At 45.5% G+C, this 72,089-nt stretch overlaps 1 protein-coding gene across 1 annotated transcript; it reads left to right on the top strand.

Moving 5' to 3' along the window:
• The first annotated feature begins 30,228 nt into the window (after window positions 1-30,228).
• On the top strand, window positions 30,229-59,160 carry MOB1A (MOB kinase activator 1A). Its single transcript, XM_073569058.1, has 6 exons — window positions 30,229-30,390; window positions 31,719-31,885; window positions 37,865-37,958; window positions 38,584-38,717; window positions 55,091-55,254; window positions 58,247-59,160. The coding sequence occupies exons 1-6, from the start codon at window positions 30,377-30,379 to the stop codon at window positions 58,322-58,324; spliced, it is 651 nt and encodes a 216-aa protein (XP_073425159.1). The 5' UTR covers window positions 30,229-30,376; the 3' UTR covers window positions 58,325-59,160.
• Window positions 59,161-72,089: the final 12,929 nt, after the last annotated feature.

Genomic DNA, 72,089 nt, shown 5'->3' with positions numbered 1-72,089 from the left:
TACACTGTGTACATCTGCCAGTGACGAGGACAAGAAAACAACTGATCCAAGGGTGCATTGGGTTACAGACCCCACACATCCAGGTCACCAATATACAAGTCCCCTTTAACTCCCCTCCTTTCTGGCTGTTCCTGTTAACCTGGTCATAAAGGTAAAGATTATCTACAAGATTATCCATTAGCTACAGGCATCGATCACAAGACATTTACTAGAGAAGTGAACTCGGCATTCACACAACCATTGTTGATGATCTTACCTTTCCAATCATTGCGAACACGTCCGTATAGTTCTGTCAGTCCTCAAAGTACTTCAGAACCTTTTTTAGCATTAGCTTCCCTCGCGCAGGTCAGATCCAGCCACCCTTTCAAAACCAATCCCTGCAAGACCAGAGCACAAAATTTCAGTTCCTCTTGTCAGATAATAAAACAAGGCGTCCGTGTAATGTGATGACTGCGCTCGGCTCCAGAGAATCATCTCTCTGTCTTTACTGCCCCCCTGTAAATACCTGGATGAGTGAGAGCTGGGAAATTCCTTAAAAGGAACCTGTCAGCAGGATTGTGCACAGTAACCTACAGACAGTGTCAGGTCGGCGCCGTTATTCTGATTCCACTGATACCTGGTGATGAAATCTGTCTTGTGGTTGTTGTGTAATCTTTATTCTCTGTTTTGAGTTAATGATATGCCCGTGCCCCATGGCGGCCTGTGTGGGGGGTCTTCATGTGGTGCTCTGCTTAGTTATTCATAATGCAGCCTGCTGACAGGTCACTGATCCCTCACTGACCGGCCCCCAAGCTTACATAATGAATATTATATATACCGTACATACTGTACTTAAAAAAAACCACAAACCTTATGCAGGCAGGCGCCAGCCGTGCCACCTGCGCTGCAGCATAATCAGATGCATTATGGTTGAGGTTATCCTGATATTTAAAAAAAAAAAAAAAAAACAATTTTAAAATGGCGTCCACCTCTCCTGCACAGTAGCAGCTATCGGTGTATAGATCACCTCTCAAATGTTTTTTTTTTCCCTAATATGTGTATACTGTATTTTTCGTACTATAAGATGCACTGGACCATAAGATGCACCTAGGTTTTAGAGGAAGAATTTAGGAGAAAAAAAAACCTGAAGCAAAAAATTTGGTCAATTCTGTACACTTAAAATCCCCTATCCTGGTAAATATCGACCCTCATCCCTATCCTGGTATGCATGGCCTCCTCATCCCTATCCGGATATGCACAGCTCCCTCATCCCTATCCTGATATGCATGGCCTTCTCATCCCTAGCCTGGTATGCATCACCCACTCATACCTATCCTGGCAGGAATGATAGCCCTCATCCCTATCCTGGAATGATTGGCCCATCCCAGTCTTGGTATGCATGGCCCCATTCTTATCCTGGTATGATTGGTCCCATCCTTATCCTGGTATGATTGGCCCAATCCTTATCCTGGTATGATTGGCACAATCCTGGTCCTGGTATGATTGGCCCCATCCCAGTCTTGGTATGCATGGCCCCATCCTTATCCTGGTATGTATGGCCCCATACTTATCCTGATATGATTGGCCTCATCCTTATCCTGGTATGATTGGCCCCATCCCAGTCCTGGTATGATTGGCCCCATCCCAGTCCTGGTATGATTGGCCCCATCCCAGTCCTGGTATGATTGGCCCCATCCTTATCCTGGTATGATTGGCCCCATCCCGGTCCTGGTATGCATGGCCCCATCCTTATCCTGGTATGATTGGCCCCATCCCAGTCCTGGTATGATTGGCCCCATCCCAGTCCTGGTATGATTGGCCCCATCCTGGTCCTGGTATGATTGGCCCCATCCCAGTCCTGGTATGCATGGCCCATCCTTATCCTGGTATGATTGGTCCCACCCCAGTCCTGGTATGATTGGCCCCATCCTTATCCTGGTATGATTGGCCCCATCCTGGTATGATTGGCCCCATCCCAGTCCTGGTATGCATGGCCCCATCCTTATCCTGATATGTATTGCCCCATCTCAGTCCTGGTATGCATGGCCCCATCCTTATCCTGGTATGATTGGCCCCATCCTTATCCTGGTATGACTGGCCCCATCCCAGTCCTGGTATGACTGGCCCCATCCCAGTCCTGGTATGATTGGCCCCATCCCAGTCCTGGTATGCTTGGTCCCATCACACTTACCTACCGGCGCTTTCTCACAGCGTCCTGCTCCGTTGCCAGCAGCTGCTTTATACTTGTAACCAGCGCATGGCAGGGACGTCATACGCTGCTCACAGGCAGAGCACAGCTGCCGGAATACTCACCGGGACTGTTCATCGAAGAGAGCAGTGAGCATTCATTGCTCTTCAGTAGTGCGCAGTGTCAGCCACCGGCTGACACTGCTGCTGTCGACGGCCACGTGTGCCGATACTTAAGAGAAATTAATATCAACAACCGCAAGACGGATTTTATCAACCAATGTATTATTTTAATCAGTATAACGGCATCGACCTGACACTGTCTGTAGTTTACTGTGCACAATCCTGATGACAGGCTTCCTTTAAGGCGTGAAGCACCATATGGGATTTATTATAGATGCAAAACATTTGGTTACAAATCTTGCACTTGTGCAGAGCTAATGGGGCAGGTTCATGAAAAAAGTTCTGTCTGATTGAAGCTCATAAGTTTCAGCCATGAATGACAGGAGTGGGAAGACACCGCTAACACTTTCCCATTTTATTTTTTGCTTTTAAGTTTTTCTTCCCCTTCTTCCAAGAGCCAACTTGTTTATTTTTCAGACCACTTGGCAACATGAAGGCATGATTTTTAGGGGGAGGAGCTGTAACTGTTTATGCCGACATTCATTTTACCATTCAATGTTCAAATAAATGGGAAAAACAAAATTTCAAGTGCAGTGAAATTGAGCAAGTAAAAAAAAATATGCAGGATCGGCTCCTGATCCTGCATAAAAGCATATGTCATACGTTAAAATTCTCCTGGTTCCCTGTTAGCAAGCAGGCTGCGTGCTCTCATATCTCCCCGATGCAGGCTGCTGATTCTGTAAGTAGCATGATATGCTGTGGAGGACTGTAGATTGTGAAAACCAGGCTAAAACTTGTAATCTGATGTATAAAAAAAGAAAAACATAAGGACTGATTCATCACAGCTTTTCCACCAGAAAAGTGGCGCAAAAGCTTTGAAAAGTCACAAAATTTTTGCGCAATGAGGTGTTGTGTAAAAATACTGATGCTTTAGACGTTTTCACGCTAGTGTGAATCGACTCTACCGGAATGGTCGAAGCTGGAAGGAGACAAGGTGTGACCACTCCCGTCCATCAAATGTGCCTGCATTTCTGTCGAGGCACTTGCCTCTCAGAAGAGGCGCCAGATTCATTAAGAGGCATGCGCCTCCTATTAAATTCAGTGCCTTCTAATCTAGTAAGACTAGCGTGCGCTACACCAGTCTTGATGAATCGGACCCACTGTGTTTCACGTTGCAGTGCGCCATAATGACGCACAACCCTGATCAATCAGCTATTAGGAGTATATATTAGTCCGAGCGGCAACAAGCATAACCCTGAATACAGGTTTGGATGCGGTTGGTTCTTTGCACAGTGGGTGGCAGGAAACACTTAGAATGGGACTCAGTGATAACGCGGCGGCCTCTTCAGTCTCTGGAAATCCCAGAGGTTGGATCTTCACTGATCAAAAAATGATACCAATTCCCACTTTATGACACTGGCATACTGCCCACTGAGTGTATGAGGGTATTATTGTATTATGGCGCTGTGTTACTTACATCTCGGTCTGCGTTTGATATCTTAATCATCCTGTCGACATACAGTACTTCCGCGCTTTGTCGTGACGCTCCACGTGCCACAGGAACAGCCCGGCGTAACATAAGGCTCTGGGCGCCGCAGTCTTTCGCTGCTCTTTCATCCTCGTTTCCAGTTCCTGAATAGCTTCTCTGTCGGCAAACAAGTAAAAGGAACTTTATTGTCTTTAGACGCAGAAATATAATTAACTGCTTCAAATAAGAAAAGAAAGTGAAGATCAATATAATGTCAAGGGTTTCAATATGCATGTTGTAGATTCCAAAAAATCCAGGTCCTAGTGAGGCTGTGTCCCAGAGAACCATGATGTTACACAAAGATGAATGTCCATCCTGATTATCTGTCATCTCATTGGGGTCGATATTGGACTGACTACATGACCCATAGGAAAATATTACAGGTGTATTCAGTCTCTGCTCACCCAGCCTGACTGATGGCTGCAGCTTGTACTGAGCAGTGGGAGATCTCAGTAGGGAGGAGGGACACTCAGGAGCTGTCAATCAGGCAGGGCAGCGATTGAGCTAAACTTTATAGAGGATTATACAGCCATTCTGACATGGATTTTTAAAGTAAATACATCAACCTTATCAGGTCATACAGCATTGCATACATTTCTGACATTAAAGAAATCAAATCGACAATGTGTAAGGCTGAAGTCAATGTAACAATATAAAGGGAAAAATAAAAAAAGGAAAATATTTAAATTATTAATGCTGCTAAATAAAAAATGTGAAAAATATGGCAAAAGTTTGTAAGGGATTAAAGTGTTTTTCTGGGAGGAAACGGAAGGGAAAGAAAGAAAATAATTTTATTTATTAAGCCATTGACCTTGGTATTTCAGCTTAGTTTAATTCAGTTGGGGATCAGCTGCAATACCGCACACATCCTGTGACCACGAGTGGTGCTGTTTCCTTTTTAAAGTCCAACTCCTACAGTAATTATTCAATTTCCACAGATGACCACTGATGAGACTATTAATTCTAGGTGAGGATTACCTAGGTGGGAGCTCTTCTTGAGCGCATTATCAGGGCCATTAAAGCACACAGAGACACGTCCGCCTTGTCTTTCAGCATTTCCAGTTCTCGGATGAACTCGGACACTTGATCTGCGGATAAAGAGAATAAATCAAACAAGGAGGGTTCACACGGAGAGCGTTAACCGGGAGTTTCAGCTAAAAAACATTACCTTCCATTAACATCCCAAAGGCCCGGAAAAAGAGGAACACCGGATCATTACCAAAATATATTACCAAATACTGAATGTGGCCTAACAAGGGATTCTGTGGAAACACATGCTAAGAGCAATGGTGTGAACACGGCTGTAGGCTGCATCCTGCACAAGATCGATGCCCATTACTAGTGATGAGCAAAAGTGCTCGCTAATTGAGTTTGTATCGGGTGTTCGGGTGCTCACCGAGCCTCGCGGCTCTATATTTCGCGACTGTTAGGCTGGAGTCACACTAACCTGCGCAAAATACGGTCCGTATTTTACTTGCGGAATACGGATGAATGACCACTAAATAGTGCTCCGTAGGTCATCCGTAAGCAAGGTGAGGTCGCGTATTTTGCACATGTGTGCATCCGTATGTAATCCGTGTGGCATCTGTATGCAATCCGTATGGCGAGATTTTCTCGCAGCCTTGCAAAATGGACATTTAACGGTTTTCAGGCCTGCAAAAAATTTAAATCATTAGCCTGCACCCTATTTAGTCACTCAGAAACAGGTGGATGCCTACATTCTGTACATTTGTCACCTTGCTTTCACGAGGTGTGTTGTTCTTTGTGCAGCATGTCAGAGGGTCTGCGATTCAATACAACTGAGCAGGTTCTCTTTACCTTGCTTTTGTCACGGCGCTTTGGGGAACCATACCCAGTGATAGTGGATCCGCGGAGGAGACGCATGTGGGTCCATCCACTTTTGAGGCAACGACTCACAAGAGGGCATTTTCATCGCCTGTATTCTTCTCTGCGGGAGCATCCGGAGAAATTTTACCAATACTGTCGCAAGAGCATTTCGACATTTGGTCGACTCTTGGAGACAGTGCGCCCTTTCAGGATACAAGGATGCGCAAAGCCATATCTGCAGAGGAGCGACTTCTACTCACAATGCGGTATGTACTACACAACCACATTCTCTCTCCTAATGTGTGTGCTAAATTATGTTTTTTGCCTTCTTGGACAAAGTTGAATGCCATCATCTTACTCCAAATATGAAGCACCTGACACACCAGAATGTAACATCTAATATGTACTGCATATCACTTAGTCATTGTGCCACCAAATATGTGTGTGTTCTTCTCTCTCATTTCCTACCAAGTTTGGTCGGCATGTAACTGATTTTTTTTTACTTTAGCCATTCTAAACTTTACTATTTCTGTTGTTCTACAGCTTCCTGTCCACTGACCTGTCTTATGCTGCCCTCCACCATGAGTTTCTCATAGGAAAATCAACCATTTCAGGCATAGTGAGGTCTACATGTGCACAAATCTGGACAAGACTCCATCAAGTGGTCATGCCCGAGCCCAGGATGGAAGACTGGTTAAGGATATCAAGGGACTTTGAGGAGGACTGCCAGTTTCCAAATTGTATTGGGGCCCTGGATGGCAAACATATCAGGGTGCGTAAGCCGCCGAACTCAGGCTCCCAATTCTTCAATTATAAACAATACTTTTCTGTTGTATTGTTGGCTCTGGTAGACCCTCAATACAAGTTTATAATTGTTGACATTGGGGCCTATGGAAGGACAGGAGACTCTAGAGTCTTCAATACTTCCATAATGGCTCGGCGGCTACGCACCAACCAGTTGGATCTACCCCCACCACGCCAGCTACCAGGCTCCCCCGAACAATCAGTCCCTTATGTCCTTGTGGTAGATGAGGCCTTTCAGTTATCGCGCAATGTCATGAGGCCATATCCCCGGCGCAACCTTGACCACAGGCGCAGGATTTTTAACTTGCGCCTATCACGTGCTAGGCGACTGGTGGAGTGTTCCTTTGGGATTCTTTCTGCCAAATGGCGAGTACTCCAGTCTAACATTCAGTTGAGTGAGCAAAATGTGAATGAAGTAGTGAAAGCATGTGTTGTTCTGCATAACTTCACCAGGATACATGATTGTTCCTCCTCTGATGGTGTTGTGCGTAGGCCGGACAATGTGCGCAGGGTGAGACCACCTCAACGTAGACCGCTCTCTGGCCTCAAAGTGCGTGATATTTTCACTAATTACTTTATCTCACCTGAGGGGGCAACTTCTTGGCAAGAGCATGCTGTGTCTATGTTATAATCTGTTGCTTTAAGTGTGTCAAAATATATATTACTCAAGACTTTATGATTCTATGAGTGTCTCAGTGTATTGGTTGGTGTCTGTTAGTATGTTATGAGGGATTGTGAGAAATCACACAGACGTGTTAAGTAGAGTAGACAAATATTTAGTTTTGTCCTTTTTTTTTTTTCGCTTAAAGGCAAACATAATATTGCCATAACACAAATTTGGCAATGGCCAAAATGACCCTTTGTGCCTTCTTTAACTTGTTGTAAAGTGAACATAACAGAACAAAACAGCCACAAACATTAGGCAAAAAAACATTGCTGCATCACTAGATTAACCAAGATTTGCCAACAAAAGGTGAGCTCCATTACCAAAATAAAGGCAACGACATAACACTCACAGTTCCACATAATGTTAGCCAAACATAGAAAGATTCCACCATGACAGGCAAGGCTACCTCACACCTTTCACACAGATATTACCTGTCTGTACACCAGACAATATTTAAGCATGCTATACCGGAAAGGATGAAAATACAAAACTCACTTGTTAATACATAGAGAAAGCGGGTTATTCTGAATGCTTGTCGCCTAGAAATTTTGTCCTAGACATTGCTACCAAAAAAGGTGACAACTTAACTAAGGCGAGCACGCCTTTCCTATGCGTTTGCAAGTGAGTAGTGTATTTTCATCCTTTCAGTTTACAGCATAGCGCATTTAAAGATTCTCTTTTCTACACACATGTAATATCTGTCTGAAAGGCGTGAGGTAGCGTTGCCTGTCATGATGGATTGTTTCATATGTTTGGAAAACATTATATAAAAATGTGAATGTTACATTATGTTCTAAATGTTGGTGAAGGAGAACACCTGTTTTTAAATTTAGATTAGGAGCACCAGTTACATCTGACTGGACATCTCCAACCATCAGAATCATAAATCCTCATATGTTGGGGAAGGGGAACGTGGATCAACAGCCTGTGGGTGCTGCTGGACATTGTGGCCAACATCACCGTGTGGGGCCATACTGGTGCCCATGATGCTGGAATTGTCCAGCCTCCTGGGAATGTTGGGGATACTGGCCAGAGTACTGATGATGGTGAGGGGCTTCTTGTTGGCTCTGGTAGGCCCGTGGCTCATACCCACCAAGATAGCCAGATCGTCCCCAACCAGGTTGGGACCAGCCTCCAACACTGGGTGGGTACAAGTGGCCATATTGGTGGGGTTGGCTTGAGGAAGACATTTGGTGCTGCGGTATAGACGGTTGGGTAGGGTGTTGTGAGTTCATTTTCCCCTTCACTACTGAGGCCCGAGGAACTCCCTCTTCTGGTGAAGAAAGGTAGTGAGCCTGATTGTCAAACACCTGGGGCTGATGATGATGACTGGCTGAGTGGAGTTAATGACTGGATATAAGGCTGCCGACGCCCATCTGGCCTGCGGGTGATTTCTCTGTGGACTTCTAGGAAACCTGTCTGATTCCTGCTCATCTAAAGCTAAGATTTCTGCTTTGCCTTTTTGCATTAGTGTTTTGTTTTCCTTGCTTTTCTGGATTCTGCCATTTCCTGCTGGGGTGAGCTGAATCTCCTTTTACCTGTTGCTCTGTCTTCAGAATATTCCTGAGTACTGACATAGCTTTTTTGAAGCCTAGCGTCTTCAGGGCCTTTTTACTGTCAGTTTGTTGGCTCTTTTTTTCATAGGGTTTTTCACGGATTGCAGACAGCAGCCTTCCTGTCCTTTCCTATCTAAGCTAGCGTGGGCCCCATCTTTGCTCAGTCTATCTTTCTGTGTTTTGTTCTTTCTTCTTGCTTCACCGTCATTATATGTGGGGGGCTGCCTTTTGCTTTGGGGTCTGCTCTGGGGCAGTTTAGATTTCCCTTTCTGTCTTTAGGCTATGTAGTCCTCCGGCTGTGATCGAGGGGCCTAGGGCATCGTAGGAGCCCCCCACGGCTACTGCTAGTTGTGTTGATAGGTTCAGGGGTCTACAATCCGATAGCTGCCAACTTCTCTGGTTTTCTGGACTTAGCTAGCATTTCTATTTTTGCCTCCTACGGTGACTCAATCATAACAGAATCACCCGCCATACCGCAGATTCTAGGGTACTTAATAGCAGGAAAGAATTGTATAAAAAAAAAAAAAAAAAAGTCTGTATATTTTTTCCTCTATATCTCTGAGGCCGTAGGGGGAATTTTTTTTTTCTCTCAATGGAGATAAAGCAATTGTCTGATCGTGTGGAGCAGCTCGCTGCGGAAGTGCGGGGAATTTCCGCCTACCTTGCTCATTCACATGCTGCTGAACCAAAGATTCCTACACCTGATGTATTTTTTGGGGATCGGTCTAAATTTTTGAATTTCAAAAATAATTGTAAATTATTTTTTGCCTTGAAGCCTAACTCGTCAGGGAGCTCCGCGCAGCAGGCTAAAATTGTAATCTCTTTGCTGCGTGGCGATCCCCAGGATTGGGCATTTTCTTTGAAACCAGATGATCCTATTCTGACTAATGTGAACGCATTTTTTCAGGCCTTGGGGTTGTTGTATGACGAACCTAATGCCATTGATCAGGCTGAAAAGACCCTGCTGGCATTGAACCAGGGTCGTGATTCTGCAGAATTGTACTGTCAAAAATTCCGAAAGTGGGCAGTACTTACTACCTGGAATGATAATGCCTTGGCTGCTCTCTTTCGGAAGGGGTTGTCAAAAGCCATAAAAGATACTATGGTGGGATTTCCTGTTCCCTCTGGTCTTGACGATTCTATGTCTTTAGCCATTCAGGTTGATCGGCGTTTACGCGAACGCAGAGCTGCACGAGAGGTGTTGCCACCTGTTGAACAGATGTCTGAACCTATGCAATGTGATAGTTTTTTCCAGAGAGCAGCGTCAGGAGTTCAGAAGGCGTAATAAGTTGTGTTTTTTTCTGTGGAGATGCCTCGCATATTATTTCTGTCTGTCCTAAACGCGAGAAACGCTTTGCACACACGTTTTCTGTTGGTGGTGTTCAACCTAAGTTTCTTCTGGCTATTACTCTTATCTGCTCCCTGTCCACATTTTCCGCCAAGGCTTTTGTGGATTCGGGAGCAGCTCTAAACCTAATGGACTTGGATTTTGCTAAACGTTGTGGATTTCCGATGACACCTCTGCAGACGCCTATCCCTTTGAGGGGGATTGATGCTACTCCTTTAGCTAAAAATAAACCTCAGTTTTGGACCCAGGTGGTAATGCGGGTCGCCCCAGACCATCAAGAAAATTGCAGGTTTTTGGTGTTACATAATCTGCATAATACTATTGTTCTGGGGTTTCCCTGGTTACAAATTCATAATCCAGTTTTTGATTGGAAATCTGTGTCTGTGGTGAGTTGGGGTTGTCCGTGTGCCTTTAGTGAGGCTCCAGTGTTTTCCACCTCTCCTCAGTCGCATGATGTTCCTGATTATTTGGCGGACTTTTATGATGAATTTAGCGAGAATGAGTCTGCGTCTCTGCCTCCTCATAGGAGTTATGACTGTGCTATTGAACTGAGCCCGGGGTGTAAATTTCGCAAGGGTCGGCTCTTCAATTTATCTGTACCCGAGCACGAGGCTATGCGATCCTATATTAAGGAGGCGTTGGAGAAGGGTCATATTAGACCATCCTCGTCACCCTTAGGTGCCGGGTTTTTTTTTGTAGCCAAAAAGGATGGATCATTAAGACCTTGTATTGATTATCGTGCTCTCAACAAAATTACTGTTAAATATCAGTATCCGTTACCCCTGATTTCTGATCTATTCTCCAGAGTTAAAGGTGCTTGCTGGTTTACCAAGCTTGACCTCAGGGGGGCGTATAATCTTATTCGCATTAAGAATGGGGATGAATGGAAGACGGCATTTAATACTACGGAGGGACATTTTGAGTACCTGGTGATGCCTTTTGGGCTCACTAATGCCCCTTCTGTCTTCCAGTGCTTCATGAACGATATTTTCCGAGATTTTGTCGATAAATTTTTGATTATCTATCTGGATGATATTTTGATCTTCTCCAAGGATTGGGATTCTCATGTGGAACATATTCAGACTGTGTTCCGGATCTTGAGGGAGAATTCCCTGTATGTCAAAGGATCTAAATGCCTTTTTGGAGTACAGAGGATTTCTTTTTTGGGATTTATTTTGTCCCCGTTAACTATTGAAATGGACCCGGCCAAGGTACAGGCCATTTACGATTGGGTTCAGCCCACTTCTTTGAAGGCCCTCCAGAAGTTTTTGGGTTTTGCTAATTTTTATCGGAAATTTATAGCAAAATTTTCTAGTATTGCCAAGCCATTGACTGATTTGACTAAGAAGGGGGCTGATGTGTTAAATTGGTCTCCGGAGGCTGTTTCTTCCTTTCAGGAGCTGAAGCGAAGATTCACCTCTGCCCCGGTTTTGCGGCAACCTGATGTCTCACTTCCGTTCCAGGTAGAGGTGGATGCTTCTGAGATTGGTGCAGGAGCTGTTTTGGCCCAAAAGGATCCTGTAACATCTAAAAGGAATCCCTGTGCTTTCTTTTCCCGAAAGTTCTCTCCATCTGAACGTAACTATGATGTGGGGAATCGGGAACTATTAGCCATGAAATGGGCATTTGAGGAGTGGAGACATTGGTTGGAGGGAGCTAAGCATCAAGTCGTGGTCCTCACTGACCACAAGAATTTGATTTACCTAGAGTCGGCGAAGCGCTTGAACCCTAGACAGGCTAGGTGGGCCTTGTTTTTTACACGTTTTGATTTTGTGGTTTCTTTTCTTCCTGGAACTAAGAATGTCAAGGCTGACGCCCTCTCTAGGAGCTTCTTTGCTGATTCTCCTGTGGTGACCAAGCCTGCTACCATCTTAGGCGAAGGGGTAGTTCTTTCTGCCATCTCGCCCGATTTGAGACGTGCTCTGGAAGAGTTCCAGGAGGACAAACCTGAGCGTTGTCCCAGTGGAAAGTTGTATGTTCCTGACCAGTGGAAGAAGAGAGTGATGTCTGAAGTTCATTGCTCTGCTTTGGCTGGTCATCCAGGTATTTTTGGTACTAGAGATCTGGTGAGTCGGTCTTTTTGGTGGCCCTCCTTGTCTCGTGATGTCAGGAATTTTGTGCAGTCCTGTGGGACGTGCTCCCGGTCTAAATCGTATTCTCGCTCTAGTGGGTTGTTGATGCCTTTGCCTGTCCCCAAGAGGCCATGGACCCATATTTCAATGGATTTCATCTCTGATATGCCTGTCTCTCAAAGGATGACTGTTATTTGGGTGATTTGTGATAGGTTCTCTAAGATGGTTCATCTTGTACCACTCCCTAAGTTGCCGTCTTCCTCTGAATTGGTGCCCCTGTTTTTACAACAAGTGGTTCGCTTGCACGGGATTCCTGAGAACATTGTATCTGACAGAGGAGTCCAGTTTGTGTCTAGATTTTGGAGAACTTTCTGTTCCAAGCTGGGAATTCAGTTGTCCTTCTCCTCTGCATTTCACCCTCAGACCAATGGGCAGACAGACAGAACAAACCAGACCTTGGAGTCATATTTGAGATGTTTTATTTCTGCTGATCAGGATGATTGGGTTTCATTTTTGCCCTTGGCCGAATTTGCTTTAAATAATAGAGCTAGTTCTGCCACTTTGATGTCTCCTTTTTTTGTAACTTTGGGTTTCATCCTCGATTTTCTTCAGGGCAGGTGGAGCCCTCTGCCTGCCCAGGGGTTGACACTGTGGTGGAGAGAATGCACCAGATCTGGGACCAAGTGGTGGATAAGTTATCTCTCTCCCAGGAAAAGGCCCAGCGGTTTTCCAACTGACATAGGACCATTGGTCCCCAATTTAAGGTTGGTGATATGGTGTGGTTATCATCAAAAAATATTGCTATGAAGGTGGCTTCTCCTAAGTTTAACCCTAGATTTATTGGACCTTACAAGATTTTGGAGATTATTAATCCGGTCTCCTTTCGTTTGGCTCTTCCTGTCACATTTAAAATCCATAATGTGTTCCATAAATCTTTGTTGAAGAGGTTTGTTGAACCTGTTGTTCCGGGGGTTGCACCTCCAGACCCTGTATTGGTTGAAGGTAACATGGAATATGAGGTAGAGAAAGTACTGGATTCCCGTCTGGCTAGACGGAGACTCCAGTATTTGGTTAAGTGGAAGGGTTATGGTCAGGAGGATAATTCCTGGGTCTCTGCCTCTGATATTCATGCCAAAAGATTGGTGCGTGCCTTTCATCGGGCTCACCCAGATCGCCCTGGTGACGTGGTTGAGGGTTCGGTGAACCCTCCTCAAGGGGGAGGTACTGTTGTGAGTTCATTTTCCCCTTCACTACTGAGGCCCGAGGAACTCCCTCTTCTGGTGAAGAAAGGTAGTGAGCCTGATTGTCAAACACCTGGGGCTGATGATGATGACTGGCTGAGTGGAGTTAATGACTGGATATAAGGCTGCCGACGCCCTTCTGGCCTGCGGGTGATTTCTCTGTGGACTTCTAGGAAACCTGTCTGATTCCTGCTCATCTAAAGCTAAGATTTCTGCTTTGCCTTTTTGCATTAGTGTTTTGTTTTCCTTGCTTTTCTGGATTCTGCCATTCCCTGCTGGGGTGAGCTGAATCTCCATTTGCCTGTTGCTCTGTCTTCAGAATATTCCTGAGTACTGACATAGCTTTTTTGAAGCCTAGCGTCTTCAGGGCCTTTTTACTGTCAGTTTGTTGGCTCTTATTTTCATAGGGTTTTTCACGGATTGCAGACAGCAGCCTTCCTGTCCTTTCCTATCTAAGCTAGCGTGGGCCCCATCTTTGCTCAGTCTATCTTTCTGTGTTTTGTTCTTTCTTCTTGCTTCACCGTCATTATATGTGGGGGGCTGCCTTTTGCTTTGGGGTCTGCTCTGGGGCAGTTTAGATTTCCCTTTCTGTCTTTAGGCTATGTAGTCCTCCGGCTGTGATCGAGGGGCCTAGGGCATCGTAGGAGCCCCCCACGGCTACTGCTAGTTGTGTTGATAGGTTCAGGGGTCTGCAATCCGATAGCTGCCAACTTCTCTGGTTTTCTGGACTTAGCTAGCATTTCTATTTTTGCCTCCTACGGTGACTCAATCATAACAGTAGGGGGAGGAAAGGGTTGAGGTGTTGGCCCACGTATAAGGGGCTGTTCAGACCCTGCTTGAGCAAGCATCTGTGTAGATGGTCTCATGCGCATTAAATTTCGTGGTGAGAGCTGCCACCTCTCCAGAAATTCAAAAACCTCATATGGGGTATTGGGGGGGGGTGCTTGCATCAAGCAGGATTTGAATACATCCCCTAATACGGAACCTGACCTCACGGGTAAGGGCACGGAGATAAAGGGTGAGGCTACGTGCAAAGGCCTCCTCACCATCATCTGTTGTTACTCTGGACAAATAATTTAGGACCCCTGTGTCCACATTGGTCCTACTCTCTTGAAGAGTGACCTGGCGCCTTCTTCTTGTTCGCCGTGATACTACAGCAGCCTGTGGGGAGGACCTGATCTGGGCAGTTGGGCTGCTGCTCAAGTTGCCCGGCTCTTCCAGGATGGGTGAGGTGGCAGCAGCAGACCGTCCTGGTGGTGTGGTGTGTAGGCCAGCCATTGTGTGGTCTTGTGATGCCTCATCTTCAGCCATCCTTCTTGTAGGGGGAGAAGATGGGCCAGCCACCTCATCCCCTACAGGATCTATAATGGGCTCTGCCTCTGAGGCCGTTCCTCGATCAATAAGGTTGGATTGAGTTCTGTTATGAAATAGAACAGAGGCACAAATACATCAATATTTTTGTCCCTGTAAAGTATTTGTGTAATGTATTTGTGTAATGTGGTGTGAGCTATGTACTTACGGTCTCAGATCCAGAATTGGGGCGAGGAAGTTCAGCCGGTCATAGTAGATATATTTTCTCTTGACATGCCCAGCATCCCCACTCCTGGACCGCTGCTGGCGTTCCCGGCGGAACTGGTCCCTGATGCTTTGCCAGCGTTTCATCACATCTTCCACTGCAATGTGACAGGAAAGATTGTCAAAATCACATATTTGAGAGGTCACATTTTCTAACAGCAGTCTAGGCATGGGGCCTTCTGGGGTGTGCTTTCTACCCATGGTGGCATATGTAATTGGGCCGATACACAGGGTCTCATTATCTACACTTAATAATTTTATTGGCTAGGAGGATGAGGAGCTTGTGGCCTAAACCCCTAATTATGGCTGTGTGAAGCCACGTGTCACATCAAAATGTAACAGCCTCATGAGGCTAATAAAATTACATGCACAGGAAGGGGGGGTGCTGATTGTAGAATCATTTTTAAGCGTGCGCTAAGGTTAATGATGTTTTTATGGTGGCACTTACGAATTTTATGCTGCTCATCACGTGGTCTGTCCCCAAAGTCATGGTACATCTGGCGACAGATGCGCCTCCATGACGCCTCCTTTCTGGTCCGGTTTGCATAATTAGCATCGCGTGGGTCCCATATTTTGGGACGCTCCTGCACCAGGACAATGAGCATCTCAACATTAATATATGTGGACGCCATGCTGCTGCTGTACTCCGTGGAGGAGTACTTCCTGGATGTCTGGAGCGGTTTTTGAGCTCATTTGCATGTCTAGGCTTCCTGATGATGGATTGGCCCATTTCCTGTCACCAGCCAAAAGACCTGCGTATTGCTCGCAGGTCACATGTGTGGTCCGTGTGTAATCCGTATTTTTTGCGCACCCATTGACTTGCATTGGCGTACTACGGGCGTAGTACGCTGACAATCGCAGCATGCTGCGAGTGGCACGGAGCGTAGGATACGGAAGAGAAAAAAACGCCTGGTGCGAGGGACCCCATAGAGAATCATTTGTCCGTGTGTAATGCGTGCTTTTTGAGCCTCTCACGCGCCCGTATTCCCCACCAGTGTGACTCCGGCCTTAGACAGCCAAAAACCATGCGGGATTTACCCTTGTATGTAAGGCAATCCCTGCATGTTTTGTGGCTAATAGCTGCAAAACAACTCAATCATGTCGCTCGAGCACCCGCGAGACTCGGGGTGTACCCGATGCAAAGTCAAGGAGCGAGCACTTTCGCTCATCACTACCCATTACTGCTCTTCTGGGGATCTACACTCTCTGTCTGCCAGATGATGGCGTCCTAGAGCTACACCTCTATAGGGGCCACCCTGGTACAGCAGAGGCAAACCATATGGATTCTTACACAGATTTAGAATAAGCTACATAACAAGAAAAACCCATGCACTGTGCCTGTCCAGATGGCGTTTATCGATTGACAGGAACCAGTCCATTGACCACACCAGTAATCTGTGGCTGCTGGACGGTAGCCTCTTTCATGACGGCATTGGCGGCTCTCCTTTTGATTACCCGGCCTGGCGCGATGTCATAGGGGCAATAACTGCAATGATGATTTCACGCCAGGTCGGCTAATCAAAAGAAGAGCCGCAGATGACTTCAGGTAAGAGTTGGTTCTCTGGGTTCGTGTCGTGGCCATTGCACTGCGTCCTGTGGGTCGACTTGCACCAGCTATAGTAGACAGGTCTCTTGAGACGTCAACGCAGCCGGCCAGGTGATAGAGATCGGCAGGGAACCAGGCGAGTTTTACCAGTGGAGTTGAGTACAGAATTTGTTTACTTACTGAAGAATGATTTTGCTTTTTAAGAAGTTGCGGATTTTGATGCGGATCTCTCGGCAGAGCTATATACTACGGAGCAGTGGAGAGCTGCGATTTTTTTTTATTATGCCGAATTGGTATAAAAAAAAAAAAAATCATAACATGCTGTGAGTGGCTGCTTGACTTGCGTCTATGATATATCGGACTGAACTTGAATGTCATCCGAGTGCAGAGTGATTAAAGCGGACAGAGACAATGGAGAAATTACTTTCTCCATCTTCTCTGCACCTGTGCTGCAATTCTGCCATGTGAGAGAATAGGACCTCAGTGCATGGACACTTGGCTAAAACTCTGACAGAGGCCGGGGTCAGACTTGCGCGTGTGATGCAAGAGACTCGCGCGCGTCTCTCGAATCAACACCCGGCACTCGGACCGGTGTGCGCAGCTATATAGAAATACATGCAGCCGAGTGCTCTGGTCCCAAGTGCCGGGTATTGAGGTGTGAGACTCGTACAAGTTTCTCACATTACACACGCAAGTGTATCCCCGGCCAGAGAGAGTTTACGGTGTGACCCCGGCCAGAGAGTTTACGGTGTGACCCCAGCCAGAGAGAGTGTTTACGGTGTGACCCCGGCCTTACTCTGCAGATTTTCTGCTTGCAAAACCCAAAGAAAAATCTACAGCGCATCCGCCCTGTATATGAATCAGACCGGAATTGAAAATAGAGGCAGAAAATTGATTACACACAATGGACTAGATACATCATTCGTATTTTTTTTAAGTCACTTTTTTTTTTCTTGTCTTGTGGTATTGCAGTCTTCAAAACATTGCCCATGTGTCATGAATTATGCATAAAATCAAATTTTTTTTGTTTATTTCTTTGACCAAGTTTGTGACTTTTGCACAAAACGCAGCACATCATGCAAAACTGAGCCAAATTTGCATAAAAGTATCTGACGCTCATAAAAACATCCTCCAAGGCGGAGCAAAGGACATTTGCACCAAGGTTTGTGATATTTTAATAACGTTTGTGCTGGTACTGGTACTGTATGTATAAAACATATTGTGGGCTCGGTAGTGCTACAAATATTTTTGGGGGAAAAACAGAAACAATTAAAAATACAGATCTGACTAGAGTTGAGCGATACCGTCCGATACTTCAAAGTATCGTATCGGATGGTATCGGCCGATCTTTAAAAAAAGTATCGGTATCGCCGATTCCGATACCGGAAGTCCCATTCAAGTCTATGGGACTTCCGGTATCGGAATAAGAAAAACCCTTTCCTGCCCTTGTACAGCCTCTCTGGGGTCTGTACGGGCCTTTCGGGGGGCTGTGCCGGCCTGCCAGGGGGTCTGTGCAGGCTCCGGTGGTCTGTGCCGGCCTGCCGGTGGTCTGTGCAGGCTCCGGGGGGCTGTGCCGGCCTGCCGGGGGGCTGTGCCGGCCTGCCGGGGGGCTGTGCCGGCCTGCCGGGGGGCTGTGCAGGCTCCGGGGGGCTGTGCCGGCCTGCCGGGGGGCTGTGCCGGCCTGCCGGTGGTCTGTGCAGGCTCCGGGGGTCTGTGCAGGCTCCGGGGGTCTGTGCAGGCATCGTCCGATGGGACTACAAGTCCCATCGGGCGATGCCTGCTACCATGACAGTGATTGACACATTAGCCAATGATGGGACAGTAGTAGTCCCATCATCCGGCTAATGTGTTAAATGTAAAAAAAAAAAAAAAAAAAAAAAAATTACATGCTACATACATACAACATGCATACTACATACATGCTACATTCATACTACATGCAACATACATGCTACATTCATACTACATACTACATACATGCTACATTCATACTACATATATACTACATACATACAATACATTCATACAATACATACATAGACATACAGTACATATAACATAGAGTAACATACTTACCAATACTTGTCACATTGTTCCCCGAAGCCATTGTCTTTCCGGAATAAATATTAACATAACAAACCACAAAAATACTCACCCACGATCCGAAGCAGTCCACGAGTGTGTCCCACGACGATCTTGGGTAGAGAACGGCAGCATCATCTGATGCTGCCGTTCTCTACGGGCTGCAGGAATCCAATGACGGAAGGTAGGTATCCTTCCGCACTGTATTCCTCCGCCACTTAAAAAAAAAAAAGTCCCTAGTCTCACTTTATGCCATTGCTGTGTGGGAAATTCCCACGCAGCAATGGCATAAAGTGAGACTAGGGACTTTTTTTTTTTTAAGTGGCGGAGGAATACAGTGCGGAAGGATACCTACCTTCCGTCATTGGATTCCTGCAGCCCGTAGAGAACGGCAGCATCATCTGATGCTGCAGTTCTCTACCCAAGATCGTCGTGGGACACACTCGTGGACTGCTTCGGATCGTGGGTGAGTATTTTTGTGGTTTGTTATGTTAATATTTATTCCGGAAAGACAATGGCTTCGGGGAACAATGTGACAAGTATTGGTAAGTATGTTACTCTATGTTATATGTACTGTATGTCTATGTATGTATTGTATGTATGTAGTATGTATGTAGTATGTATGTAGCATGCATGTAGTATATATGTAGTATGTATGTAGCATGCATGTAGTATATATGTAGCATGTATGTAGTATGTATGTGGTATGTATGTAGCATGTAGTATGTATGTAGCATGCATGTAGCATGTAGTATGTATGTAGCATGTATGTAGTATATATGTGGTATGTATGTAGCATGTAGTATGTATGTGGTATGTATGTAGCATGTAGTATGTATGTAGCATGCATGTAGTATGTATGTAGTATGTATGTAGTATGTATGTAGCATGCAGTATGTATGTAGCATGTATGTAGTATATATGTAGTATGTATGTAGCATGCATGTAGTATGTATGTAGCATGTAGTATGTATGTAGCATGCATGTAGTATATATGTAGTATGTATGTAGCATGCATGTAGTATATATGTAGCATGTATGTAGTATGTATGTGGTATGTATGTAGCATGTAGTATGTATGTAGCATGCATGTAGCATGTAGTATGTATGTAGCATGTATGTAGTATATATGTGGTATGTATGTAGCATGTAGTATGTATGTGGTATGTATGTAGCATGTAGTATGTATGTAGCATGCATGTAGTATGTATGTAGTATGTATGTAGTATGTATGTAGCATGCAGTATGTATGTAGCATGTATGTAGTATATATGTAGTATGTATGTAGCATGCATGTAGTATGTATGTAGCATGTAGTATGTATGTAGCATGCATGTAGTATGTATGTAGTATATATGTAGTATGTATGTAGCATGTATGTAGTATGTATGTAGTATATATGTAGTATGTATGTAGCATGTAGTATGTATGTAGCATGCATGTAGTATATATGTAGTATGTATGTAGCATGTAGTATGTATGTAGCATGCATGTAGTATGTATGTAGTATTTTTTTTTTTTTTTTTTTTTTTAACATTTAACACATTAGCCGGATGATGGGACTACTACTGTCCCATCATTGGCTAATGTGTCAATCACTGTCATGGTAGCAGGCATCGCCCGATGGGACTTGTAGTCCCATCGGACGATGCTTGCACAGACCCCCGGACATCAGCACAGCCCCCCGGCAGGCCGGTACAGACCCCCACAGGGTGCACAGACCACCGGCAGGCCGGCACAGCCCCCCGGCAGGCCGGCAGAGACCCCGGGCAGTCCACACAGCCCCCCGGCAGGCCGGCACAGCCCCCCGGCAGGCCGGCAGAGACCCCCGGAAGGCCCGAAATGACGGCGCATCATGATGCGCACACACCGCGCATCATGATGACGTCAGGCCGTCAATCAACTGAACTTCCGATTCCGATGCCGAATTCCGATATTGAAAAAATATCGGAAGTCGGTATCGGAATTCCGATACAGCAAGTATCGGCCGATACCCGATACTTGCGGTATCGGAATGCTCAACACTAGTGTATGCATGTATTCTATATTTTCTATTATAACTAGAGTTGAGCGATACCGTCCGATACTTCAAAGTATCGTATCGGATGGTATCGGCCGATCTTTAAAAAAAGTATCGGTATCGCCGATTCCGATACCGGAAGTCCCATTCAAGTCTATGGGACTTCCGGTATCGGAATAAGAAAAACCCTTTCCTGCCCTTGTACAGCCTCTCTGGGGTCTGTACGGGCCTTTCGGGGGGCTGTGCCGGCCTGCCAGGGGGTCTGTGCAGGCTCCGGTGGTCTGTGCCGGCCTGCCGGTGGTCTGTGCAGGCTCCGGGGGGCTGTGCCGGCCTGCCGGGGGGCTGTGCCGGCCTGCCGGGGGACTGTGCAGGCTCCGGGGGGCTGTGCCGGCCTGCCGGGGGGCTGTGCCGGCCTGCCGGGGGGCTGTGCCGGCCTGCCGGGGGGCTGTGCCGGCTCCGGGGGTCTGTGCAGGCATCGTCCGATGGGACTACAAGTCCCATCGGGCGATGCCTGCTACCATGACAGTGATTGACACATTAGCCAATGATGGGACAGTAGTAGTCCCATCATCCGGCTAATGTGTTAAATGTAAAAAAAAAAAAAAAAATTACATGCTACATACATACAACATGAGAAAACAGAAAGCAAAAAACACAAATATCCTGAACTAAAAGTAAAAAATATACTGCAAATAATGCATAAAGGTAATAATAATAATAAGGGTATTTAGTAAACATAATTTTGATCAAAATAATGTACAAGCCATCCCGCCACGTCACGGCAACCCTTGTGGGACAGTCCCTACTCTAGTGTTTAAAACCTTATCACTTGCCAAGTGGCGTGAATGTGAATAAGGGTCGAGCGGCTGAACCACTTGTAACAGCTTAGGCCAGACTGGATGGCTTTCCCAGCTCAGAAAGAGGGCGGTCACACCCCTATATGCACTGAATGCACAATGAAATGAATAGAAAACAAATCTGAACTGAGACAAGTAAGTTAATGTGTATGCACAATGTAAGTGCATTTTAACACATGACCATTAACCAGAGAAAACAGAAAGCAAAAAACACAAATATCCTGAACTAAAAGTAAAAAATATACTGCAAATAATGCATAAAGGTAATAATAATAATAAGGGTATTTAGTAAACATAATTTTGATCAAAATAATGTACAAGCCATCCCGCCACGTCACGGCAACCCTTGTGGGACAGTCCCTACTCTAGTGTTTAAAACCTTATCACTTGCCAAGTGGCGTGAATGTGAATAAGGGTCGAGCGGCTGAACCACTTGTAACAGCTTAGGCCAGACTGGATGGCTTTCCCAGCTCAGAAAGAGGGCGGTCACACCCCTATATGCACTGAATGCACAATGAAATGAATACAAAACAAATCTGAACTGAGACAAGTAAGTTAATGTGTATGCACAATGTAAGTGCATTTTAACACATGACCATTAACCAGAGAAAACAGAAAGCAAAAAACACAAATATCCTGAACTAAAAGTAAAAAATATACTGCAAATAATGCATAAAGGTAATAATAATAATAAGGGTATTTAGTAAACATAATTTTGATCAAAATAATGTACAAGCCATCCCGCCACGTCACGGCAACCCTTGTGGGACAGTCCCTACTCTAGTGTTTAAAACCTTATCACTTGCCAAGTGGCGTGAATGTGAATAAGGGTCGAGCGGCTGAACCACTTGTAACAGCTTAGGCCAGACTGGATGGCTTTCCCAGCTCAGAAAGAGGGCGGTCACACCCCTATATGCACTGAATGCACAATGAAATGAATAGAAAACAAATCTGAACTGAGACAAGTAAGTTAATGTGTATGCACAACTTGTCTCAGTTCAGATTTGTTTTCTATTCATTTCATTGTGCATTCAGTGCATATAGGGGTGTGACCGCCCTCTTTCTGAGCTGGGAAAGCCATCCAGTCTGGCCTAAGCTGTTACAAGTGGTTCAGCCGCTCGACCCTTATTCACATTCACGCCACTTGGCAAGTGATAAGGTTTTAAACACTAGAGTAGGGACTGTCCCACAAGGGTTGCCGTGACGTGGCGGGATGGCTTGTACATTATTTTGATCAAAATTATGTTTACTAAATACCCTTATTATTATTATTACCTTTATGCATTATTTGCAGTATATTTTTTACTTTTAGTTCAGGATATTTGTGTTTTTTGCTTTCTGTTTTCTCTGGTTAATGGTCATGTGTTAAAATGCACTTACATTGTGCATACACATTAACTTACTTGTCTCAGTTCAGATTTGTTTTCTATTCATTTCATTGTGCATTCAGTGCATATAGGGGTGTGACCGCCCTCTTTCTGAGCTGGGAAAGCCATCCAGTCTGGCCTAAGCTGTTACAAGTGGTTCAGCCGCTCGACCCTTATTCACATTCACGCCACTTGGCAAGTGATAAGGTTTTAAACACTAGAGTAGGGACTGTCCCACAAGGGTTGCCGTGACGTGGCGGGATGGCTTGTACATTATTTTGATCAAAATTATGTTTACTAAATACCCTTATTATTATTATTACCTTTATGCATTATTTGCAGTATATTTTTTACTTTTAGTTCAGGATATTTGTGTTTTTTGCTTTCTGTTTTCTCTGGTTAATGGTCATGTGTTAAAATGCACTTACATTGTGCATACACATTAACTTACTTGTCTCAGTTCAGATTTGTTTTCTATACATACAACATGCATACTACATACATGCTACATTCATACTACATACTACATACATGCTACATTCATACTACATGCAACATACATACTACATATATACTACATGCATGCTACATACATACTGCATACTACATGCTACATACATACTACATATATACTACATGCATGCTACATACATACTACATGCTACATACATACCACATACATACTACATATATACTACATGCATGCTACATACATACTACATGCTACATACATACCACATACATGCTACATATATACTACATGCATGCTACATACATACTACATGCTACATACATACCACATACATGCTACATATATACTACATGCATGCTACATACATACTACATGCTACATACATACCACATACATGCTACATATATACTACATGCATGCTACATACATACTACATATATACTACATGCATGCTACATACATACTGCATGCTACATACATACTACATGCTACATACATACCACATACATGCTACATATATACTACATGCATGCTACATACATACTACATGCTACATACATACCACATACATGCTACATATATACTACATGCATGCTACATACATACTGCATGCTACATGCATGCTACATACATACTACATACATACTACATGCTACATACATACCACATATATACTACATACATACAATACATTCATACAATACATACATAGACATACAGTACCATACTTACCAATACTTGTCACATTGTTCCCCGAAGCCATTGTCGTCTACGGAATAAATATTAACATAACAAACCACAAAAATACTCACCCACGATCCGAAGCAGTCCACGAGTGTGTCCCACGACGATCTTGGGTAGAGAACGGCAGCATCAGCTGTTGCTGCCGTTCTCTACGGGCTGCAGGAATCCAATGACGGAAGGTAGGTATCCTTCCGCACTGTATTCCTCCGCCACTTAAAAAAAAAAAAGTCCCTAGTCTCACTTTATGCCATTGCTGTGTGGGAAATTCCCACGCAGCAATGGCATAAAGTGAGACTAGGGACTTTTTTTTTTTTAAGTGGCGGAGGAATACAGTGCGGAAGGATACCTACCTTCCGTCATTGGATTCCTGCAGCCCGTAGAGAACGGCAGCATCATCTGATGCTGCCGTTCTCTACCCAAGATCGTCGTGGGACACACTCGTGGACTGCTTCGGATCGTGGGTGAGTATTTTTGTGGTTTGTTATGTTAATATTTATTCCGGAAAGACAATGGCTTCGGGGAACAATGTGACAAGTATTGGTAAGTATGTTACTCTATGTTATATGTACTGTATGTCTATGTATGTATTGTATGAATGTATTGTATGTATGTAGTATATATGTGGTATGTATGTAGCATGTAGTATGTATGTAGTATGTATGTAGTATGTATGTAGCATGCAGTATGTATGTAGTATGTATGTAGTATATATGTAGTATGTATGTAGTATGTATGTAGTATGTATGTAGCATGTAGTATGTATGTAGCATGCATGTAGTATGTATGTGGTATGTATGTAGCATGTAGTATATATGTAGCATGCATGTAGTATGTATGTAGTATGTATGTAGTATGTATGTAGCATGCAGTATGTATGTAGTATGTATGTAGTATGTATGTAGTATGTATGTAGCATGCAGTATGTATGTAGTATGTATGTAGTATATATGTAGTATGTATGTAGCATGCATGTAGTATGTATGTAGCATGTATGTAGTATGTATGTAGTATATATGTAGTATGTATGTAGCATGTAGTATGTATGTAGCATGCATGTAGTATGTATGTAGTATTTTTTTTTTTTTTTTTTTTTTTTTAACATTTAACACATTAGCCGGATGATGGGACTACTACTGTCCCATCATTGGCTAATGTGTCAATCACTGTCATGGTAGCAGGCATCGCCCGATGGGACTTGTAGTCCCATCGGACGATGCTTGCACAGACCCCCGGACATCAGCACAGCCCCCCGGCAGGCCGGCACAGCCCCCCGGCAGGCCGGTACAGACCCCCACAGGGTGCACAGACCACCGGCAGGCCGGCACAGCCCCCCGGCAGGCCGGTACAGACCCCCACAGGGTGCACAGACCACCGGCAGGCCGGCACAGCCCCCCGGCAGGCCGGTACAGACCCCGGGCAGTCCACACAGCCCCCCGGCAGGCCGGCACAGCCCCCCGGCAGGCCGGCACAGCCCCCCGGCAGGCCGGCAGAGACCCCCGGAAGGCCCGAAATGACGGCGCATCATGATGCGCACACACCGCGCATCATGATGACGTCAGGCCGTCAATCAACTGAACTTCCGATTCCGATGCCGAATTCCGATATTGAAAAAATATCGGAAGTCGGTATCGGAATTCCGATACAGCAAGTATCGGCCGATACCCGATACTTGCGGTATCGGAATGCTCAACACTAGATCTGACACATATGGCATCTGAGCGCCGACCATTATTTCACTGAACCCTAGACTTGTACTGGAAAGTTTGATATGTGACTGTAAGAGAATGGTCAGCCATAATATACTGAGCGGCCATGATGAATCAGGCAGCCATCTTGTCAAAGTTAGAAAAAGATTCAACTTTTACAAAAGAACTAATAAGATGTACTTTAAAATGGAAGATGTGAAATGAGATCATGTCTGCTAGCAGATCTGGCAGGAAAGTTGGATCAATAGGGGAATAGGGTTAACAAATATATGGTCAATGTGTGTACACGTGATAGTGTTGGTAGAAGAACAAAACTCATTAAAATGTCAAAAGCATGAATTTATGGATCAAGGCTGGAAGCAGGGATAAGACTAAAGAGAGTAGCTATAGATCCAATGACTTTTATGGGTTTAGTGTTGTTTGGGGAAACATTAATGACCTTGTATTATGTCATTATATTCTTTGTTCTAAACCATGTTTCTCTAGAATTATCATGTAAACGCCCTCTGCGGCAAGATGCAGCTTTCTTTGTTCTCATTATGTACAAAAAGCCACCTGTTACTGTTGCTCGGTGCCATTCCACCGCCATCATGCCACTGTGCCACACCATGGCCAGGGCATGGAGCCTTTTCATCGCCAGACTTCACAGCGAATCTCTGCTCGTCTGAATTTCTGCTTTTGTGCCCGCATGCTTTAGCTTCCCTGATTTTCTGTGCCTGTTCTGCCGTGTATCTCTAAATAAACTTCGACCTCAACTTGATAAGAGGATCGTCTCCATATTTTTCCGGCTCTTCCAGCTCTCAGTAAGAATTTTCTCTTACAGTGACGAGGATCGAAAATGGACAAGTCTTTTTTTTTATCATTTTACAGGTACAAAAATCTACAGTTAGGTCCATATATACAGTGCCTACAAGTAGTATTCAACCCCCTGCAGATTTAGCAGGTTTGATAAGATGCAAATAAGTTAGAGCCTTCAAACTTCACACAAGAGCAGGATTTATTAACAGATGCATAAATCTTACAAACCAAAAAGTTATGTTGCTCAGTTAAATGTTAAAAAATTTTAAACATAAAAGTGTGGGTCAATTATTATTCAACCCCTAGGTTTAATATTTTGTGGAATAACCCTTGTTTGCAATTACAGCTAATAATCGTCTTTTATAAGACCTGATCAGGCCGGCACAGGTTTCTGGAGTTATCTTGGCCCACTCCTCCATGCAGATCTTCTCCAAGTTATCTAGGTTCTTTGGGTGTCTCATGTGGACTTTAATCTTGAGCTCCTTCCACAAGTTTTCAATTGGGTTAAGGTCAGGAGACGGACTAGGCCACTCCAACACCTTGATTTTTTGCCTCTTGAACCAGGCCTTGGTTTTCTTGGCTGTGTGCTTTGGGTCGTTGTCTTGTTGGAAGATGAAATGACGACCCATCTTAAGATCCTTGATGGAGGAGCGGAGGTTCTTGGCCAAAATCTCCAGGTAGGCCGTGCTATCCATCTTCCATGGATGCGGACCAGAAGGCAAGGCCCTTTGGCTGAGAAACAGCCCCACAGCATGATGCTGCCACCACCATGCTTGACTGTAGGGATGGTATTCTTGGGGTCGTATGCAGTGCCATCCAGTCTCCAAACGTCACGTGTGTGGTTGGCACCAAAGATCTCGATCTTGGTCTCATCAGACCAGAGAACCTTGAACCAGTCTGTCTCAGAGTCCTCCAAGTGATCATGAGCAAACTGTAGACGAGCCTTGACATGACGCTTTGAAAGTAAAGGTACCTTACGGACTCGTCTGGAACGGAGACCATTGCGGTGGAGTACGTTACTTATGGTATTGACTGAAACCAATGTCCCCACTGCCATGAGATCTTCCCGGAGCTCCTTCCTTGTTGTCCTTGGGTTAGCCTTGACTCTTCGGACAAGCCTGGCCTCGGCACGGGAGGAAACTTTCAAAGGCTGTCCAGGCCGTGGAAGGCTGACAGTAGTTCCATAAGCCTTCCACTTCCGGATGATGCTCCCAACAGTGGAGACAGGTAGGCCCAACTCCTTGGAAAGGGTTTTGTACCCCTTGCCAGCCTTGTGACCCTCCACGATCTTGTCTCTGATGGCCTTGGAATGCTCCTTTGTCTTTCCCATGTTGACCATGTATGAGTGCTGTTCACAAGTTTGGGGAGGGTCTTAAATAGTCAGAAAAGGCTGGAAAAAGAGATAATTAATCCAAACATGTGAAGCTCATTGTTCTTTGTGCCTGAAATACTTCTTAATACTTTAGGGGAACCAAACAGAATTCTGGTGGTTTGAGGGGTTGAATAATAAATGACCCTCTGAATAAACTTTTCACAATTTAAAAAAAAATTAAACAAAGAAATAACATTCTTTTTTGCTGCAGTGCATTTCACACTTCCAGGCTGATCTACAGTCCAAATGTCACAATGCCAAGTTAATTCCGAATGTGTAAACCTGCTAAATCTGCAGGGGGTTGAATACTACTTGTAGGCACTGTATTTGGCAGAGACAACATTTGTCTAATTTTGGTTCTAGACATTACCACAATGAATTTTAAACAAAACAATTCAGATGCAGTTGAAGTTCAGACTTTCAGCTTTTATTTGAGGGTATCCACATTAAAATTGGATGAAGGGTTTAGGAGTTTCAGCTCCTTAACATGTGCCACCCTGTCTTTAATTAGCCTTTTTTTTTTGGCAATAAAAAAAAATTTTTTAGACATTGTTCTACAAGATTTGGGAATAATTTCATTAAACCTTACATTTGTGAGTGGTACATAGGTATCAAAATTAAGGCACATGATGTCATTATCAGTGTGTATGTTTTGCAGACATTTATCCTGTGCACTACACTAGTGTTATTTTTCCCTGAATTGTCTATTGTGACGCCTCTTGTTGGTGGTTATATTGTGCACCGTGTATCTCTATTTTTGTGACTTATACAATGAGTATGTATTTTATATGTGACCAAATAAATGTTGGTTTTAACCAAACTTGAATGTCTGTTATAAAATTGTGGAATATACTTCCTCTGTTTTTGCCTGAAGTGTGATGAACAGGAAGCTATTATAGGCCTTAGTGTATGGCATAGGTATATATGGGGCTGCTGTGCTCAGGTGAGACCTGTGGTCGGACCTGGGTGTATGGACCGAGAATTAGCACCAGCTGACCGGCCCCTAGACTGGGTCCACATTGCTGTCACCCACCGGGTGTGTAGGATCGGGGTCCGCGAAACTGGACGTAACCGAGTCCTGCACACTCCACACAGGAGACGCTGCAGCCTTCATCAGATCAGTGTGAGTAAGAGGAGCCGCATCTGTGACGACCCCAAAACTTCACCGGATGGGAGAAAAAGATGTCACAATAACAAAGAGGTGCTGAATACAAATCCTCCTCTCTTACAGTCAGGAGACACACACCTGATCCTTAGGCTGTGTTCACACACAGCATTTTTTAGTGTTTTTTTTTAGCGGTTTTGACTATAAAACCACTAAAAATAAGCTTCCCATTAATTTCTATGCATTTTTTGTGCATATTGATGCACTTTTTACCGCAAAAAAACGCATCGCGGTAAAAAAATGCAGCATGCTCATTAATTTTGTGGATTTTTCCGCGTTTCTGGCTAGTTCAAAACTGCGACAAAAACGCGAAGACAAAAAAGGCGCAGTTTCTGGGGAGTCAGGTTTTTGAGCAGAAATTTTCTGCTAGGTGTGCACTTTGCCTTAGGCTGTGTGCACACGCTGCGGATTTTGCTGCGGTGTACAGTACCATGATTCCCTATGGGAATAAAAAACCGCAGTGCAGACGGTGCAGAATTTTCCGCGCGGATTATCTGCGGTTTTCAATCCGCAGAAAGAATTGACATGTCAATTCTTTCTGCGGATTCTGCTGCGGTTTGCCATCTCCTCTATTGAGGAGATGAAAAACTGCAGGTATTTTGACCTGCGGATTTTACAGAATCCGCAGCGTGTGCACACAGCCTAAGCGGTTTCCCTGCATTCCGCATGGCTTTGCAGACACATACATTGCAGCCCCCCGACATTCCCCCTCAGTCAATAATGAATTCTAATAAGTCTATACGATGAACTCTGAGGCTTTTCCGCCCTTCCGGACATTTCTGACGCCTTTCGCTCTGGGAATGAGGTTTTTTTTCTGCCATAAGTTTTCCTAAACGTCAATAAATAAACCAATAATCTCCTGGTGACAAATCCTCAGTGTGAAGGAGGCGCCGGCCCCTCTGACTCCTATGTGACAGCGATGAGGGCTGATAATAAACGCACACTCGTCATCTACACTACAGCGCAGTGAGTAGCCGCAGCCGCTCCCACCTGAGCACTGGAGGCGGCAGCCATGTTCCCGGAGGGCCCGGATGCTGCCGCTCTCCGCAGCGCAGCACTCTAGCGTACATGCTCCTTCTCTCCCACTGTCAGAAGTGCAGTGATGCTCCGCCCAGCCAATCGCTGCTCCCTAACAAAGCATAGGGGCGGGCACTACTAGTGACGTGGGCGTGTCCTAATGGGCGTTCTTGCTAGCGCACTTCCCGCGAGATTTGGCTTGAGGGCGGGCTCAGCCGACAGACGCTTCCTCCTAGTCCTCGGTGTTCGTGTGTTCCCCGTCTGGCAGTGAGACGCGGCCGTAGTGGAGCGGGGCGGAGATCTCTGTCTCCTTCCCCGGCATCATGAGCTTCCTCTTGTAAGTGATGGGAGCCGGGGAGGGATGGAGGCCGCGGGGACGGCGGGCTGCGCTCAGTGTACAGACAGAAAGGGGAAGTGAGGGGAGGCCCCGCTGTCAGGCCTGCAGTGTCCCCCTCCCGGGGCGCAGCTGTGCTCTGTGCAGGTGGGGGGCGCTGTGCCTCACATCCCCGCTACATACAAGTGATGGCTGCCACTCTCTAAGTACCTATGTTATATCCGTGTGAGCGCTTCTGCATGGCGGGGGGCGCGAGAGGAGGGCTCCGCACGGGCTGCCGGGGGGGTGAGAGGAGGGCTCCGCACGGGCTGGTGGGGGTGAGAGGAGGGCTCCGCACGGGCTGGCGGGGGTGAGAGGAGGGCTCCGCACGGGGGGGGGCACGACAGGAAGGCTCCGCACAGGCTGGCAGGGGGCGAGAGGAGGGCTCCCCACGGGCGGGGGGGGGGGGGGCGAGAGGAGGGCTTCGCACGGGCTGGTGGGGGGGGGCGAGAGGAGGGGCTCTGCACGGGCTGGCGGGGGGTGCGAGAGGAGGGCTCTGCACGGGCTGGCGGGGGGTGCGAGAGGAGGGCTCTGCACGGGCTGGCGGGGGGTGCGAGAGGAGGGCTCTGCACGGGCTGGCGGGGGGTGCGAGAGGAGGGCTCCGCACGGGCTGGCGGGGGGTGCGAGAGGAGGGCTCTGCACGGGCTGGCGGGGGGTGCGAGAGGAGGGCTCCGCACGGGCTGGCGGGGGGTGCGAGAGGAGGGCTCCGCACGGGCTGGCGGGGGTGAGAGGAGGGCTCCGCACGGGGGGGGGGGGGGCACGACAGGAAGGCTCCGCACGGGCTGGCGGGGGTGAGAGGAGGGCTCCGCACGGGGGGGGGGGCACGACAGGAAGGCTCCGCACAGGCTGGCGGGGGGGGGGCGAGAGGAGGGCTTCGCACGGGCTGGTGGGGGGGGCGAGAGGAGGGGCTCTGCACGGGCTGGTGGGGGGGGCGAGAGGAGGGGCTCTGCACGGGCTGGTGGGGGGGGCGAGAGGAGGGGCTCTGCACGGGCTGGTGGGGGGGGCGAGAGGAGGGGCTCCGCACGGGCTGGTGGGGGGGGCGAGAGGAGGGGCTCCGCACGGGCTGGTGGGGGGGGCGAGAGGAGGGGCTCCGCACGGGCTGGTGGGGGGGGCGAGAGGAGGGCTCCGCACGGGCTGGTGGGGGGGGCGAGAGGAGGGCTCCGCATCGGCTGGCGGGGGCGAGAGGAGGGCTCCTGCGCGGGGGTGCAGACCAGTGCCATCTATCTTTGTGATTAGATCATCTCCTCACACATTATTGGCCTCGTATAACGTCACTTCATTCCGTTCCTCAGTGGTAATCGATCTTCGAAAACCTTCAAGCCCAAGAAGAACATCCCAGAAGGATCTCATCAATACGAGCTCCTGAAACATGCGGAGGCCACCCTGGGCAGCGGGAACCTGCGGCAGGCGGTCATGTTACCAGAAGGAGAGGACCTGAATGAATGGATCGCTGTGAACAGTGAGTATGTGGCACAACTGGGCAGGAGGCAGCTGCTGGTGCTTTACCTCTACAGGAGGCCACTACTCTTTGGCTTCCAGTTTCTTCATTTGGGTTAACCCCTTGTAAACAAAAATGTTATCCTGCTCCGCTCACCGGGCGGGTGTCTGGTGTTCTAACATTGGCATTGTCATAGCAGTGTTGCTTTTTTGCCTCCACCATTAACCTCTTAATCTGAAAACCTTTGTGGTTTCAGCTACCGGGGGTAGCTGAGACTCTGGGGAACACGATCAGGGCCGTTTCTTTCCGATCCTCTATCACTTAATTGCCGTTATTCAATGAATAGCAAACATCACATAGTGTGCCAGCTATTAAAATAATTTCTCTCTTCTGACATGATATACATGTGCGATACTTGGTGTCTACCGGAGCCCCCGATGCAGACTCTAGTAGCGAGCGCTTACACCTAATAATGCCAACCTAATAACATTAGGTCGTCATACTGACTATGTCATTATCAAATTCTGTGTAGTACCTTTAGGATAAAATCCTCACTATACCCCGGGATAAAATCCTTGACTGATCTAGTTTCCAAAATGGTGTCACTTGCTGGGGGGTTCCTACTGTTTAGGCACATCAGGGGGCCCTCCAAACGTGACATGGCGACTATCTTTTCCTGCCATTTTGTGTTCAAAAAGTCAGTGCTCCCTCCCTTCTGAACCCTGCCGTGTACCCAAACAGTAGTTTTCCCCCACGTATGGGTTATCTGCGTACTCAGGAGTACATGCATAACAAGTTTTGGGGTCCATTTTCTCCTGTTATCCTTCTGAAAGTAAAAAAAAATTGGGTCTAAAGCACATTTTTATGAAAAAAAATGTAAAATATTCATTTTTTTCCTTCCACTAATTCCCGTTAAGCACCTGAAGGGCTAATAAACTTCTTGAAAGTACCATAGATTGTGAGCCCCATCGGAGACAGTGATGTGTGCAAACTAAAGCGCTGCGGAATATGTTAGCGCTATATAAAAATAAAAAAAACTTCCAGAATCACTGGGATCCGTTGAAGATAACCAAAAAAAATTTGGCTTGGTCATTAAGGTCAAAATTGGCTCCGTCACTAAGGGGTTAAAACCTTAACACCTTTCCGACATGTCCCGTGATAAAGGATTACCCCCACACATCAGATTTCCTGTTGGTGCAGACTCCGGCGAGTAGCCCGCACCTTTCTGGGCACATGACAGCTGACATGTGCCCGCAACAGCTGCGAGTGGAATCCACCCGCAGCTGTTAACTAGTTAAATGCTGCTGTCAATCTGACAGCGGCATTTAAATCGTGCTTGCAGGAAGCACGTAACGGGCTCTGCCCATTGGTGGCCCCATCACATGATCATGGGTTGGTTGGCATGACAACCAGAGGTCTGCAGCAGACCTTTGTGGTTGTCACTGCCAGATTGCTATGAGCCATGGGCGGTGTTCGTAGCACGTGAGCATTTCTGCTACACATCTGTGTGCAACAGAGGCGTTCAAAGTACTGCAGCTTCTGGTCTCCCATGGAGAGACTATTGAAGCATGCCAAAAGTAAAAAAAAAAAAAAAAGTTTTTAAAAAAGTTAAAATCACCCCCCCCCCCTTTTTGCCCCATTCAAATTAAAACAATAAAAAAAATCAATCATACTTGGTATCACCGCATTCAGAATCGCCCGATCGATCAATAAAGAGTTAACCCAATTTCTAAATGGTGTAACAAGAAAAATATTCAAAACGCCAGAATTACATTTTCTGTTCATCACTACAATGCAATAAAGGGCGATCAAAATATCGTATCTCCACCAAAATGGAATCAATAAAAACCTCAGCTCGACGCGCAAAAAATAAGCCCTCACCCAGTCCGAGATCGCAAAAATTGGAGACATTGCAGGTCTCGTAAAATAGCGCCATTTTTGTTTCGAATTTTGGATGGTTTTTTTTACCGCTTAAATAAAAAAGAACCTATATATATTTGGTGTCTGTGAACTCGTAATGACTCCCGGTCAAACCAATGCTGCCATTCAAAAGTACAACTTGCCCTGTGAAAATTCAAGCCTTCTCATGGTCATATTAATTAAAAAAAAAAAAGTTGAGTCTGAGAAGGGAAGCAAAAAACAGGAGCATTTTTACTTTTTTTCTCGTTATGCCATTTACTGATCAGATTAATTATTTTTATATATTGATTGGGTGATTCTGAACACGGAAATACCAAATATGTGTGTGGGGGGTTCTTTATTGTTTTATTTGCAATGGGGCTAATGGGAGGTGATTTCAACTTTTTTTTTTTTTTTTTTTTTTTTTTTTTCCTTTTTAAATTGTGGGAGCCTAGAAGCTGTACTATACACAGCAGGGCTTCAACTCTGCTCTATGTAGCGAAAATGGTCACTTGCTATGAGCGCCGACCGCCAGTCCAGCAATGACAACCACAGGGGTCTACTGCAGACCTCAGGTTGTCATGCCAACACATCAGCAACCCGCAGTCATGAGACACGGGTGCCAATGGATGGGATTAGTGATGCTCTTCCAGCATGAGCATGTTAATTGTCATTGTCAGAGGTTGACAGCAGCATTTAACATGGTAACAGCAGCAGGTGGATCACGTCTTCACCCACAGCTGTTACTGGCACATGTCAGCTGTTCATATCAGCTGACATGTGCCGAAAAAGTTGCGGGCTCACTGCTGGAGCCAGGAGCAAACAGTGGGAGCCTTCCTTAGATGTAACTTTACGTCTAGGGTGGGAAAGGGGTCAACGAAGACACTACTACTAAGACAACTCCTTCTCATTCCCCATGTTTGGCCCAATAAAATAAAAGCATGTATACTAGCCTGTTGTGCTGGCGCCATTCCAGCACTTGCATTCCACTGGATCCTGTGCTGTTGTTGTGACACATGACGCCTGGCTCCCAATCAGCGCTGGCGTCACTGGCCCTGCCTTAGGACAAATGAAACGTCATGAGGAAGTCCTGGCTGCTCTCTCGCTTTCTTTTAATCGATTTGTCAGAAGGCAGGGCCAGTGACACCAGCGCTGATTGGGAGCCGGGCACCACGAGTCACAACAGTGGCACAGGAGACCCGGGAGCACTATTGTTAACATTGGTGGAACGACGCCAGTATGGGAGGTGTGTATAGACCTTTTTTTTTATCGCCACAAAACCTTTAGATTCAGGAGGGGTTGTAGTAGTGGACAACCCCTTTAACCATATAAATGGAAATGAATAAATACATTCGCAGGACCCTGATCCAGCAGCCGGGTCAGTATTGTGTGGCCAGGGACTGAGAACCACCTCTTACCTTACCGTCTCCACGGCTCCTCTTTTCTTAGCTGGCCTGTTGTGTGGCGCACAAAACGTTGCACCAGTTCGGCACGGAAGAGCTGTGGACGCTCTAAGGTAGGAAGAGATACTCCTGGGTCCCATCCTGCAAGGACGGGATAATGATGTGACTGCTAGACCAGGGTCCTGCGACTTTATTCACTCATTTTTACAGATCACTAATCAGGGCTGTACAAGTCTTGTGCTGTGTGGCTGTAGCCGCAGCGTGCAGGGGTTTTTATGAGAAATCCATAAGGAAGAACCAAATGTCAGCAGCATCATGTTCTGTGGTCATATAGTAGAAGATAGCGCCTCCCTGAGGGTATGGGCAGCAGAGTTTTGTGCGATGCCTTGTGTACATGTAGGGAAAGGTGCTGTCTGACAGCCAGTAATATCAGGCCTTTTGGACCATATACCTAGAGAAATGCATTAGGCCATGTGCACAAGATGACAGAATTTGAGTCAGTGCGATCAGTTGGCCATCGGTGGGGTCTGTCAGGTGGATCCAGCTGTGTTTTGTGCTTACTGCTAACCCAAGTGTGAACTGAGCTTTAGATGACACGGCTGCTTGGCAGTCACCTGGGCAGCCCTCATTTTGTTTCAGATCTGTCCCTGGGCAGCTTCAGAACACTATTAACCTGCGGATTAACCCCCATACCTGCAAGTTAATAGCTTTTTTTATCACGTGACTGATTACGTTTCAAAGAACAATTTTGGCCTTTTTTTATGACTTGACAGCTAGTTGTCACTAATATAATATCCCTGCCCCTAGTATTATACTTGGCAGCCGCTGTCTTCGGTCCTGTTCTGCTAGTTGTGAGCTGCCGGGTCGCTCCCGTGTTTGCTGGATGATCCAGAGGTCAGTTCTCAGTGTAAGTCTATGAGAGCCCAAACGAGGACAGACCGAGGCTCATAGACTTGTACCGAAAGCTTGTGACCGATACCTCTGACTTCTGGCCAGTCAGGAGATGCTGTCACAAGATGGCGAGGAGGGTCCTGGCCTGGAAATGACAGAATATTTCTCAGAAATAATAATAATTTTGGGCACCTTATGTAATTAAGGGGGCAAAACCAGCATCTCTTCCATGATTAAGGGGAGCTAATCTTGTCCAGTAAAAGGGGCTCTCCCTGTTCGTGTCGTCCAGTTTGCAAGGCAGTTTGTTACAGAGCAGAACGAGCTGAGCAGATTTATATATAGTTTAGTGACGAGATTCAGTAGAAGTTGTGTTTTGTTTATTGACGCCCTTGTTCATTTGGGTTTCGGTGTCCAGTGGGCGGTCCTGATCAGTAATGGCAGCCTTCCTGTGTGGCTGCATGCTTACATAGCTGTCAGTCGATCTGTAGGACCGCCCTCCAGACTCCAAAGTCGGGAGCAGGCATTACAGTCCGGATTGCACAGTGTTTTCCCACCACACTGTATGTCGGTCTGCCGCGCTGCCCCGCTCTGGGACACATGGCAGGTGACACCCCCTCCCCCAGTATACTGCGTCGTCGCCATTAGACCTCCTCATTAGTATGTGCCCGTGTGTCTCCTGCCCATCTCAAGACTAATGGAAAAGGGGGACAAAATCCCCCCTGACTTCCCGTAGAAGCCCCTCACTATTTGCCACTGTCCTCGCGTCACTTGTGTAAAGTTGTATCATGTCAGTGGGCGCTGGTGTGGAGTCCGGAGTCCGACTTCCTTTTAACCTCTTAATTACTGAAGGATTCTTTCCTCCCTTTGTGACTGGGATATATTTCCTTTTTTGTGTTCCGTTGTGCTTTGTGTTGGTCACCGGCGGTCTTGGGTAGGGGAAGGTTGGCAGATTAGCTCCTCTCCAGAACGCCGGAAGCTCTCACTAGTGCCACCTATAGACAGCTGTCCTGTAGGTCCGTGTCCCTGAGACGTGACTAGTTCAGCCAAACCTAGAGACGCTCTTCCAGAGTTTTGCTGACTCCAGTGATAATTTTCACACTTTTTTTCCCCAGGGAGCATTGCCTCTGAGACTCCCTCCTCCACTAGGAAACCTTTACTTGTCCAACAGATAGAAGACAGTCGACATTGCCAGAATCCATATTTTTTTACTTTTCTGTTTTCTCTCTCCTGTGCCTTTGTAGTTGGTGTAGATTATGAATCTGGGCGAGGCGGGGGCGATGCTCGCTGCTGTGTTCTTGGTTTGGAAGTTCCAGTGATGTCCTCGTGATGTAATGGGGTTGTCGTGGTAACCATTGGCGTGGTCGCGTGACGTCGTTGGCTCCCTGTTATGCACGACAGGCTGACTGATCGGGCTAGCAGTGTGCTCAGTGCTGACAGATGTGGGCGGTGGACCCTGGGGTGCCGAACCAGTATTAGTCACCCAGAGTGGTCAGATCATAGTTTGTTGCCATGGTTACCACAAAAATTGCTGCACTTTGCAAAATGGGATCAAATTTTTTTTTATTCTCCTGGGATCACTCACACTTAGAAAGTGAGCTGCTCTATACCTCCCTCACCGAGTGTGAACGAGGCTGGAAAATCCAATATGGCAGAGCGGCGGTGTGAGCCTCCTGTGCAGACGCTCTACATCCAGTCTTCGCACCTACACCTTAAATATAGATGAATCAGTTGAGCTAGGTTGGTGGCGGACATAGGTTGGTGTGAAGACTCACCGTTGTTAGTCATTTTTTTTTTTTTTTTTCTTCAGCCGTTGATTTCTTCAATCAGATTAACATGCTGTACGGGACCATCACTGAATTCTGCACCGAGATCAGCTGCTCCGTGATGTCTGCCGGGCCCAGGTATGTCCCTGCTGTTACCATAGTCACACAAGAATAGGTCGGGTGTGGGATTGTAGTGTGATCATTGTGATCGTGGGGGGTTTCCTGTCTGTTATTGGACACCTGTCTGAGCGGCACAGTCTGACTCTATAGCTAACTTTACAGCTTGTCCACATGTTGTGTTTTGGGTTTATGGCCACTTTTTTTTGCATGCGTTTTTGTCACAAGTAAATGCATCAAAAGCAGCCATATTTTATGCAGCGTTTTTCCAGCCAATATGACTTTCGTTGCCAAAAAATGTGCTGCAAATGCTGAATGTGTGCAGATATGAGCCCTTACACCTGATGGCTTACTATAACATTACGGCTGCATCCCTGGCAGCACCGAAGTAGTGGGGTAAATGAGGCTCATTTTCTTATTTCTACACTGACAAATCTGTAGTAAAAAAAATAGTTTGGCTGGAAAAATCCTTTAAAGCCTTATCTGCTGTTCTGGGGATGTGTTCTCCAGATGATCTTGGATGAGTCACATCAGATTACTCTGCTCTCCTCTCGGGGACTTGACAGTATTAGATAGCATGCAGAGAATGCACAGAGAGCAGCTCCGCGATAGAATGGCGTCATGGGCTGTTTTTGATATTTTGCAGGTATGAATATCACTGGGCAGATGGCACAAACATAAAAAAGCCCATCAAGTGTTCTGCTCCCAAGTATATTGATTATCTGATGACCTGGGTCCAAGACCAACTGGACGATGAAACTCTATTTCCCTCCAAGATCGGTAAGTGAATCTGGAGTTACCAGCATGTGATGGATGTAAGATGTAAGTGTAGCTTTACTTTCTGTGCCCTCACGATATGTGATGGTCACCTATGCTGCCAGCAGTGTGCCCACTGTTGGGTTATTGGGTTGGCATGTACATGAGTCTCTTCAAGCAGGGTTGCCTGGATTTCTGTGCCAACAGTTTAGTACTCGCTGTGTGTGCCATCAGTGACTTCAGTGTGCTCGAATATTATGTTCAAGTCCCCTCGCCTGCATTTTTCACGGTTGTTCGACATCTGCAACACATGCACAGAACAGTCGCGAGACATGCAGCTGCGGTGGCTCAAACGTAGTTTTCGAGCACACCGAAGTCACCAGGTTCAAAGCACCTTACCTCGTCACTACTTAATAATGGGTCGACTTTCTGCTTTTTTTTATTCTCTCCTCCTTTCAAGAGCCATTGCTTCACTTTTCCAACATCATAGCGGTATGACGGCTTATTAATTGTGGGTTGAGTTGTAGTTTGGAATGGCTTTTATTTATTTTACCATATGATGTATTGAAAAATGAGGATGGCAGTGATGGGTAGTGGGGGCCGCAGTGAGCTCCTCATTGCCATGGTGATTCATCAGCTGCCCGCAGTCATGTTGCAGGGATCACAATGGGAGCCGCTCTCCATGGCACTGGCAGCCAGTACAGTTACATACCACTGTAATTGTTTGACGGCTGCATTGAAGTTGGTGTTACAAGCAGATGCTGACAGTGTAATACAGCCGGCAGCATCTGCCCGGTAAGGATCAGGCTCGGCTCCTTACCCAACGCCGTACAGCCTGCACGGGGCCTGTGATGTAATTCTACTTGCTGGGTGTCGCACAGATTTTCTCGGGGTGCACGTTGCTCACAGTGCACATACTCCTACCACAAGGAGGACATCAGCGGGGAATCGCCGCATTGACACCTAACTGGTAAATTAAACATTTGGGGTGAAAGCGGATTATTTTTGCATGGGATGTGGCTTTAAAATCCATGACCCCTTCATGTTCCCTAGGCCGATTCACAGATCGATCAGCTTTCCTCATTATGGCTACTTATCTGTATTTTATGACTGTTTATAGTGCCAGGTCGTCACAGAAGCCAGGTGCCATCCATCTTCCCACAGAGTTAATCATTGTAGGTTTATTATTATGGTCTCTTGGTGTGGTCCACACTTCCCCGTTTGCTGTCATCTGGCCTCTGCTGATAACTGTACAGTATATCGTGCTCATTAATGCAAACATTAATAGGTAACACTTCCTAATCTGCACAGGTACAGCCCTGCTTAGTGTAGGCCCCATGTGAACCAACTTATGGGCCATAATGATAAATGCAGGCTATTTATCTCATCAGAGACCCATGTTGTAGGCTAAAAGCTGATTTTAGAGACTTGTTTCTGATACAAGGCCAGATCTTCAGGCTGCCATCAGATGATCATTCTTAGACCAGTGCTGGGTATGCAAAAGCGTTCTGTCATGGGAAGGAAAAGCTGCAAGAGCCCAAGCACCGCCAGTACCATGGTTTAATCCTGCATTGTGGAGCACAATGATGTTTCCGCATGCTGACCCACCTCAGGAGGAGGCCTGAATGTTAAAACATGGCTTCTTCTGCTGACATGCTCCATAATAAAGCAGTAATGGTCGTGCCATCACTCTGGGTGGGAGGGGGTGTAAACACGAGACCCCAGCTTGGCTGAATCTTACATGTCTTCCTTCTTCGTGAGGAAGCTATCGGTCTTTATATAAAGTACCTGTGCACAGTTCCTTATATTACCCTATTCTAAAGGCCTCCACACATTACAGTTTGGCTGGCAGCTGTCTCCTCACACTCTCCTACACCAGGCTCCTTGGTTAGCGATTTATGTCCTGGGGAACAAATGGATCGGCCATTGGAAATTCAGCAGGCCCGATCCTTCCCTTCCCTGACATAATCTGTTGAAGAGTCAGGAGGCCCTGTGCATGTTACTGTTGGCTGATATCGGCAATTTTGGACTAATTTATTCTAATCTAGCTGAATTTGCCATTTATCTAGTCTGCGTGGAGCCTCCATCCATGAGTGATGAGGGAGATTAGGAGTGGTCTTTCTGTTCTCTGGCAGATAAGACACCGCCAGAGGGTTGTATCTGCAGCTCGCTCCCCTCTTTCTACCAATAACACACATTGGGCAGAGCGCCTGGAGAGAGGTGTCTGTGAGGTATATGGCCAGCTGATTGGGTGTACTGTTCTCCCGCTGTTTCTTGACGTTGTCCTCTCCGTGTCCCAGACGTGTAATCAGTTGTCATACACTTGGTCTTATAATAGCAGATCTGTACACCTTGCATATGGAGCACCGCGTTCCTGGGACATAAGTGTATGTAAGTATGTAGTGAGAATGCCATCTATTCTGGTTCCTCTTTTACATCCACCGTATCATGTGTGACCTTTGCTCACACAAGTCACAAGCTGTCTCTGGGCATCAGCCGGCTGTTCTACAGTTGTGGACGTGTGGCCGCCCGACCTCACATTGTGATCTGTGCAAAACAAAGCTTAGCAGCCAAATGGGTACAACAGATGCCAGCTGCTGTTGTTTCAGTCAGTGGTGGTTGCTTGCAATGTGGGGTCATTGTAAAAAGGAAGACTGGGACAGTGCTTCTGTTTGCAGAATATGGCAGATGGTTTTAAAGGGAATCTGTCACCCTTTTTTTGGCCTTTCACCTGCTGGCGTAGACATCGGGGGCTTATCTACAGCATTCTGTAATGCTGTAGATAAGCCTCCGATGTAACCTGAAAGAGAAGAAAAACATGTTATATTATACTCAAGGAGGTGGGCGGTCCGGTCCGATGGGTGTTGCCGTCCCGTCCGGCGCCTCCCTTCTTCATGCGATGACGTCCTCTTCTTCCGTCCTGTAATGGCTCCGGCGCAGAGTCCTGCAGTGCACAGGCGTCAGGAGAGGTCTGGCGCCTGCGCACTGCAGAATTTTGCTCTGCCCTCAACAGGGAAGAGCAATGCGCCGGAGCCATTTCAGGACGGGAGAAGAGGACATCATCGCATGAAGAAGGGAGGCGCCGGATGGGACTGCAACACCCATCGGTCTGGACCGCCCAACTCCGTGATATGCTGTAGATAGGCCCCCGATGTCTATGCCGGCAGCTAATAGGGGAAAAAAAGGGTGACAGATTCCGTTTAACCTATTTCCAAAATCCACCATACATGTATGACGCATGTTTGGCGCGGTCTCCGGAGCGGCAGGGGCTCAGCAGCTCATTCCGCCCCATGCCCAGCCGTTATAAGCATCCGTGTTATGCAGCCGTCCTCTGTAGTAGGAGCTAAGCTCAGGTTGCTGCTGTTAACACCTTGAATGTCGCTATACATTTCTGACAGTGGTAAATTACATCCACGTATATTTTATTTCCATGCTCTGCAATCTAAGGCTATATGCACATTTTTTTTTCTGAGCGGAAATGGTACAAAAACACAATTGAATCCTTATACAAGGTAATGCAATGACAATCCTGAAGTGTTGTGCACACAGTCAGTAAATTTCTGTGTGTTTTTTTTGTCTGCAGCATGTCAATTCTTTTTGCGTTTCTGCGCCCCATGACTTCAGTTGAGTCAGTCAAACCTGCAGCAAAAACACAGGTATAAAAATGTTAGCGGATTTGCTGAGTTTTTGTTTTAATTAAAATACGTACTAGGCACAACAATAGATGTTAACCAAATAGGGGTAGATCAAATAGGTGAAAAAACATCTGTTGTGTGCGGAAGAATGGCAGATCATTCGGAGCTAATTATAAATCAAAAAAGAGAAAAACGAACAAAAAGGTCAAATAACAGTGCGCAATAAACTTCAGGGAAGTTCTTGTCTTGTAGATTTTGATATGCTGAACACGCATATGTGCTCCAAACGTCTGTATCACGTAAGGTTTTTAAGAGACAACAGTTTATAGTCCACGTTATGACGTCTGAGACACTACATACATGGACATCGATGTCAGTAGCAAAAGCAATTGTTCAAAAGTGTATGGCAGACGACTATCGATTATAATCCGTGTCAGATGCTTCTATAATAAGATTCCAGCAATAATCAGCCAGCACTGACGTACTCCACTTTCCCTGGTACTTTTTCTCCCATCAGCACAACGTCTTGGTGAAATCTTTCACCGTGTTCATCGCTAACGGCATCACGATTGGCTGGAAAAAAGTCCAAGTGAGAATGTAGAAAATGCGTTTTTAGTGACATATTGCATTTTCTCAAATGATATGCTGTGAGCATGTTGTCCACGAGTTGTTCAAAGTTCGATGCCCTGCTGTTGCCAAGGAAATTGAATGTCACATCTTTAACCCCTTAACAACCACAACCAGGTGTATTTGGTTTTGCATTTTTATTTTTCCCTCCCCTTCTTCCCCGAGTCGTAACTTTTTTTATATTTTTCTGTCGATATGGCCGTGTGAGGGCTTGTTTTTTGCGGGACGAGTTGTACTTTTGAACGACACCATTGGTTTTACCATGTCGTGTACTACAAAATGGGGAAAAAAAATTCTAAGTGCGGTGAAATTGCAAATAAAAAGTGCAATATCACACTTGTTTTTTGCTGGGTTCACTAAATGCTAAGTGACCTGTCATTATGATTCTTCAGGTCATTACGAGTTCGTAGACACCAAACATGTCTAGGTTCTTTTTTTGTTTTTTTTTACTAAGTGGTGAAAAAAAAATTCCAAAGTTTGTTAAAAAAAAAAAAAAAAATTGGCACCATCTTTCCGAGACCGGTAGCGTCTCCATTTTTCATGATCTCGGGTTGGGTGTGGGCTTAATTTTTGTGGGCCGAGCTGACGTTTTTAATACCACTTTTGTGCAGATACGTTCTTTTGGTCGCCCATTATTGCATTTTAAGGCAATGTCACAGCGGCCAAAAAAAGCGTAATTGTGGCATTTTGATTTTTTTTCTCACTACGCCGTTTAGCAATCGGGTTAATCTTTTCTTTTTTTTTTTTTTTTTTTTTTTTTAATTGATCAGACTATTCTGAATGTGGCGATACCAAATGTGTTTGGTTTTTTCTTTGTTTATTTTTTTTTTGAATGGGGGGGGGGGTGATGTGAACTTTTATATTTTTTTTTTCATATTTTTAAAAACATTTTTTACTTTTGGCATGTTTCAATAGCCGCATAGCAGAATTACAGCATTGCCAGGAGCGCCGACCACATGGTGGCATTCATAGCAATCCGGCATCAACAACCATATAGGTCTCCAGGAGACCTCTGGTTGTTATGCCAACCCATTGGTGGCCCCCCGATCATGTGATGGGGGTCAGTGATGCGTGTATTTGCGGCCGTCAGCGCTGGTTAAATTCCACCGTCAGCGTTTGACAGTGGCGTTTAACTAATAGGCGCGGGTGGATCGCGATTCCACCTGCGCCTATTGCAGGCACATGTCAGCTGTTCAAAACAGCTGACATGTCCTGGCTTTGATGCGGACTCACCGCCAGAGCCCTCATGAAAGCGGGGGAGACGTCCAATGAAGGATTGTCCGTCATTGGACGTTAAGGGGTTAAAGACTTTTCATGCCACTTGTTCTGCACCGTGCAAAAGACCATCAAAGCTACTGTCATTCATTATATCTCTGATCTGTGAGTCAATAAAAATACCTTCTTTAATCTTTGCATCACTTATTCTTGGAAATTTCTGTCGCAAGTAAGAAAAGGCTTCCGATTCTTTGTTCATTGCTTTGACAAAATTCTTCATAAGCCCAAGTTTAATATGCAAAGGAGGGAGAAATATCTTTGCTGGATCAACGAGAGGATTATGTTTAACATTCTTCTGTCCAGCAACCAGATTTTCGCGGGGTAGCCAGTCCTTTCTGAAATAGTGCATTTCTCGTGCATGACTGTCCCACTCACAAATAAAGCAACAATACTTGGTATATCCAAGCTGCAGCCCAAGAAGAAGTGCAACAACTTTTAGATCACCTAATATTATTATTATTATTTGTTGTTATTATTATTATTATTATTGCACCATGGTGCTGCACATGAGAAGGGGTTACATACAAATTACAGATATCACTTACAGTAAACAAACTAACAATCACAGACTGATACAGAGGGGAGAGGACCCTGCCCTTTCTGGCTTACATTCTACAGGATGGTGGGGAAGGAGACTGTAGGTTGTAGCAGTTGAGGTGATATCACCGGAAGTGGTGAGAGAGGAGGTAGCTGGGTCATTGCAGGCTGTAAGCTTTCTTGAAGAGGTGAGTTTCCAGGTTCCGTTTGAAGGATCCAAGTGTGGTTGATAGTCGGACTTGTTGGGGAAAAGAATTCCAGAGAATAGGGGGTATTTGGGAGAAGTCTTGGAGGCGGTTGGGTGAGGAGCGAATAAGTGTGGAGGAGATCTTGGGAGGACCAGAGATTACGTGAGGGAAGATATCGGGAGATTAGTTCTGAGACATAAGGAGGAGACAGGTTATGGATGGCCTTGTAGGTCAGTATTAGTAATTTGAACTGGATACGCTGAGGGAATGGGAGCCAGTGAAGAGATTTGCAGAGGGGAGAAGCAGAGTTATAATTTCTATTAATGTGGGTCAACAGTAACTCCATATTCTCATACGTTTCTTTCATGTGTACGGCATGTCTAATAGGTATAGAAGATAGATATTTCCATTGTGTAGTAAAACAGCCTTCAAACTTAAAACTGATGAGTCAATGAACATTCCTTTAGGTCATGTTCACATCCAAGAGCACCAAACAACCCCAAGACGTAGTTGCAAAAGGTTAAACTATCGACATGATTGAAAAATTGATTTAAGGTCTTCTTGACGACTGCAAAAAAACAAACTCTTGTTCCAGGTAATAAGAGATTCCGTTCTTGTAGCCCTGATCCCAACAATTCTGCCTGCCTCTTTGACAATTTCAAATCTCTGACCAAGTCACTCAGATCAGCTTGACTGAACAGTTGTGGATTAGATGTAGAAGGCTCAAAGTCTGGGTCTGCAGCAGTTTCATTTTCTACTGACATTGTTAGTTCATCTTCGTCATCCTCCATTATCCATACTTTGGGCGGCTTTGGAACATGAAGACTTTCATCGTGTGGCACTGGTCCTATGGCTGAAGGAAGATTAGGGCATTCTATTGATTTCTTGTTCTTTGCTGAATATCCTGTTATATTTGTAAGACAGAAGTAGCAATCTGTTACATGATCTCTCCGCTCTCTCCATATCATTGGGACAGCGAACGGCATTGAAGGTCGTGGTCCATTCAGCCATGCTCTAAGTATGTCAGTATTGTGTTTTGAGTCCTCCCCTGCCCAGGAGGTGTGGTATGCTCCGTACACGGTCAGACGAGCGTTTCACTGCGCCTGTGCGGAATTCGTATAAGTGCGTGCATATGTGTAGATCAGAGATTTGTTATTTGAGTGGAAAAATCAGAATATACGGTTTCAGAAAAAGTTCATATGAGTTTTTAGAATTATATTATGATTCGTATAATTTCTCAAAAATCTTACGTGATAGGAAAAATCTGAAGTCATTTCTGAAATCAGCATGAAAAAAATCTATCAGGAACACTCAAAGCTGTCCAAGGGACAAAACCTTTGACACAGGGCGATAAAATGAGTTAAAATACCTTTATTAATCATGGTATGTAGCACTATAAACACAAGTACCCGCATAAATAACACAATATAATAACATTACACCATATCCTATAGATAGAAGACCACCCTACCAGGTAAAAAATGGTAATCAAATAATGTAAAAAAATATATACCGTGTTACAAAATAAAATAGCTGTACTCATAAAATTGGATAAGAACAACGTATGCCAAACTAGTACACCAAATATAGCAGCAGAAATAAATTATATTATAATGGCAAAAGTGATTAAAAGGCTTATAAATGAGAGATACAGTAACATAGTATACAAAAAATGCCTGTGATTAAAAAATACTAAAACAGCAATTAGTGCTGCATGCAAAGTGCTAAAAATTATATAAAGTAGGTCAAAAGGTATATTTTAAGAAATGAACAATTACACATGTGAGAAAATACTGCATCACAGCCCCGGGACCGTGAGTCCAGACAACCCTGGAATGGAGCCTGTACAGGAGGGGAGTTTAGGCTTTATTATTTTATTGGGGCAGAACATAGTTTAAGAAAGGGTACTCCTAGTAGTGGACAATCCCTTTTAAGTCAGGATCAAATGCATTTTATATAACATGTTGGGCTTTGTTCACATTGCTTACCTAACCTCTTTAATGTATGTACCAGGTAAAGGTCCTTACAACCAAGGCTGTATGAGAAGAAACCTGGCAAGCAAATGATACATGTGCTGATTTATTTTTCACTGCAATCCACACATTTCATATACCTGTCTCCTATTAAAGGGAATCTGTCACAAGGTTTTTGAAACATAATCTGAGAGCCACATAATGTAAGTGTAGATACCCTGATTCCAGCGATGTCCCTTGCAGAGCTGCTTGTTGTAGGCTTTATGTAATCGCCGTTTTTATAAACAGGAGATTATCATTAGGTCTAGGTCTGACTTGCTGCTAGGTATTCCAACTGCTGCCCACTACTAATGATTAGCTTTCTGCCTATGCACAGTGTACACAGCTGCCACAGTGCAGTGGGCGGGGTTGCACAGAGTTCAGCATTTAGAGAAAACAGTGATTGCATCAAAACTGCAGTAATTAGCCCAGTAAGTGATGCAATGCTGGAATCGGGGGTCTCTGCCCGTATATCATGCTGCTCTCAGATTTAGTAGCAAAAACCTGTTGTCAGATTCCCTTTTAACTTGTGGATCAGTGGAAAGCTGTCATGGAGAAAGCACATGTGTATGTCACTTGTCTGTCAGGTATCCGCTGATCCACTAGCGCCTTTGTCTTTTTTCCTATTCTCTCCATCAGCAATCCATTTAACTGGCTAAAATCAACTTTGACCAAAACGTAATGGGAAATGTGGGCTGCATTGAAAAATAATCATTTATAAGCCTTTTGAGTCCCAAATCTCTCTTCCTTTTGTACTTCGAGGTGGGACCCTACTTTGGTGTTGTGCTTTTATTCAACAGCTGTTGTGACCGGTGCCTGACGGTGACCATCATCCATGGGCTGATGTGGTATCTGTTTGACAGATGGCAGTTGCCCACTTATGGAATTGGCGTAGTTTAGTGCGCTGTTCCATGACTTTTACCAATGGGAAGACGCTCTATTGGCCTCTGACTTCTGGGCCTCTGGGGAAATGTTTGCCGTGTGTTCTTAGGGTTTAAGGGTATGACGTAGCCTCAGCCCTGCCCTTCTCCAGCCGCTCCAGGACCTCATTCTTCTCGTACTTGGATGACTCAGGTTTGCCCGACCTGAAAGTTTCCTAGATGTAGACGGGAGATGATGTAAAGATCTGCCCTACTCCTTGTCTTCATTCTTGTGCAAGTAGTAATAAGCTGGGTGAGACTAATCTCCATCCATGGCTTAAAGACAATGATTCTTGTGATTATATTTCTTGGAACAATTACAGCTCATTATGTTCCTTCAATTTATTCTCTAAAATCTTCCATGAGGACGGCCATATTGGAAACACACACTCGTCAGGTTGTGCCCATGTAACGGCAGCGTATAGACTTTCACCAGTCTTCAGTCCTTCCTGGTTGTTACAAGGCTGCTGCCTACAGAGCCTAATCTGGGTGTATTGGGACCGTGTTGCTTTATTTCAGCCTCCTGCAGCTCATCATTTAAAGGTAGCCTTAATTACAGATTAAACATGGCTGTCCCTTCTCTTCCCTTAACATCTATTGGCAGGGAAAACCTGGGACACAGCAATACAAAAAAAATGGTTGTCAATAGTTGTCTCTTTCAACATACATCTTTTGCAAATATCCTCTGGTGATCCTGCAAAAGTCTATACAGCAAAGCTAACAAATGAGCTGCTATTCTGTGTTCTCTGGTGGCTAGTGAGAACTTTTTTCAAGGGGTTGGTTACATAAAAAAAATTAAATGCCAAAATATAATAAAGCCAGTTTAGATAATGTTTTCTAATTACAGTGCCTACAAGTAGTATTCAACCCCCTGCAGATTTAGCAGGTTTACACATTCGGAATTAACTTGACATTGTGACATTTGGACTGTAGATCAGCCTGGAAGTGTGAAATGCACTGCAGCAAAAAAGAATGTTATTTCTTTGTTTCATTTTTTTTTAAATTGTGAAAAGTTTATTCAGAGGGTCATTTATTATTCAACCCCTCAAACCACCAGAATTCTGTTTGGTTCCCCTAAAGTATTAAGAAGTATTTCAGGCACAAAGAACAATGAGCTTCACATGTTTGGATTAATTATCTCTTTTTCCAGCCTTTTCTGACTATTTAAGACCCTCCCCAAACTTGTGAACAGCACTCATACATGGTCAACATGGGAAAGATAAAGGAGCATTCCAAGGCCATCAGAGACAAGATCGTGGAGGGTCACAAGGCTGGCAAGGGGTACAAAACCCTTTCCAAGGAGTTGGGCCTACCTGTCTCCACTGTTGGGAGCATCATCTGGAAGTGGAAGGCTTATGGAACTACTGTTAGCCTTCCACGGCCTGGACCGCCTTTGAAAGTTTCCTCCCGTGCCGAGGCCAGGCTTGTCCGAAGAGTCAAGGCTAACCCAAGGACAACAAGGAAGGAGCTCCGGGAAGATCTCATGGCAGTGGGGACATTGGTTTCAGTCAATACCATAAGTAACGTACTCCACCGCAATGGTCTCCGTTCCAGACGAGCCCGTAAGCTACCTTTACTTTCAAAGCGTCATGTCAAGGCTCGTCTACAGTTTGCTCATGATCACTTGGAGGACTCTGAGACAGACTGGTTCAAGGTTCTCTGCTCTGATGAGACCAAGATCGAGATCTTTGGTGCCAACCACACACATGACGTTTGGAGACTGGATGGCACTGCATACGACCCCAAGAATACCATCCCTACAGTCAAGCATGGTGGTGGCAGCATCTTGCTGTGGGGCTGTTTCTCAGCCAAGGGGCCTGGCCATCTGGTCCGCATCCATGGGAAGATGGATAGCACGGCCTACCTGGAGATTTTGGCCAAGAACCTCCGCTCCTCCATCAAGGATCTTAAGATGGGTCGTCATTTCATCTTCCAACAAGACAATGACCCAAAGCACACAGCCAAGAAAACCAAGGCCTGGTTCAAGAGGCAAAAAATCAAGGTGTTGGAGTGGCCTAGTCAGTCTCCTGACCTTAACCCAATTGAAAACTTGTGGAAGGAGCTCAAGATTACAGTCCACATGAGACACCCAAAGAACCTAGATAACTTGGAGAAGATCTGCATGGAGGAGTGGGCCAAGATAACTCCAGAGACCTGTGCCGGCCTGATCAGGTCTTATAAAAGACAATTATTAGCTGTAATTGCAAACAAGGGTCATTCCACAAAATATTAAACCTAGGGGTTGAATAATAATTGACCCACACTTTTATGTTTAAAATTTATTAAAATTTAACTGAGCAACATAACTTTTTGGTTTGTAAGATTTATGCATCTGTTAATAAATCCTGCTCTTGTGTGAAGTTTGAAGGCTCTAACTTATTTGCATCTTATCAAACCTGCTAAATCTGCAGGGGGTTGAATACTACTTGTAGGCACTGTATATATACCAGGTGAATATACGGTACATCAGTTATTTCCCCTGAAGTCTCTGCCTCCATGTGTGATCATTCAGCCTTGTATATATGGACTATGATTTACGATACTGCTGGAAGGGAAGTGCTGTTCTGACACTTGGGGGACAGTGTTATTTCCTAGTGTTATTTAAAGTTACTCTAAACTGGAACTTCACTTTAAATAAATGATTTTTCCAGCGCCTGCTGACAGCGGCAGAAGCTAAACCCGTGTTTTTTTATGAAAATATTTAATTTCGTAATTTGCTTGTGGTTCCCAATAGGAAGTTGAGTCACACCAATGTGCACATGAAACTGACTAGTCTCTAGATAAAGTCAGCTTACTTTTATACAAGTGTTGCTCATTCACTGTGTTTTCTGGTATGTTGGTGCTTTACACGGGCCCAGTACTCTGCTGCCACTTTTATAGGGACATGGGGTCATTAAAAACAATTACAATAGGTAATCTTGAGTAATTCCAACCCACTTGCTGCAATGTATGTGAGTAATCGATTTCATCCTGGCTCGCTTTATTATGGGCAGCTGTTATGGGATGCCCAGTTTTGTGTAGACAGGAAGTAAATCTCTTAACTTGCTGTGATATTTTTCCTCCATATGTTCTCTAAACATAGTTGAGCTGAAGATATAATTTCTGCTTCTTATAATGGAGCAATGATGTACTTAATCCTTACAATGATTAGTCACAAGTCTAAACCTCCCCTGGGTCATTCTGCATTTCTGTAGTTTTGTAAGTGTGCAGATTCTCCAGTGTATTCTGTGAGATCAAGCTTTAGTTTCTCTTCTGCCTCCTGCGTGTAATAAGTTTCTGCCTGTTAGCTGTCACAATTAAAGGTATGTGCACACGTTGCAGATTCTGCTGTGGAATTTTCCACGCAGATGTTGCTAAATCCGCAGGTAAAATGACCTGCGTTTTACCTGCAGATCTAGTGCAGATTTAGTGCAGTTTTTGTGCGGATTTCCCCTGCAGTTTTACACCTGCAGATTTCTATAATGGAGCAGGTGTGAAACTGCTGCAGAACTGCACAAAAGTGACATGCTGCAGTTTTAAATCCACACCAAATCTGCGTGGAAAAATCTGCAGCATATGCACAGCGTTTTTGTTTTACATAGACTTAAATGGTACTGTACATCACTTGCAGTTCCGCAGGACCAAATCTGCTGCAGAACTGCAGCAGAATCCGCACCGTGTGCACATACCCTTAGAGGCAGGGATAGATTGGCTAAAGCTGTGTAACAAAGAATAGACTAGAACCCTGAGGTGTGAAATTACTGTAATCCTATGTCGCTAATGTATTATTGCTGCCTTTATGTAGAGTCTGCTTACAGCACTGTGCAAAAGTTTTAGGCAGTTGTGAAAAAAAAAAACTGCAAAGAAGGAATGCTTTCAAAAATAGACGTGTTTAAGTTTATTTTTAACCCCTTTACTTTACTCTATATGATAAAATGAATGGTGCCATTCAAAACCAGGACTGTGGAGTTGGTAAGCCAAACTTCCGACTCCTCAATTTCCATGACACCAACTCCGACTCGCTCATACCAGGGCTATGGAGTCTGTAAGGCAAACCTCCGACTGCACCAAAATGGTCTCCGACTCCACATCCCTGTTCAAAACTACAACCAGTCCTGTAAAAAATAAGCCCTCATCCAAAGGTTATGGTTATTTGAAAAAGGAGAGGAAAAAATAAACAATCGAAAATTGGCTGTGACCTTTAAAAGGGTATAAGCGTTCAATATATGAAATTTGTTAATCTTTCGAATTCTGTCAAATTTCAGATATTTTCACACAAAAACTAAGTAAATGTAATGTAAAGTACAATGTGTCACGGTAAAACAATCTCAGAATCACTGGAATATGTTGAAACATTCCAGTTATTACCACGTACAAGTGAAGCGAGAGATTAGAAAAATTGGGCATGATCACTAAGGGGGGGGTAAGCTTTATATATGTAAAACCAGAAAATCTGTTGTGATGTCCAAAATTTTAATTGGGGTGCCTAGTCTGTAGACACTTGCAGTCACTAGAACAAAGGTTAAGAATTCCACTAAGCGCTGTGTCCTTTCAGCTGTGATCAGTGTGGCCTACTGGCTTGTATAGGTTCTGTAGATCCGTAGGTCTCTAACCCCGCCTCTCTGGAAGATGAGCAGAGCCAAAAAGACAGCTGAAGGGGCCCACTGCTCAGCGGACCTCTTATTCCTCTGACAGTCTGGGTCCTGAGACTTTCACCAATAGCTGCATCAATCAAAACTTTCAAGAGCGGACAAACGTTTGATCCAAGAAGTTATATAAGTGATCATAAGTAATGAGGGTTGGGACGAGGTGGGTACAGGAATTGTCTAACCTCCTAGGTAATTTTTATGCATGTAATGGCTACACTCGGAACTCAGACTTCACACAAGATCCCGGATTACTGTCCATCGGAAGTGAACTTCAGGATTGTACTGATGGATTAGTACATAGCTAAAAGGCGATCAGCTGTGACCCATGTAAGCACGTTACGTAAAGTATCAGCCCCCATCAGCCGCAGGATTGATCAAAGATCGATTTAGCCAAAAGAATTGAGCTGTTTGATCTAATCGCTATAGATCATTTAGTGACATAAAAATGTGTAATTGGAGAGAAGTTGAACTTGATGGACCTAGGCCTTTTTTCAACCTATGTAACTATGTATATTGTATGGTTGTGGGCGGCGTGCGGTACTCATGTGTATAACATGGGCACCGAGAACCTCAATTACTATATTTTGTGGCTGGGATTAGTAAAAAAAAAACAATTATGACAAAGCGGGGGATGCGATAAAATGAACAGAACTACTACCCACCAACCTCAATAGCATGTCCACTCAGTTAACATGTAAAAGCACTGCAGAACAGAACAAAGCCTGGCATTGTCACAAAGGTGCAGAAAGACAGAAGCCGATCACTGGGTGGTCCACATGTCATCAGGACCGTTGACAAATATTAGGGACTACTTGAGTATTTGGGGATTAACCAAGCGAATAAGGCCACAGTCAGACGACCATTTTTTGGAGGACTCTGTTAGTTCAGAACGGACATCAGTGACCAATGTTGGTTCAATAAGTTGTCCACTTCTTGGACTACTCCTTGTCATACCCCTAGCTTGGCCCCGATACAGTAAAAAAGCTTATACTCTCCTCCCGTGTCTGTGTCAGTGCAGCTGCCGCAAAGTATTTCCCCGGAGCTCCCGTGCGGTTTTTACGTGTGACTGCGGCGGCAAATCAATGTTGGCTTCACACTCTCCACCTTAGGACAAATTGAACATGAAGAGGAAGTCCGGGCTGCGGCTGATCTGACTTCCGTTCACGTTCAATTTGTCCGAAGGCTGACTGGGCGCTGCAGTCACGTGTTACCTCCGCACGAGAGCCCTGGGGAGATCAAGTGCCAACACCGTGGGAACAGCGCCCTGGCATGGGAGGAGAGTAGAGGCTTTTTTTTTTATATCGGGGCCAAGTGTGGTTTATGAAAAGGGGTTGTCCTAGTGGTGAACATGGACTGAATGTAAGACTGTACATATTACATGTGTTTCTAACGGATCTATTGTAAAGATTACCATATATAGAAATTGAAATGGGTCTTTTTTTAAAAAATTTTATAGCTTTGAATATAAATATCAATAACAGATCATTCGGATGATATACTGTCTGAACAAATGGAAATAGAGTACCATACACACTTTTTTAATACCCATCTGAACCTGGCCTAATTATTTTATCGCATTTTCTGCTTTCTGATCCTTTAGTTAGACCGTTCTGGACAGCCCGTGTTAGGTAATATCAGCTCTTCTGTACTTTCCTGCTGAATCCAGTGCTTGGTAAGAAATGTACAGTTCTTGTATGGTCTATTCACATGGACGCAGTCTGTACCTGTCAGCCAAAGTCCCTTCCTACCCCGATTAGCTGATAGGGCTCCATGTATTAGTAAATTGAATGTCATAAAATTGTGACTGTTTTAAGGCCCGTTTTTTTTTTTTTTTTTTTACGCGGGCCATTAATCAGTCATTGTCCTGTGTAATCAGGGCTGCGATTACCGTAAGTGGATGAGCAAAGGTTCGTTGGCTGGTCACATCTTCTATGTGGCCAAAGCAATAATTATATATCCCTCATAATGAAAGATAAAATATGGTAAAGTCCCCCGTACACAATAGACTAAAGTTGACAAAACTCTCTGATATCGACGAGTTCAGCTAAAAGCCTAATGTGTATAGGGGCTCCCAACGTATGATTGTCAGGGGAGTTACTTATCCGGCATGCCTTGGTTTCTGGTTTTGGACTGCAGACCTTTATTTTTTTTTTTTTTTTTTCTGCCTGAAGGATAAGTCGCTGCCAGAGATGTCTGACAGCAGCTCTCTGAGAACACGGGAGCTCTGGGCACCATCTTTGGGAGAGTCAGGCGAGATCGCTGCCGGCTGTATATACAGCAGTCTAAAGTGTATGGGGGGCTTATCTGCAGCCAATCCACATACGACGCAGGGTATACAGCAGGTCGCGTCCTCACACTAGGCCGGATGCCTACTTATGATCAGCGGGATCCCTGCATGAAGACACGTCCTAGTGAGAGATCCGTTACTTGCTGTGACTGGAAATACAGAAAAAATGTCTGTAGTTCGCACCGCTTCTGCCACATTACTGTCTGCACGTTCACAGATGGAATCTATCCGTTCTCGTGTTTTGCAGCCATGTCGTGCAGTTATGATAAAATCTTTCTGATTCCTCAGGTGTCCCATTTCCCAAGAACTTCATGTCTGTGGCCAAGACCATCCTGAAGCGTCTGTTCCGGGTGTATGCCCACATCTACCACCAGCACTTTGACTCTGTGATGCAGCTACAGGAGGAAGCACATCTCAACACTTCATTTAAACATTTCATCTTCTTTGTACAGGTGAGCGCTCCGGTGTACCTATGAGCACCTCCTTTATGGCCGCTCGTAGATTTCTGTGGAAAAGTAAATATAGGTGTATTGTGTTATGAGGGATTTCTGAAGAGCACCTCCAATAATCCTTCACTATGAGGACGACCATGATGACTATTCCCAGTAATGTATATGTAGCCCTTGCATACATATTTTCATGGGAGTATATTCTCACCAGCATATCCCCTCTAGCAGTGTTATCAGTGATTGGGGTGAATCATAAGGTCATCTATTACTGTATGAAGTCTACACCCCTTGCTGACGTCCTCCGTATTTGCCCAGGTCACCTAAAGAGAGAGCAGCTGATGACGTCATTGTTTTTCCTATATGATTGCCAATGCCTTAGTAAAAATCATGCAATAGACTTTCCCAACACCTTCACCTGTAATTGGGAAACGGCTCCAGAGTGCGGCTCCTCCTCATGCATGACGCACCTCCTGGCACTATCTTGTGTGTGCCTATTCATATGTACTATCATGGCAAGTTTAAACCACCACTTTCCTGCTTATTCGCAGACTGTATGTCACATGTGATGGATCTCTCCTTGCTTTCCCTACAATCAGTCCATGCCCTTTCACCTGTCACATTAAAGCTGTGAAGGAACATGCATGGCCTGGCACTGTCACGGCTCATTCTATGCTTTTTGATACCACCGTCACAGCTTTTATGGGACTGAACAAGAAGCGTGCAGTTGATCGTAGGGGAAGCAGAGAGCGCCTTGACATGGCACACAAGCTGTTAATAAGCAGCCAGGGAGCACAAGGGGATTGGCAAACTGAACAGATCAAGCCATGAGTACCAATCTATGATATGTGCCTAGATCAGATATGACTTGGGGTCATTGACTTGCATGGAAGCAAGTCACACTCCCTGATCTGTAACATAGCGTCCCGGAAGGCAGAGGGAGCACTTGGGACAAGTATCTGCTCATAGCGGGTAGTTCCAAAAGCACATGAAGTGACATTTGATACCTGTGACATGAGTTTGAGCTTTTAGGATATGTGCAGACTATCCATCTATTGAACGCATGGGAATCCGCATGTGATCACTGTACCGTGCGAATTCACCGTGTCCAATACCTTGTATGGGTGAAATTTCTCTTGCGGAGACTTGCATCTCTGCAAGAGAAATGGACATGCTACGGTTTGGAGAGATGTCTGTCTCCACGGGTGAGCCGCGGGCGTCTCTGGATGCGCAGCGCCCAACCCACAGTGTTTACTCATCATGTGCACATACCCTTGCAGTTTTTGTTGTAAATACTTTCTTGTGTTTTGTTTTTTTTGTTTTTTTTACATGTCACAGATTTTCCTCTAGTAACTGCAGCGTGTATACTACAAGAGGATTACAGTAATTTCAGGTTGGGATGTGCACAAGGGTGGCCCTGTGCCATTGTAGATTTTTCATGTGGCATGTGCAGTCAAAATTGCCCTGCTTATTTTGTTATGGAGATTAATCCCAATTAAATCAGATGCAGAATAATCCAATGAGTATTTAGAATGTGTAAAAGGACTCTAGGGCTAGGTTCACATGTTTGCATTAAATACATGTTTGGCTAGAATTCTGAGGCTGACCCTCAGGTTTCTGCCACACGTGTGCACTTGATCCTTATCGGTATTGTCATCTGACAAGCAGTGGACTAGCACCATTAAATGACAACGTGTAATGCATAGAATTAAGTAAATGGGAGCGAGGCCACCTGCGTGAGGATGTGGACTAAATGGGAGCGAGGCCACCTGCGTGGGCATGTGGACTAAATGGGAGCAAGGCCACCTGTGTGAGGATGTGGACTAAATGGGAGCGAGGCCACCTGCGTGAGGATGTGGACTAAATGGGAGCGAGGCCACCTGCGTGGGGATGTGGACTAAATGGGAGCGAGGCCACCTGCGTGGGCATGTGGACTAAATGGGAGCGAGGCCACCTGCGTGGGCATGTGGACTAAATGGGAGCGAGGCCACCTGCGTGGGCATGTGGACTAAATGGGAGCGAGGCCACCTGCGTGGGCATGTGGACTAAATGGGAGCGAGGCCACCTGCGTGGGCATGTGGACTAAATGGGAGCGAGGCCACCTGCGTGGGCATGTGGACTGAATGGGAGCGAGGCCACCTGCGTGGGCATGTGGACTGAATGGGAGCGAGGCCACCTGCGTGGGCATGTGGACTGAATGGGAGCGAGGCCACCTGCGTGGGCATGTGGACTGAATGGGAGCGAGGCCACCTGCGTGGGCATGTGGACTGAATGGGAGCGAGGCCACCTGCGTGGGCATGTGGACTGAATGGGAGCGAGGCCACCTGCGTGGGCATGTGGACTGAATGGGAGCGAGGCCACCTGCGTGGGCATGTGGACTGAATGGGAGCGAGGCCACCTGCGTGGGCATGTGGACTGAATGGGAGCGAGGCCACCTGCGTGGGCATGTGGACTGAATGGGAGCGAGGCCACCTGCGTGGGCATGTGGACTGAATGGGAGCGAGGCCACCTGCGTGGGCATGTGGACTGAATGGGAGCGAGGCCACCTGCGTGGGCATGTGGACTGAATGGGAGCGAGGCCACCTGCGTGGGCATGTGGACTGAATGGGAGCGAGGCCACCTGCGTGGGCATGTGGACTGAATGGGAGCGAGGCCACCTGCGTGGGCATGTGGACTGAATGGGAGCGAGGCCACCTGCGTGGGCATGTGGACTACGTTCTGGTTTGTGCCAAAATCGGTTTCAGGTGAAATACATAGAAACGGAAGCCTTAATGTAATATTGGCACCAAGAAGGGCATATACCTTATAGATGTATCTATACAGGTGCTGGAAATATATTAGATGATGGTATGACATTATCACCCCACCACCTGTTATTACCCCCCCCCCCCCCCTCAGAAGACCAGAAATGCTATAACATGGCCCCGTCCCAGATTACCAGCTGTCCGATTGATGGATTCTTGTTGCTCATTTCTGTTTCTTGTCATTTTTCATCCAGGAATTCAACCTGATTGACCGCCGAGAGCTGGCCCCCCTCCAGGAACTGATTGAAAAGCTGGGGTCCAAAGACAGATAAATCTCAGAGAAGGGGTGGTCTTCCTGTAAGACGTGGTCTCCTCTGCTCACAGTACATAGCAGCTGCAAGCCTTTCATATAACCATTAGCTACCTGAAGGAAACCGATTACCACTGAATTCCCAGAGGAGGTCGCCGTCGCCGCTGGAAGTCGTCTTTTACATAGAGATTGCCTTGCGTTATTTTTATATGAACTTTTATAAAGATTCTTTAAAGGAACACTCCACTAGATGTGTGGGGACGCCGCCGCCGTCTCCTTCACATCTGCTGGTTTTCTGTTGGGGTGCGATGAAATCTTAATCCCCACCATGTTTTGTTTTTGTCTTTTTTGTCTGTTGGTGCAAGTCATCTACCAGACGTGGCCTTTCTATACCACTGTATACTTTCTGCGTTACTATTCTCCTGTCGCTCTACATACAGTTTATATTCTGTCGGAGGCTTTTCATGTACAACAAACTTTTTTTTTTTTTTTTTTTTTTTTTAATATATATTTTTTTTGTCTTAGTCATGAATAGGTTACTGCTTTTGAGTGGATCCCACAATAGATTCAGACTTGGGCAGTGAAGTCCCAAGGATTATATGGATGGGGAGGTGGGGGTTTACTTTTTTTATTTTATTTTTTATTTTTACTCATGTTTTTATAGACGTGATGTGAGCGGATGTTGTATCGAATACAATTCTAATATTCCGAATTTTGGAACAAGTTTTCAACTTCCTACAATGAAATCTATTTTTTTAAAATGACAGCGTTGTTTTTCTGGGATGAAGTTAACTTGTGTTCTGTTTTATGAAATGAAAAATAAAAGTCCGATCAATGCCAGGAGTGCGGCACACGGTATGAATTTGCATTTTTGGTAGCCCGTGAAGGCAGTAAGGTTTTCAGGAGGAGCGTCACATCTAACAGTACAGCTCATGTTTTATTCCATAAATGCAAATTGTGCATTACCCTTTCCCATAAATGAGAGGGATTGACATATCTTGGCGTAACTTTTCATTTAAATACGGTAGTTTTTTTTTGTTTGTTTCATGTTAATGTCTTTTAAAAGCGCTGTCCTCGTCCTGAGACCCCCACTGATTGGGCAAAAGACCCTGCAGATCTGCTTTAGGGGATGATGTCATCAGAAAATAACTTAGATTTTTGTATTAAATGTATTTTTTTTTTTCTGGCCATTTTCTACTTGTCACAATTTTTATTATGAGAATTCAGGATTTTAATTTTCCCTTCACCCATGACAGCACCACATGAGAGAGGGATCCGCCCCGCCAGGACAGGAACCTACTGAGACATAAGGGGCGGCACCTCTCCCCCGCTTCAGTTGGGTTCCTGTCCTGGAAGGAATCCCACTGTGGCGGTGCCTGTCATGGGCGAAGAGAAAGAGGACCCAGGCCCGTCCCGGCGCGGGAAGAACAGGTAGCTTACCTGTAGCGCCGGCCGTCGGGTCCTGGAAGCGCAGTCCCCGGGGTCCCTGGGGCTCCGGGTTCGTGCGGGCGTGGATGGGATCCCGGTGGCTCCGGGAAGCCCCCACCGCGCCGCCCTCCCCTCGCGCACGCCGCATCTCGATCCCCGTGGCAGGGGAGAGACGCTGGCGTCTTCCGGCCGCTGACGTCAGCGGCGCTTGGAATGCTGGGTGCGCCGGCTGACGTCAGCAGAAGGCGACGGTGTAATGGCGCCGGGTGCGACGCCGGCCGGCTTTCTGAAGCGCTGGGCCGGCGGTCGCAGGGGGGAGGGGAGGAAGACGCTCACCAGGCGGAGGCATGCAAATTAAAAGGGGAAGACAGCGGTAGATCGGCGGTGCAAGATGGAGTCCGAGCAGGAACGTTCAGCGTCCCTGCCTCCACAGCCCTCTGGCAGAAAGCATGGAAGCCATTCAAGCAGCAGTCGCCCCAGCCGCAGGTCGGGGCACTCCTCAAGGTCCAAAGAGCGCGGGTCAGGTGCTCCGACGCAGCCTCCAAATCCGGTACCCTTGATTACGGGTGGTGAGTGATCTTCGTGAATGTCAGCAGTATATTAATAGGGGGTTTTTCTATTGTATGCTTCACCCTGTAGGAAAGGCCCAGAAAAGCAGGAAGCAAGAAGAACAATAGGGATTGTGCTATATGTAAATCTCCCCTAGCAAGAGACTGGCAAAAAGATCTCTGTGCTTCGTGCATTCAGCGAACTATGGCGGAGGAAGCGCCTAGTTTCGCAGCCAATCTAATATCTGCCCTCAGGTCAGAAATGGAAGGCTCAATTAAGTCCTTATTGAAAAAAGGGAAAAAAAGCAGGAAGGATTTCCCTAGTTCCCCCTCAGATTCCGCATCAGTATCATCTCAGGCGGAAAAATCATCCTCCTCAGACTCCTCAGATAGTGACACAGGGGGTAAGCCATGTTTCCCTGTAGAAGATACAGATGCCCTCCTAAAGGCCATTAGAACCACAATGGGCCTACAGGAAGAAAGGGCGGCCAAAACCCTAGAGGACGTCATGTTTGGGGGGCTTCAGGAGAGGAAAAAACGAACCTTTCCAGTAAACGCGAAAATCCAGGCGCTTATTGAGAAGGAGTGGAAAAAGCCTGAAAAATCGGGGGCCCTTCCATCCGCTTCTAAGAGGCGATACCCCTTTGAATACAAGGATACGGAAATATGGGACAAAGTCCCAAAAATAGATGCAGCGGTGTCCAGGTCTTCCAAAAGGTCGGCCCTGCCCTTGGAAGACGCAGGGGTTCTTAGAGACCCGCTAGACAAAAAAGCGGACTCATATTTGAGGCACGCATGGGAAGCAACAGCAGGAGGTCTTAAGCCGGCGATAGCGGGCACCTGCACGGCACGCTCCCTCATGATCTGGCTGCAGCAGTTAGAAGAGAAGCTGGCGTCAAGGGTCCCAAGAGAGAAGATCTTATCAGACATGTATCTCTTGCACGGGGCAGCGGCTTTTCTGGCAGATACCTCGGCGGACTCTATGCGATTAACAGCCAGAGCAGCGTCACTATCAAATGCTGCTAGACGCGCGTTATGGCTTAAAGGCTGTCCGGGTGACCTTCAGTCCAAGGCCAAATTGTGCTCTCTCCCCTGCGATGGCCGATTCCTGTTCGGCAAAAACTTGGACGATATTCTGGAGAAAGCAGGCGATAAGAAAAAAGGCTTCCCCAGATTCCCTATGGATCAGAGGAGACAGCCCTTTCGGAGGGGAAGATTCAATAGAGGACGTCCTCCCGCTGACAGGAGAAGATGGGAGGATAAAAAGAAGAAAGAATCAGGGTTTATGTTTGGTGGAGGCACCTCCACCTCCAAAAAGTCACCACAGTGACGCCAGTATTCCAGTAGGAGCGAGATTGGCACTCTTTTTCCAGGCCTGGGAAAAGATCTCCTCCAACACCTGGATTCTGAGCATCCTAAAAGAAGGCCTGAAAATCCCCTTTATTCGTCAGCCAAAATCCGTGGTCGTCATCACACCTATCAGGAAGATGACCGAAGAACAACTGGCCTTAGAAACAGAAATCCTGAGCCTGATAGACAAGCGGGTACTGTCCGAGGTGCCACGCTTACAGGAAGGAAAGGGGTTTTATTCGCCCCTTTTCCTAATAAAAAAACCGGATCAGTCATTCAGGACAATCATAAATCTCAGACGCCTCAATCTATGGATAAAGAACCCGACCTTCAAGATGGAATCAGTAACTACGGCAGTGAAGCTGCTACATCAAGATTGCTTCATGGCCGTAGTCGATTTAAAGGATGCGTATTACCACATCCCTATCCATCCAGATTACCAGAAATACCTGAGGGTAGCGCTTTATATTCAGGGCACACTAAGGCACTTTCAGTTCAGGGCTCTTCCGTTTGGCATATCCATAGCCCCGAGGGTCTTCACCAAGGTCATAGCGGAAGTGACAGCCTTTCTCCGGATTCACGATACGGTCATAATACCATACCTGGACGATTTTCTTATAGTGGGCAGTTCAGAGGACCACTGTACAGCACAGCTGACTCAGGTGATCAACACCTTGCAAGAGTTAGGGTGGATAGTCAATTTCAAAAAATCAAAATTACAACCCCTAAAGAAACAGACCTTCCTAGGATTTATACTGGCAAGAGTGTCTGCTCCCAGAGTCCAAGATAGAGAAGGTGCAAAATCTGGCCTTGGCGGGCCGAAACCAACCATGTATGACATTAAGAAAAGCAATGTCCCTGCTAGGTACCCTAACATCCTGTATTCCGGCGGTCAGGTGGGCTCAGTTTCACACCCGGCAACTCCAGAGGGAGATACTAAGAGCACAAAGATCGCTAAGAGGGCGTTTGGAAGGAAAGCTGGAGCTTTCCTTAAAAACCAGAGACTCTCTCAACTGGTGGTTGAACGAGACAAATCTGACCTTAGGAATACCATGGGACAGACAGGCGACAGATATAATTTTAACAGATGCAAGCTCCTCGGGGTGGGGGGCACACCTAAGGGGCCTCATAGGTCAGGGTTCCTGGACACCTCAAGAAAGGAAGGCATCCTCCAACCTGAGAGAACTGTGGGCAGTGGGCAAGGCCCTAAACCACTTCATTCCGCTACTCCAGGGTCAAGATGTACGCATCATGTCAGACAACAAGGTAGCAGTGGCATACATCAACCACCAAGGAGGGACAAGATCACACTCCTTAATGGAAGCAGCAACAAACATTCTGAGCAGGGCAGAGGATCACCTACACTCCGTGACAGCCCTACACATAAAAGGGGCAGAAAACATAGAGGCAGATTTCCTGAGTCGCAATACCCTGAGGCAAGGAGAATGGGCACTAAACCGATCCATTTTTCAAAAGTTAATTCAGCTTTGGGGGGAACCGGTGATAGACCTCTTTGCAAACAAGCACAACAGGCAAACAGAAAGGTTCTGCTCTCTAAACCCAAGGGAAAACCCATGGGCAGTGGACTCATTGCACATCCAGTGGAACTTCAGACTGGCTTACGCGTTCCCCCCAGTAGCTCTGATCCCGACTGTGGTAAGAAAAATCAGAAACGATCAAGCCAGGGTGATTCTAATAGCTCCATTTTGGCCAAAAAGGCCCTGGTTCGCTCTGCTACGGAAGATGTCCCTCTCCGATCCTTGGGTTCTGCCAGAAATCCCGGACCTACTAGTTCAGGGTCCAATATTACACGCTCAGGTCAAAGGATTCCATCTGACGGCGTGTAATTTGAAAGGTCGCTTTTAATAGATAGGGGGTTCTCCCCTGGGCTGGTGGCCACTCTGCAAAAAAGCAGGAAACCGGTGACTACTAACATCTACGGCAGAACATGGGATAAGTTCCTACAGTTCTTGGGTAAGCCGTTAGGGAAAGAACCTCCGATTAGTGACATCCTAGAGTTCTTACAATCTGGGTTGCAGATGGGGTTAGCAGTAAACACACTTAAGGTTCAGGTGTCGGCACTAGGGGCGCTCTACAATTGCAAACTGGCATCAGATAGGTGGATAGCCAGATTTATTAAATCCTGCCATAGAGCTAGACCTATTCCAATACCTAGAATAGCCCCCTGGGATTTAAACCTGGTGTTAGAAGCCCTTACAAAAGAACCGTATGAGCCATTACATCAGCTACCCCTAAAGTTTTTGACCCTAAAAACGATCCTGTTAGTAGCCCTCACATCAGCCCGCAGGATAAGCGACTTACAGGCTCTCTCAGTAAATCCTCCTTATACGCAAGTCTTTCAGGATAGGGTAGTGTTAAGAACAGACCCCAGTTATCTGCCCAAGGTAGTGTCAGATTTCCATCGGGGTCAGGAAATTGTTCTTCCATCCTTTTGCGAAAATCCAAAAAATCTGGGGGAGGAAAAATTCCATAGTCTGGATGTTAAAAGAGCTCTTGTAGAATATATATCTGCCACTAGCCAGTGGAGGAGGTCACAGTCCCTATTCGTAGCTTTTCAGGGTGCCAGGAAAGGCTATGGGGTTTCAAAAGGGACTATTGCTAGATGGATCAGGGAAGCCATTAGTGTAGCCTATTCAGCTAGTGGTATCCCGATTCCTGACGGCATCAAGGCTCATTCCACCAGAGCCGTGGCGACCTCCTGGGCTGAAAAGGCAGAGGTATCAATCGAACAAATTTGTAAGGCCGCTACCTGGGCCTCACCTTCAACCTTCTTTAAGCACTATAGATTAAATCTATCCTCCTCTGCTGACTTAACCTTTGGTAGAAGGGTGCTGCAAGCGGTGGTCCCTCCCTAAGGTGTTTCGAAGTCTCCAAAAATCTCTCATGTGGTGCTGTCATGGGTGAAGGGAAAACCACCATGGTTACTTACCGGTAGCCGGTTTTTCCGGAACCCATGACAGCACCCGTACATTCCCCCCCTTTTTCACTGTATGGTGTGCACAATTAGTAGGGTGTTTTGAGTGTTGTGGTGTTGGATAAACATGTAACTAACCGGGAAGTCCTCTCAATGCTCTGTAACCCAACTGAAGCGGGGGAGAGGTGCCGCCCCTTATGTCTCAGTAGGTTCCTGTCCTGGCAGGGCGGATCCCTCTCTCATGTGGTGCTGTCATGGGTTCCGGAAAAACCGGCTACCGGTAAGTAACCATGGTGGTTTCGAACGGCATTTTGAATTTTTTTTTTTTTTTTAGACTTGTTTCACTAACATTAGCCACGATGAACTCGTACCCTCTCTCTTGTATTGAAGCATCTAAGGAGCGGTGCAATTGTGATTGTGAGGGCCGCCTCACCCTATTGTAATTGGTGGATCCTGTGTTACCAGCTATCTAAAAGGTTTACCTTTCATTGTAATCATGTCTCTGCGGATAATGAGCCTGCTGAAGACTTCCTGAAAGGGACAGGAAATGTAAGCCTAAAAAGCTCCCGTGGCCAGTGTGAAAATGGCAAGATTGCATTTTTTCTTCATATCACAATCTCAAATTAAAAAAAAAAAAAAATTGCAAACATTTTTTGAGTACATTTAAAACCCAGATTTAAACAGTAATTTTGTAATGATGGCTTCCCCGTGACTCCTGGGTAAGTGCACGCAGAGTGCGGGCTCAGTAGAAAGTCTGTACATCAGTGTGTGCGCACCTGCAGTCTATAGATCGATCAGTTGGAGTCAGGCTGAAGCTCGTTTTAAAGAAGTTCTCATAAGTCATGGGTAAAATTGCAAAGCGCTTGTAAAAACATTTATTTAAAAAATTCCTCTCCAAGAATAGAGGGGAGTTTAGTGCTTGCTGCCTAGGTTACCAGCCTCCGCTGTAGTCCATCATGGGTAGCCGGTCTCCTAGACAAAGTTCTTAGCAGCTGATTTACATTTTCGATTGTGGATTTCTCTCGAGTAAGACTTGGGATCACCGATACTTTGATATCATTTTATTTAACGTTATATGACCTATATGTCCAGATAGACGGCTTACTCCTACTGACAGGTTTCATTTAACTGGAAACTTTCACCAGGTATTTTCTGCCCCATCAGAGCAGCATAATGAGGCATTGACCCTGATTCCAGCGTTTGTCACTTTTACTGGGCTGTGCGCTGACATTTTGATAATAGTGATTTTTGTCTGCAGTTCTCTGAATGCTGAGCTCTGTATAAACCACATCACTTATTGGCAGCTTTCTGTACTGTACGATCATTGGTGGGGTAGGACTATACAGAGCTCATGTGTTTGGCTATCTGGCAGCAGGCTTACTAGTCCCCTAATGATGATCACCTTCTGATAAAACAGGGATATTTTAGCAAATATTACAATAAATGGCCCAGTAAGTGACACATCACAGGAATCGGGGTCTTTGTCTATACATTGTCTTGCTCTCAGATTAAGTGGCAATATCCTGGTGACATATTCCCTTTTAAGTACTGTATTCCCTTATTGTAAAATAAAAGCCATACTTTCCATCCCTCCCCGCCTTGTTCCAGTGATGTGAGCACTGCAGCCAATCAGCGGTACCTTCTCCAGACATCTGAGTGAAGGCTTGAGAGCTATAGCCCCTTAGAGGCTACTGACTAGCAACGTGTTAACGTGCCATAACAATGTCATGGTAGACTCTGCGTGCACATCGCTGAAACTGCAGCATGTGGGAGGCAAGTATCTGTTTTTGTTACACTCGAGAGCAGGGTACTGAAGAAGGGGTTGTCTGAGTAGTGGACTACCGCCTCAAGGCCCCGACACAAGAGGAAAGCAAAATGAGCTGGCCAGCCATATGGTGTATAGGAAATATAACAAAGAAAACAGATGCGCTCCATGTGTGGATCAGTAGACCATGAGAACCGGTGAGTAATACAGACACTGCTCAGCCGGTTGGGTTGTGAGACGCACCACACTGAGAAGAGTAGGAGTGGATCCTGACAACTGGCTGCAGCTCCAACCGCTGATTCCAAGAATGGAGCAAAACGTCAGCCTTGTCTTAATGAAACGTTTTCTATGCTCCATTCCTTGGGATATTGTGAATCCACTGATGGCGCTCATCTTCCACTGGAGTTGGTCCCCTCACCTCTCTTCTTAATGAGAATAGTGTACCTCCTGACATTACCACCTTATATTTGAGAATGATCAGACTTGTTAGACTTCATTGCCCTCAGGATAAGCTTCCTGGCAGTGGTTACTCCCCTCTCCGCATAGAAAACACATGCACACTCGGCCAGAGATGGCATCTATGGGGGAGTTAGGAGAGGAGGCTGATGGCTGCCCAATCATAGAGGTCAGGGAGTGCACCTGAGGTTGTCCAGACTTACTTTTGGTCATGAAGGATAAATGTTGGGGATTTGCTTATTCTGAAAATGTATTCGATCAGTTCTAACAATGCAGCACGGGACATAAACTGATGTGTCCTCCTACTCAACAATGAGCGTCCTGTCCAACACTATTGTGCCTGGATGTGGATTAGTTATTTACCGGTGTTTGGTATGTTAGGTGTAGCTATTGATTATTCATTTATGCGGCAATGTCTTTCAAGTGACTTGTGATTCATCTCATCACATCTGCACGGAGGAGAGTAAAGGTACTGTCACACTAAGCGATATCGCTGTGTCTGATACTTACCTACGACCCGCGCCCCCGCTGGTTGCGCGAGAACGTCCATGACAGTTTCTCGTCGTCAGCTTCCTGCGGCGCTCCCTGCTGTGAGGACGAGCGACGCGTGGAGCCGGGCGGGAGGACGCAGGATCGCCTGGTGTGACAGGTAAGTAGCGACCCCCGTCCCCAGCGATGTCGCTGGTGAGATCTGCCTGTGTGGCAGCTCACTAGCGACCACTTAGCGATGCACCAGCGATCCTGACCGCGTCATATCGCTGGTCGGGATCGCTGGTACATCGCTAAGTGTGACAGTACCTTAACATGTCCTCTGGATCTAGCGTCTGAGTGATGATGAAGAACACGTGATGATCCCCTCACTGGGGAGATGGTCCTGGGGCTGTGTTTTTTTTTTTTTGCTTAGTGTCTCTGCACACGACGTCTATTTCAGTTGGTTTTCCTCTGGAATCTGCCTAAAAAAACTCAAAATGTTTACTAGAATGAACAAAAGAACAGTGAGCGGTTTTCCATAGCAATGCTTCTGTTCAGGCTTTTGAGCTTCTTCAAGCATCTCGTGCTGGGAAGATGCTCTATACTTTCCAAGTCAATGGGCAGACTCTGGACGCCTGGACATCTGTGCGTTTTCCCTTCAGAATAATTTCTTCATTGTTTAATGTAGTGGAAAAACACACCAAAAACCAATGGTGGCTACAAACAACGAAGCAGACGGTTAGAAAACTACTGAAAAAGGGTTTTTAAGAGGACCATAGCGAAAGTGGTCTGTTATTACTCATTTTATTCTCACTCCTCCCCCTGAATGTTATTTTTCTTTTTAAATTGCCCCACCCCAGAGCCTGTATGAGCCAGACCTCCCAGAAACTGAGCTGGGCCCCCCAGAGACTGTGAGCCACGACCCCCTGGTAAAGACTAGAAAAGTTAGTACTAAATAAATATACCCATATCTCTGGAACTGTACATTTTGGAAAAAAAAAAAAAAATACCAGCACCATGGGAAAGCTATTCCAACCCATGCCAATGTTATTTCCAGACAGCACACACTGATGCCAGTCATCTGCTGCTTGTGAATTTCTCACTCCTGTAGGCTTGAAGGTAATTTTAATTTATGACTTGGATCAAAAATTTACATTTCACCGTGATTATATTTTTTAATTTAGTGTGAATAGGGCCAGAGTATAAAGAGCAATCCTGTAAAAAAAAAAAGAAAAAACAGCACATACTTAACAACTAGCAACCTAAATGATGCCTAAATCTACTACCACGTTACTTTACACACCAATATTTGATTTATAGGTGACTACAGTTAGGTCCATATATATTTGGACAGACAACATTTTTCTAATTTTGGTTCTAGACATTACCACAATGAAATTTAAACAAAACATTTCAGATGCAGTTGAAGTTCAGACTTTCAGCTTTCCTTTGAGGGTATCCATATTAAAATTGGATGAAGGATTTAGGAGTTTCAGCTCCTTAACATGTGCCACCCTGTTTTTAAAGGGACCAAAAGTAATTGGACAATTGACTCCAAGGCTATTTCATGGACAGGTGTGGGCAATCCCTTCGTTATGTCATCCTCAATTAAGCAGATAAAAGGTCTGGAGTTGATTTGAGGTGTGGTGCTTGCATTTGGAAGGTTTTGCTGTGAAGGAAACATGCGGTCAAAGGAGCCATCCTTAAGCTGCAAAAACAGAAAAAACCCATCCGAGAAATTGCTACAACATTAGGAGTGGCAAAATCTACAGTTTGGTACATCCTGAGAAAGAAAGAAAGCACTGGTGAACTCATCAATGCAAAAAGACCTGGGCGTCCACGGAAGACAACAGTGGTGGATGATCGCAGAATAATCTCCATGGTGAAGAGAAACCCCTTCACAACAGCCAACCAAGTGAACAACACTCTGCAGGAGGTTGGCGTATCAATATCCAAATCTACCATAAAGAGAAGACTGCATGAAAGTAACTACAGAGGGTTCACTGTACGGTGCAAGCCACTCATAAGCATCAAGAATAGAATCGTAGAGTTGGAAGGGACCTCCTGGGCCATCTGGTCCAACCCCCTGCTCAAAGCATGATTCGCTAAATCATCCCAGTCAGATGTCTGTCCAGCCTCTGTTTGAAGACTTCCGTTGAAGGAGAACTCACCACTTCTCGTGGCAGCCTGTTCCACTCATTGATCACTCTAACTGTCAAAAAGTTTTTTCTAATATCTAGTCTGTGTCTCCTCCCATTCAGTTTCATCCCATTGCTTCTAGTCTTTCCTTGTGCAAATGAGAATAAAGTTGATCCTTCTACAATGTGACAGCCCTTTAGATATTTGTAGACAGCTATTAAGTCTCCTCTCAGTTTTCTCTTTTGCAAACTAAACATTCCCAAATCCTGCAACCTTTCCTCATAAGACAGGGTTTGCAGACCGGTCACCATTCTGGTCGCTCTTTTCTGAACTTGCTCCAGTTTGTTGATGTCTTTTTTAAAATGTGGTGCCCAAAACTGGACACAATATTCCAGATGAGGTCTAACCAAAGAGGAGTAGAGGGAAATAATGACTTCACGTGATCTAGACTGTATGCTTCTGTTAATACATCCTAGAATTGCATTTGCCTTTTTTGCTGCTGCATCACACTGTTGACTCATATTCAGTCTGTGATCTATTAGTATACCCAAGTCTTTTTCACATGTGCTGTCACTTAGCCCTATTCCTCCCATTCTATATATGCTTTTTTCATTTTTATTGCCCAGATGTAGTACTTTGCATTTCTCCCTGTTAAAAACCATTCTGTTAGTTGCTGCCCACTTCTCCAGTTTATTTAAATCTTTTTGAGTCCTCTCTCTCTCTTCTCTAGTATTGGCTATCCCTCCTAGCTTTGTGTCATCAGCAAATTTAATCAGTTTACCCTCAATTCCGTCATCTAAATCGTTGATAAAGATGTTGAACAATACAGGGCCCAGGACAGAGCCCTGTGGTACCCCACTTGAGACATTCTTCCAACTGGATGTGCAGCCATTTACGACCACTCTTTGGGTCCGATCACTAAGCCAGTTATGAATCCACCTAACAGTTGCCTTGTCCATTCCATACTTAGTCATTTTTTCAATAAGGATTGTATGAGATACTTTGTCAAATGCTTTGCTGAAGTCAAGATATACTATATCTACAGCATTTCCTTGATCCACCCAATCAGTGATACCGTCATAGAAGGAAATTAAGTTAGTCTGACATGACTTATTAGTTACAAACCCATGCTGACTCTGTTTAATCACTTCATTCTTATCCAGGTATTGACATACATGTTGTTTAATAATTTGTTCAAAGATCTTTCCTGGTATAGAAGTCAGACTCACTGGCCTATAGTTGCCTGGGTCCACCTTCTTCCCCTTTTTGAAGATAGGAACAACATTTGCTCTTCTCCAGTCTTCTGGCACTTCTCCTGTTCTCCAAGAATTTTCAAATATTATGGAGAGGGGTTCAAAAATTTCTTCTGCTATCTCCTTCAGTACTCTGGGGTGTAATTCATCTGGACCTGGAGACTTGAATTCATTTAGGTTAGCTAAGTGTTTCCTCACTATCTTTCTGTTTATAGATATCCTGGATTCTTCTATTCCCTTAATAGGACAGTAAAGAACAGTTGATGTTACATTTCCTTTCTGAGAGAAAACAGATGCAAAATAGGAATTTAAAAGTTCAGCCTTCTCAACATCCTGTCTTACCATTTCATCATTTTCATCCTGTAAAAATCCTATAGCATCTTTGACTTTTCTTTTACTTTTGACATATCCCCAAAATCCTTTATTATTGCTTTTGACATCTCTTGCAAGCCTCAATTCATTTTCAGCTTTAGAAAATCTGATTTGTGCCCTGCAGGTTCTGCAGACAGCATTATATTCTTCTTTAGATATGCCTCCCTCTTTCCATTTTATAAAGATTTCTTTCTTCCTTTTTAGCATGTGCTTAAGTTCTGTGTTCATCCATCCTGGTTTCCTTAAATGCTTCCTATTCTTCCCTCTTTTCGGAATTGTTAACAACTGTGCTTTGAGAATTTCATTTTTCAAGATTTCCCATCCTTCCTGGACATTTTTGTCTTTAAGGATATCCAGCCATTGGATCCCTCCAATTCTCTTTCTGAATCCCTTAAAATCTGCCTTTCTGAAATCTAACCTTGACGTCTGAGTCTTCACAGGTCTTCCTCCTCTAGTTATCCAAAATTCTAAAATAGCATGGTCGCTACATCCTAGGGTCCCAGCCACTTTTACCTCCTCAACCATTTCCTCCCTGTTTATAAGGATTAGATCCAAGGTAGCAGTTCCCCTTGTTTTCTCCCTTACCTTTTGGAAGATAAAGTTGTCAGCAAGAGAGGATAAGAATTTCCTCGATCTGTTAGTTTTGCCTGAGAGAGATTCCCAACAAATGTCTGGATAGTTGAAATCTCCCATGACAACTATGTCAGATTTTTTGGAGAACTTGGCCATTTGATGCATGAATAGTTCATCCATATCTTCAGCTTGCACAGGCGGCCTGTAGTAAATGCCTACAATGGTGTCCTTTCCATTGTTCTGTCCTTGTATTCTTACCCAAACAGTTTCCACAGAACTCCCAGTCTCTGAAGCTTCAATCTCTGTGCAGATATACGCGTTTCTAACATACAATGCGACACCTCCTCCTCGTTTATCAAGTTTGTTTCTTGCAAATAAGTTGTATCCTTCTAGTCTTGTATTCCAATCATGTGTATCGTCCCACCAAGTTTCAGTGATTCCAATGACATCATATTTCTTTTCCTGTGTTAGTAGTTCCAATTCTCCTTGTTTGTTGC

The sequence above is a fragment of the Dendrobates tinctorius genome, unplaced genomic scaffold (genome assembly GCF_039654945.1).
Source record: "Dendrobates tinctorius isolate UK_male_01 unplaced genomic scaffold, ASM3965494v1 ptg000022l, whole genome shotgun sequence".
In the NCBI taxonomy this organism is placed as follows: domain Eukaryota; kingdom Metazoa; phylum Chordata; class Amphibia; order Anura; family Dendrobatidae; genus Dendrobates; species Dendrobates tinctorius.
This window is presented reverse-complemented; position numbering and strand designations above follow the sequence as displayed.

Coding starts and splice junctions, on each gene's coding strand:
- MOB1A (XM_073569058.1), top strand. Junction 38,718..55,090: donor TCTATTTCCCTCCAAGATCG/GTAAGTGAATCT, acceptor CTGATTCCTCAG/GTGTCCCATTTCCCAAGAAC. Junction 55,255..58,246: donor ATTTCATCTTCTTTGTACAG/GTGAGCGCTCCG, acceptor TTTTTCATCCAG/GAATTCAACCTGATTGACCG.